This window comes from Triticum urartu, chromosome 1A (assembly GCF_056163025.1).
Source record: "Triticum urartu cultivar PI428250 chromosome 1A, HENAU_Tu73, whole genome shotgun sequence".
In the NCBI taxonomy this organism is placed as follows: Eukaryota; Viridiplantae; Streptophyta; class Magnoliopsida; order Poales; family Poaceae; genus Triticum; species Triticum urartu.
The window spans coordinates 176874752-176946840 of NC_141873.1; the positions used below are offsets into that span (position 1 = coordinate 176874752).

General features: G+C 49.7%; 1 pseudogene; it reads right to left on the bottom strand.

The window, feature by feature from the left end:
* Window positions 1-5571: 5571 nt before the first annotated feature.
* On the bottom strand, window positions 5572-59671 carry LOC125532810 (putative inactive receptor kinase At5g58300; annotated as a pseudogene).
* Between the last annotated feature and the right edge of the window lie 12418 nt (window positions 59672-72089).

Genomic DNA, 72089 nt, shown 5'->3' on the forward strand with positions numbered 1-72089 from the left:
TGGTAAATAGACAAGCTGCCTTGCTTCAGATCGCGAAACTCCTCATGCTTGCTCTCAACAACACTCTGAGGGATGTGGTGAGCTCTGAAGTCTTGGCAGAAATCATCCCAGGTAATCACACGACCTCCTCTGGAATCTTTGTATTGTTGATACCACTCTGCAGCTTGGTCTTTGAGTTGGAATGAAGCAAACTTGACAAAGTCCTTAGGCTTGACGTTGCTGCACTCGAAATGTTTTCAGATATCCACGAGCCAATCATCAGCGTATGTGGCCTCGACACAGTTACTAAAAGTCTTTGGCTGGTTTGCGAGGAACTGGTTGAGTGTAGCAAACTGAGTTTTATTGTTGCCATTGCCTTGATTTCCTTGGTTGCGCTCTTGCAAGAGTTGCATAATAAGTTACGTGTTGGTGTTGGGAGCGGCCATCACAGCTTGCCATGCCTCCGGAGGTGGAGGTGGTGGTGGTGGTTCCGTATTCAGACGCGTTGGAGGCGCCATCCTGAAGAGGGTGACATCCATTAGCATCTTGAAAGACATATATTTCAAGCTGAATCAAAAGGATCGAAATTGCAACATATAGTCTTAACATTCGAACAAGAATGAACGAATGAATTCCAAATTAAATGGTCACACTTCCATAAATTGAGAAGCCACTTAGATAGAGGTAGATGAATAAAACAACAAGGTACGGACATGAACAAATACTTGGTAAGGATTACCCAATCACAAACCAAATATCCATGGAAGAAATAATAGAGCTACATGAATTCCCACCTATGAAACTCCCGAAATTTTCCGGTTATGCAATCATGTGTTGGGGATACATGGGAAGCATAATATCTCACCCAAAACTAGCAAATCCTACATCCAGCTGTATCCATCCTTCAACACATAACCAAGAAACCTTCGGAAATCATTTACCTCAACCTTCAAAAAGCATCCGTTATACGAGTTATGGCAATACTCCCGAACTCCCGCCCCAGTACTGGGTGGCGTCGAGGTTATCTCACCAACAACTGCACAAAAGAGATTTTCGATGTCGGCGAAACTCAGGTATTCCAGAATTGCAACGATAAAATTGTGACGACAACACATTGGAGCTCAACTCCTCGGGACACTGCCACAACCCCTAAATGTCAGGAGGCACCAAGAACAATGTTCTCGTCACAAAACCATCGGAACGATTCCAAGATACCCGCGTGATCCTAAATTTTTTTAGTGAAATTTTAGAAGAGAAGAGTCAAAACTCTATGTCAGGATGCCTCACCAGAGCGACGAAGGGACTGAGCAGTAAAAAGAATCCTACTCTCCGATATATATAATCCTATAAGACTCAAAACATTTTTCTAGACTCAACAACGCCAGCGATTTGATCAAGCAGGGGGCTCCTAGGTTGCGGATGGCTCCGATTACCAACTTGTCACACCCACGATGCAGCTATATCTCCCACATGTCGGAGCACGACTTAGAGGCATAACCGCATTGTAGGCAATGTCGCAAGAGGGGTAATCTTTACACAACCCATGTACTGAATAAGAAAGAGGTACATAGTTGGCTTACAATCGCCACTTCAAACAATACATAAATATAGCATTACAATCATCGAGATACAATCAAGGTCCGACTATGGAACCAAAATAAAGACAACCCCAAATGCATAAGGTCCCCGATCGCCCCAACTGGGCTCCACTACTGATCGTCTGGAAAGGAAACGTAGTATTGTCTTGAGTCCTCATCGAACTCCCACTTGAGTTCAGTCGTATCTCCTGGAATGGTATCATCGGCACCTGCATCTGGTTTTTGGAAGTAATCTGTGAGTCACGGGGACTCAACAATCTCACACCCTCGCGATCAAGACTATTTAAGCTTATGGGTAGGTAAAAGGTATGAGGTGGAGCTGCAGCAAGCACTAGCATATATGGTGGCTACCTTACGCAAATGAGAGCGAGAAGAGAAGACAAAGCACGTTCGAGAATCTATGATCAAGAAGTGATCCTAGACTTCTTACGTTCAAGCATAACCCGAGACCGTGTTCTCTTCCCGGACTCCGCCGAAAAGAGACCATCACGGCTACACACGCTGTTGATCCATTTAATTAAGTTAAGTTTTAGGTTTTCTACAACCGGACATTAACAAATTCCCATCTGCCCATAACCGCAGGCACGGCTTTCGAAAGTTCAAATCCTTGCAGGGGTGTCCCAACTTAGCCCATCACAAGCTCTCATGGTCAACGAAGGATATAACTTCTCCCAGGACAACCCGATCAGACTCGGAATCCCGGTTACAAGACATCTCGACAATGGTAAAACAAGTCCAGCAATACCACCTACTGTGCCGACAAATCCTGATAGGAGCTGCACATATCTCGTTCTCAGGGCACACCGGATAAGTTAAGCGTACGGGAGCCAACGTAACCCAAGTTGCCAAGGGATGGCCCCGCACGGTGCTCTAGGTTGGACCAACACTTAGAGAAGCACTGGCCCGGAGGTTTAAAATAAAGATGACCCTTGAGTCTGCGAAACCCAAGGGAAAAAGGCTAGGTGGCAAATGGTAAAACCAAGGATGGGCCTTGCTGGAGGAGTTTTATTCAAGGCGAACTGTCAAGGGGTTCCCATTATAACCCAACCGCGTAAGGAACGCAAAATCAAGGAACATAACACCGGTATGACGGAAACTAGGGCGGCAAGAGTGGAACAAAACACCAGGCATAAGGCCGAGCCTTCCACCCTTTACCAAGTATATAGATGCATTAAAGTAGACAAGATATAATAGTGATATCCCAACAATAAACATGATCCAACAAGGAACAAACTCCAATCTTCACCTGCAACTAGCAACGCTATAAGAGGGGCTGATCAAAGTGGTAACATAGCCAAACAATGGTTTGCTAGGACAAGGTGGGTTAGAGGTTTGACATGGCAATATGGGAGGCATGATAAGCAAGTGGTAGGTATCGAGGCATAGGCATAACAATAGAGTGAGCAACTAGCAAGCAAAGATAGAAGTGATTTCGAGGGTATGGTCATCTTGCCGGCAAAGTTCTCTGAGTTGACGTAAGCTTGATCCTCATAAGCGTACTCAATGGGTTCCTCGATCACGCACTCGTCTCCCGGCTCTACCCAAAGCAAGAACACAAGAAAAGGGAACCACGGTGCAATGCGCAAGCAACATGATGCAAAACATGGCATCATATGCGGGATGTGATATGCAATGCATATGCGTGCTCCGGAAGGAAAAGATTGAACCAGGCCTCAACTTGGAAAACTAAGAGTGCCGCTGGAAAGATGGGTTGATTTGGGTCAAAATCGATATAAAGATCACCGGAATCGGATGCACGGTTTGCAAATGGCAAGCAAAACAATAATGGCACAAAGCTACGATTAACAGCACGATGCCATCTAAATGCATCAAGAAAAATAAGCTACTGCACTCTAACATAGCAACAAAGCACATCGCAGTGATCCACTCAAGATGCTTGACAAAAGATGAACACTGAGCTGCGGCTAAATCACACAATAGCAGGTTCAAACGAGCATGGCAAAAGTGCAAAAGATATCAGGTTCACAGACTTAGTGAAAATAACATGTCAGGAATTAACATCAGGAAGCAATGTTTAGAGCAAGATAACAACATGCTACCGGAACATATCATGGCAAAGCAAGGCATGTAATGAATCTACTCAAAGCATGTAACGAAAGTCCCTTACTGACCATAAGCCAAAAGTGATCAGAAAATACAATGGAAACCATGTAAACATAGCAAGTTTCGTTAATAGATTCAGACTTAGCAGAAAACTGGACATGGCAGAAACAGAGTTATGTAGGCATGTTTGCGAGCTCGATGCACTCACCACAAGGCATTTCATGACAAGCTAAGCATACACCCAGCAAGAAGACATGATCAATAAGCTAACCATGGCAATAACAACCTCATAACATGCAAGGATCAAATACAACAACCTCGGCAAAACTGCTTAACACGTAAACAATCTGCGAGGAACATTTTATAGCAAAAGTAGAGTAATATTGAGTCATGCTAGGGTACTCCATAATTGCAAACAAATACATGGATGGATAGAGCATAACAATATCTCAAAATCATACTTACTGAACATGCTCAAAAGAGGCATGGTTCACTCTGTAGCAACATGAATACATGGCATAAAAATATCATCAGGGAAATGACTTGGAAGAATTCTAAGTCCCTGAAATCAGCAACATCACGAGAGCTACTTTGCATGCTTGTGCTAGTCACCACATTGATCACAAAAATAGATGGCCTACACCCCTGTAAACATGGCATGGCATAACCCGAAACACATGTAGGGCTCAAGTTCATAGGAGGCACACATTAATCATGGCAAAAATGACAAATGTCCATAATCTGTTAAGAAACAGAAACTAACATCACATAGCACTCTTGCAACAGCATTTAGGGCATCAAGATGAACTCAAATTAACATGGTGCAATGGAATGAAATGAAGTGCACATATAGAAGAACAATTTGATATGCTACACGCCCAAAACGGAGCTACAGATGGAAAGATATGACATGATGAAGTTGCCTAAAAAATAATGCAAACTAGGGACTTAGGGAAAATCTGAAGTCAACCTAGGGTTACTGTAGCGCTGGATCTAGATCGGGGCACTCTTCCCGAGGCGGCCAGATTCTCTTGCCGGAGTAGAAGGTGACCGCTGGAGTTGGAGTCGCCGGCGCTGGTGAGGGGGGGGGGGGGCGGCGAGGTCGCTGGAGACGACAGCAGCGGGCGGCGCGGAGAAAGGAGGACGGCGTTGGGCGCATGCGGCGACCGGCGAGGAACTTCCGGCAGTGCGGCACCCGGACTTGGCGGCGGGGGCGGCGGGGCGAAGACTCGGGCGGTGGAGGAGACGAGCCGAGCGGCGAGGTCGAATCGGGCCGGGAGGGCCTTCCCGGGCTCGGGCGGGCCGACGGTGATGTGGGCGCGGCTGCCCACGTGGCGGCTCACGGTTGGTCCGGGCGAAGCGGGCGTACGTGTCCGGTCCGATCCGGACGCGTCCGGCGGCGGGAGGAGGAAGAGGTTAGGGTTAGGGTGGATTTTGCCCGAAATTTCGGAGGGGGAGTCCTATTTATACATAGAAGGAGCTAGGAGGCTCCAAATGGAGTGCGGTTTTCGGCCATGCGATCATGATCAAACGACCGAGATGATGGAGGGGGTTTACCTGGGTTTTGGGCCACTTTGGAAAGGTGTTAGGCTGCAACACACACGAGGCCTTTACGGATCCTCGGTTAACCGTTGGAGTATCAAACGAAGTCCAAATGGCACGGAACTTGACAGGCGGTCTACCGGTAGTATACCAAGGCCGCTTTGCAAGTCTCGGTTCAATCCGAGAACATTTAACACCCCCACACGAAAAGAGGTAAAAGGAGACGCCGGCGGACATAGGAGTGCCGAAATGCAAAACGGACAATGGGGAAAATGCTCGGATGCATGAGACGAACACGTATGCAAATGCGATGCACATGATGACATGATATGAGATGCATGAAATGGACAAAAGCAACATGAAGACAAAACCCAACCACGAGGGAATATCATAACTTAGTGCCGGAAATGGCAAGAGCTGGAATACAAATATGGCAAGTTACATATGGGGCATTACATCCTGTGTGCTTCTTTCCCTTGAAAATACATATCAAGAGTACAAGAATCAAGAAAAGCAACAACACCCTTGCAATTAGAACACATGTCCTGATCCTTTTCCAGAAGCTCTTCTTGCATTTGCTAGGCACTGATGGCGGTTGTGTCGGTGAAGGAGAAGGCACAGTTCCAGGACAGGGTTCCAATTGTGACCCACACAGGAAAGCGTTCCCTAAGAAGGAACTAGTCGGGAATTTCTACAAAGGAAGGTGGTATTGGACCACTTAGGTTGTTGTTCCTCACATTCAAATGCCTCAATTTGGCGAGACGTAGGCCAGGGATGGGTCCAGAAAGAGAGTTGTTCTGGAGAAGGATTGCAATAAGTCCATTGAGATTTTGCACGCTCAATGGGATTTCCCCATCGAGAGTGTTGTAGCAGAGGTCTTGGAATGTCAAGCTGGATGAAAGTGTAGTTGGTATGATTCTACACAGATTATTATGCTGCAGATAGAGGGAATGAAGAGAAGGAATAGATCCTACATCAGGAGTGAGGCCAATAGTCATGCGATTAGACCGGAGGCTCAACACCTCTAGGGAATCAAGCTTGCCAGGCATATCAGAGGGTATTGGGCCAAAGAGTCAGGCAGCAGGTAGGTGTAGTGTGTGTACACGGCTATTGTCCGGTGTGCATGTCACTCCCAGCCAAGAAGTGCAGACAGGTGTCGTGGAGCTCCATTTGAGCTTCCTTCCATGGGGCAGGGATGCAGCAAATGCAAGAAGAGCTTGTTTGTCGTAGTTCAAATCGGCACTTTCAGCATACAGGATGCATGCAAAGAGAATAGCAGTGGACAGAGATGCTGCATTAGTTGTTCGCACTTGCTGAAAGCCAATAGATTTCAACTTTGTAGTCGATGCTTTCTCATAAGCTCTTCACTCTTATCTTGCCAGGCGGAAATAGAGAGACTGTCCTAGTGCCTCCCTCCCTCGTGTCATCCGCCGCAAGATCCAGCTGTCCTCCGGCTAGAGTCACGCGCCGATTGAGAGCTATGGCCGAGAGGAGGGTGAGGAGTCAGCTCAATCTGCACCAAAAGCGGCTGGCATTGCACGGAGGCGGCACAGGGAGAGGGAGCGAGCAAAGCCCGCGCCAGCCGGACCGCTGCCGCTCGCTCGCAGGAGAATAGAGGGAGTGGAGAGCATGGCGATCTCACTGCACGCCAGCGACTGTTGCTTTATACATATAATGGGGCAAAAGCATTTTTCGATAACAGAAGTTGGTCATGTTGTAGCATTTAATTGTTCCGTACAAGAATGAGACTGAGTATTCTATGCTTGCCACATGCACAAGCCTGAGCATATTTGACATGATAGCTGTTGCTGCATGTGAAGAGTTGGTTAATAGGAAGAAGTTCCTAATTGACTTCCTTGAGTAATTTGTGTAGAAAGTTATTTGCTTTTATCATTGTGTAGTGGAAGTATAGTTTATTTGGATGCGTTTGCTTGCAAAAAATGAAGAATAGTTATGTTAGGAAGTTGCGCTAGCTTTGACGATCTAAGCATTGATGGAATGTTGTCTTGCATTGCCAATACATTGAGTAATTCAATTGCAAGTCTGTAAGCAGTTCTCTTCAAATGAGAAAAATATATACTCCCTCCGTCCCATAATGTAAGATGTTTTTTGACACTACACTAGAGTCAAAAAACTTCTTACATTTTGGGAAGGAGGGAGTACATGCTTCACTTAATGGCCGCTCCTTCTATTTAAGTAGCATTGCAATTATATTCACCGCAATTATAATTCACGTACATATGCAGTTTGATTCCATGTGAAGTCTATGACTGATTATCTATGAAATTCTTCGGGTTTGCTTCCTTGAGTTGAATTTAGCAAAAAATATATGTTTAATTATACGGAATTTTTAAGGTAATATATAGTTGGTTTGCTTGCTACTACTGCACTTGTTATTCTAGGTTGGTTTGATTGTTATAGCTATTATTTCAAATTTATTGATATTGCTATTTTTCTTCTTCACGTAGATAAATTTACTTGGAATCATACCCCATTGTCGCGAGGTCAAGTCGCGACCCTCGAGTAATCTTTTCTTTTCTCATGAGTGACTCTCATAGTTTCTCAGACTTGGCCAAACATGCTTCATAGGAACCGGTGATGTCCCGTTGTAATGCATGAGCATTTGTGCTAGTAAATCAAAAAGAAATAGAAAAGGGCCAAAAACCAGGGTGTTACATCAGTCAGCTATCAAGTTCTTAAAGGAATTGGTGTGCCATTTTGGAGTACCGGCATGGATCATTACCGACAACAGCACCCAGTTCACGAGCCGCGCCTTCATGCAATATGTTCATGCCCTTGGAAGCAAGATCTCATTTTCCTCTGTCGCACATCCCAGAAGCAATGGACAAGCTGAGAGGGCGAACACTGAAGTGCTACGAGGACTCAAAACAAGAACCATTGATACACTGCAGAAGCATGACAGACGGTGGATCAACGAGCTGTTGGTAGTTCTTTGGTCCCTGAGAACGACACCAAACCGAGCTACCGGGAAGACTCCGTTCTCCGTAGTCTATGGGGCAGAAGTAGTTATCCCCATAGAACTCATTTACGGGTCCCCTCGAGTGCTTGCCTACAATGAAGTAGCGCAAGATCATCACAGAAGTGACGACGCTATGCTACTCAAGGAAAACCGTCTCCGGGCTGCTACACGTGCTGCACGCTATCAGCAAGCCATGCATCGCTATCACAGCCGCATGGTTCATGCCTGATGTTTTGAGGAAGGCGACCTTGTCCTTAGGCGCGTTCAGTCCGCCAAGGGTACAAACAAGTTGACACCAAAGTGGGAAGGCCCTTACCGGGTAGTTCGAGTCACCATACCTGGCGCAGTTTGTCTGGAGACCGAAGATGGCATTCAATTGCAAAACTCATGGAATATTGAGCATCTCCGCAAGGTCTACCCATAAGGTGCGACTATCGGGTTTTCCCTGGCAGCCACCCTTTTGTACAGGCCTTGAATCAGTTGCGTGTAACCCCTTGTACAAAGCCATGAGCAGACCCTGAGCAACAGAGAAATGAACGAAGTGCTGGGGGCCTCCGACAAGTTGCATGCATGCATGAGCATTTCAAGAGCATTGTATAAGCATTTCATGAGCATTTGCATATGCATATAGATAAGGTCGCTGCCAGATTACGGGTTCGACAAACCCTCGTGAGGTTCAAAGTCTGGGGTGTGTGCGAAGAACACTCTCTCCCCGACTCGCATGCTCAACGATTCCACGGCGGAGCTCGACGGACCCAAAGAATAAGGAGGTTTATACTGGTTCGGGCCACCTTGCAGTGTAATACCCTACTCCAGTTTGTGGGTGGATTGCCTCGAGGGGCTGAGGATGAACAGCCTCGGGAGGTGAGGTGTTCTTGAGCTAGGTGAGCTGGTGAGCTCGTCAGGGTGGAATGAATCCGACCCCCCTCTATGGTGGTGGCTAAGTCCTATTTATAGCAGCCTTGGTCCTCTTCCCAAATGTTAGGCGGGTAGGGATCCCACAACAGCCAAGTTGGAGGGGGACAACTAGTACAAGCTATCCTGACAAAAGGTGGTCTTCGCCTGCCAAAGGCTCTGGTGGTGATTCTGCTGTGGGCTCGGCGATGACGTTCGTCTTGCCGTCCTGGCGGTCTTGGTCTTGTTGCACCGATATGGAAACCTTTTCCTGATGCCTCGGGACCCCATGCCTGCGCTTGCCTGCTTAGCACCAAAGAGGAAACTGGTACACTACGCCCACTGGCGCCCGCCTGGCCTTGGTCGTTATGTCTCACGTCATGTGAAACCCCTTGCATAGATATCTCTGCTCCTCGGGAGCCGGCCTAGTGAGGCCACCCCCAGGGAGGTCTTGGTGTCATCCGCCTCGTGAGGCTTGGACCCTCGTGAGGGTCTTGGGTGGTCGCTACTGAAGCTGGGCCATACCAGGCCGTTGGTGGAGCCACGCTCACGCCCCGCAGGCAGGCAAGTCTGCGTACCCCCGTTCCCAGGACGCCGATAATAGCCCCCAGGCCCAAGGCGCGCTCGAACTTGGCTTCGAGGCGAAGCCAAAGGGCAAGTGTAGAGTGCCGCAGGGCCAACCGCCTGCGGCCTTGGTTGACGCATGGCGATCGATGGGATGTGGGTGCCTCTGCTTCCCCATGTTGGCTCGGCAACCGTCTGATTTGACAAGACACCACTGCATGCAGGAGAAAATCATCATTCACTACAAAAAGACACTTCCGTGATGATACATGTTTGTCACAGTAGGTCATGTTTTCTGTCATGCATGTACATCCATGATGATTTTATGACAGAATCAAGATAGTCATACCTGTACTGTCGTAGAAGTGTTCGATGACATTACCAAAATTATCATCACAGAAATGTCCACTTCCATGACGATAAATGGCACGTCATGAAAGTGCTTTCGTCAAGGGTGACTGACATGTGGCATCCACCGTAACGGGTCGCCGTTAAGCTATTGGGTCCGGTTTCGAATCTGATATCCCGTTAACAGCCCAGACCAATGGGGATTTTCCACATGTAAAATGCTTATTGGCCGGAGGAAACACGTGTTGGCTCACCATTGGGACATATGTCATCCACTCATTGGATAGGAGGCGCCTATGATAGGTCGACATGTGGCACGGCCCAATAGTGGCCCATTCCGGTGAAAAAGGCCGCCCTAGTAAAAATTAGCAGGCCGACCCATATAAGGCCTACTTGTGTCAGATCCATTTAAGCCCACAGCCCATACGAGATGTGCCACTTCGGCCCGTCAATGGCCCGTTAACGATTTGACACCATTGCAGTCCATCGTCAGTTCGAGCCCGTTAACAACCCGCTATATATTTGGGGTCAATATCGGCCTGATTTGATTTCAGCCTATTAACGGCCCATTCAAGGGATGGGCCAATTTTTAGGATGTACATCTTTCGGCCTTTTAGCGACCCATTTAAGTGTTGGGCCAATTTCCGGCCCGGCGTGTCTTTCAGCCTGTTGACGGCCCATAAATGAGTTGGGCCATTTGTAGTCAGACCTTTTTTTTGGCCTTTTAGCGACCCATTTAAGTGTTGGGCCAATTCCTGCCCGGTGTGTTTTCCAGCCTGTTGACGGCCCATAAATGAGTTGGGCCATTTGTAGTCGGACCTGAGTTTTTTTCCTTTTAACGGCTCATGCTCTTCATGGTCCAATACCATCCCTGTCGGAGTAAATAGCCATGGGTAGCCTAGCCGACTTCCCCTGGCCCTTCTGAAAAAATTACGAGCCCGTCCGGCTCTCGAGAGCCCAAGACATGGGGCCGCCTTCCCCTTGCTGGCTGTCATCCAGGCCAGCTTTCGGAAGGCGGCCCGACTTTAGCCCTCATGAAGAAAGCCACGGGAGGGCCGACTTCGAGAAGCCGGCCATGAGAAGGCCGACTCCAAGAAGCCGGCTCCCATAAAGCGGTCGAGACCGTACCCTCAAAGTTTGCACCCACCTAACGGCGGTGCGACGGGGCGTGGCTATAGTGAAGCCTGCCACCCCCGAATCCCGGAGCACGCCTGGCACAGTGCGCCGTACGGAGTGGCCATGACCTGTCCGGCGCGGCACTGTTGCCATGTTGACCCTGATGTCACCCACGACGGGCCGCCAGCGCGGCCCACAGACGGTGGGCCCCTTCGGGCAGAGAGACACCCAAAGGCGGCCACGCCTCCCCCCAGTCGGCCCAAGACAGAGCCGACTCCCCACAGCCGGCCTGCCACCTCCCTCAAAGGAGACGCCCCGTTAAGGAGACAAGACGCGGTGAGGCTACAGCGATCGCCCGACGGGCGGCGGCACTGTAGCCACGCCTACCACGATGAAGCCCACATCACCAAGATGGAGCCACAGTAACCAGCCGCCGACCAGGCCCTGGACAGTGGGGCCTGCCTGTCGACCAAGGGGCCGGCAGCCGGCGGGACCCGCCAGTCGGCAGGCCCCAGCAGCTGGCGCGGAAGCCGGCGAGCGCAGTCACAGACGGCTGGGCCCCACGCCCAGTCGGATTACCATTGTACCCCCGGGGGGTGGGCCTATATAAACCCCCCGAGGCACCCATGCAAAGGGTTCGACCCCCTGCTAGTCCTAGACACCACACAAGGAGAAGAAGCAGGCTAGCCGTGCCCTTCTTCCTCCTCCCACCAAACAGCTCAAGGAGCATTGTGTAGCTACTTGTCCATCTAGTGATCATGCGGAGACCCCGCAGAGCAGCAGTAGGGGTGTTATCTCCAAGGAGAGCCCCGAAGCTGGGTAAGATCCGCCGGCGTGCATGTCTTTGCCTTATCCCGTTTCCAGGCACCGGCGATGTCTTACTGGCTCCCACAATGATAAGCCACCCGTTGGCATATGTCGCACCTACCACCCGACATTTGGCGCCCACCGTGGGGCCAGGTGCACCGTCGTCCGGAGACCTGTTCTGGACGGGAACCCTTTTCCTCCCCCGCGAGCGTAGCCAGCCCGGCACGCCCGATGGCGCTTGCCACGACGCGCTGCAAGGCGTCACCAACGCCTGCGCAGCGAGAAGCCTCGCTGATCTCCTCGACAAGACCCTCATCTCCGACGAGCTCGCCTACGATGCGGGCACTGACCACCTCGCCAACCTCCTCGGCCAGCTCCATGTCTCCAGCGAGCCCGCTGTGGATCTGGAGTCGGTTGGCTCCACCGATCCGATGCCAGTCGACTCCGACACGGCCTCCTACGACACCTTCCCCACCAACGTCACGATCTACAACGACCCGCTTACCCGAGCCGGTGGCTGCGACGCTGTCACCACCGAAGTGATGGTTGTCGGCCACGGCGGCCCGGCCAACGAGAGCGACCACAACGCCCTGCACGCGGCGGCCCACGACTTGTCCACCCCCTCCCGGCTAATGCCGACGACGAAGCACTCGAGGCACGCCGCCTCGCCCTCCTCACAGAGGGCCGGAGGCTGGCTTCCGTAAGACGCCTCACTGAGGCCTACCAGCGCGAAGCTGACCGCGCCGCCTTCGGCACGCCGGCCCCGGGCGGGCCAAGCCGGGCCGGCCTTGTCAAGCAACGCGGCGCCGTCATCGCCGACATGCTGGGAGTCGACCGCCCGGTCTATACCACTCCGCTCGAGAACTTGCGTGCCGCCCAGGCGGCCGTAGACGAGTTGGACGACTTGGAGGCCGAAGACCTCCCCCACATGATCCGGCGCATCCAGCAACTGATTGATGCAGCCGCGCAGCCACATGAAGCCGACGCCCGCGCGGAAATCCCTCCCCCGCGCCGAGATCACGGCGCGACGTCCCGGACACCGACTACGAGCAACACCCGCGCGCGGCGCGAGAAAGAGCCGGCTGCCAGCCGCAGCCGGACCCGAATCTCCATCGAGCGAGACGCGGACGGCCATCCCCGAGCCATGGAATGGCGGGGCAACCCGCCTCCACCTCCACCCCGTGGAGAGAGATATCCCGCCCCGCCGCCAGTGGCGCACCCGACTCTCAGCGGCCAGCTAGGTCGCCGCGAAGGAGTCAGCGAGAACGACGCCCGCCATCGGATCGACCGCCTGGCGTGATCCCTGGCGTTGGAAGAAGAAGACGATGTTGGCCCGCCTTGTTTCGGCCCCCGCATCCGCGATGAGCCCTTACCCAAAGGGTTCTCGCTCCCAAGAGACACGCCCAAGTACAACGGCTCCGTGAAGCCGGAAGATTGGTTGATCGACTACTCCACGGCGGTTAGCATAGCCAACGGCAACCGGCGCGTTGCCGTGAAGTACGTGCCCCTCATGCTGCAAGGCACGGCGTGGACCTGGCTCAACAGCCTCAAGCCGCGCAGCATCAACAGCTGGCTGGACTTCACAGAAGCCTTCATCCGCAACTTCACCAGCACCTACAAGCGGGCTCCCAAGCCCAGACAGCTCTCCTTGTGCGTACAAGGCCCCGCCGAGTCCAGTCGCGACTACCTCACGCGTTGGGCCGAGCTCCGCAACTCTTGCGAAGGGGTGCACGAGGTGCAAGCCATAGAATACTTCACAGCCGGATGCCGAGAAGGCACCCTCCTCAAGCACAAGCTCCTCTGCGACGAGCCGACTACCCTCGACGAGCTTCTGGACATAGCGGACAAGTACGCCACCGCCCACTCCTCGATGAAGACCGAGCTTCGGGTAGACGCGTCCGGGAAAGTACTTAACCCGGCGCCCAAGACGCCGGCTGGGGATTCCGGCCGACGCCCACACTCGAACGACCACAAGCGCAAGGGCCCCGTGCCGCCTCCCGCCAGTCGGCAGGTGGCCACGGTTGAAGACGCGCCGCTTGAAGGGCGACCCGCGCCCAAGAAGCCCAAGGGCGACAGGCCGGCTTGGCAGCCGGCCTTCTCCTACGAGCAAACTCTCGACGCCCCATGCAAGTTCCACAGCGGCGCGAAGCCGTCCAACCACACAACCCGGAAGTGCCATTGGCTCACCCGGATCTCCAAAGGCGAGGGGCTCACGCCGCCTCCGCCTGCCGGCCCGCCGCCTTCGGCCCCGCCGCCTCCGACCGCTCGGCCCGCAGTCGGAGCCGTGCACGACGAATTCCCCGACGAGCAAGCAACCTACATCGTCTTTACAAGCGAGCCCGAAGACCGGCGTAGTAGACACTGAGAGCACCAGGAAGTCAGCGTGGTCGCTGCCAACCCCGCCGGACACATGCATTGGTCAAAAAAGCCCATCAGCTGGAGCCGGGCCGACCATCCAGAGGTGATGCCGTCTCCCGGCTCTTATGCCATGGTCCTGGAAGCCACCCTTGCAACGGACAGACGCGCCGCCCGCTTCTCCCGTGTGTTGATAGACGGCGGGAGCAGCATCAACATCCTGTACCGTGACACCCTGGAGAAGCTAAACGTCAAGACGAAGCAGCTCATGCCTACTCGGACAGTGTTTCATGGCATCGTACCCGGCCTGTCCTGCGCCCCCATTGGCAAGATCAAGATTGATGTACTTTTTGGGGACAAGGAGCATTTCCGCCAGGAGGCGATCTGGTTTGAAGTGGTGGACCTGGAGAGCCCTTACCATGCATTGCTTGGCCGACCTGCCTTGGCCAAATTCATGGCAGTTCCCACTATGCATACCTCAAGATGAAGATACCAAGCACCAAAGGCGTCATCACCGTAGCCAGCGATTACAAGAAGTCCTCTGAGTGCGCAGCAGCCAGCAGCCGGCTGGCCGAGTCCCTTGTGATTGCCGAAGAAAAGAAGATGTTGGACCGAGTCGTGGCCATAGCCGGCAAGCAGTCGGCCATGTCCCCCGACCCCAAGGAGCATGATGCTCAAGGATCTTTCCAGCCGGCCAAGGAGACGAAGAAGATACCTCTTGACCCCGAGCACCCAGAGAGGTTTGCCGTCATCGGGGCAAACCTAAACAGCAAATAGGAAGGCGAGCTCGCCGATTTCCTCCGTGAGAATCGGGACATCTTTGCATGGTCCCCCAAGGACATGCCGGGTGCTCTGAGGAAATTCGCCGAGTACAAACTACACATTCGAGAAGACGCAAAGCCAGTCAAACAACCCCTTTGCCGACTGTCGGAGGAGAAACGCAGGATTGTAGGGGAGGAGATAGCCCGGCTTCTGGCAGCCGGCTTTATTATGGAAGTTTTCTTTCCAGAGTGGCTCGCCAACCCGGTCCTTGTGCTAAAGAAGAACAACAAGTGGCGCATGTGCATAGACTACACAAGCCTCAACAAGGCCTGCCCCAAAGATCCCTTTGCCCTGCCAAGGATTGACCAAGTGATAGACTCCACAGCCGGATGCGAGCTGTTGAGCTTCTTGGATGCTTACTCAGGATATCACCAGATAAAGCTGGATCCTTGGTATCAAGGGCGGCCTTCGCTTCGCCGAGCTCCTTCCTCAAGTCGGTGTTGGTCCCTGAAGACAAAGAAAAAGAAAAACCAATAAGGAAAGTGTCGTCAAGAAAGATCCGACCCGACTGCTCAGCAGTCGGCCCGAATCTCGGGGACTACACCCAGTGGGTGCGCTGACGCGCCCCCACAGGAGACAGACAAGATCGAGTACTTACTTCGGCTGTCGGCCAGGTCGTCGGTCCTCCGGCTCAACTCCCGAGCCTGGGAGTTGAAGGCGGCAGCATGGAGGTTGTGATATTCCTGGAAGTTCAGACAAGAGGCAAAAATAAGGTAGCCGTCAAGAAAGATCCGACCCGACTGCGCAGCAGTCGGCCCGAATCTCGGGGACTACACCCAGTGGGTGCGCTGACGCGCCCCCACGGAAGAAATCAAGAGAGCAAAGCGGCCAAGAATGAAGGACTCACCCGGATGGCGGCTCGCGTCGACAGGAACTCCTGGGTGAACAGTTGCAGCAGGGCGGCCTGAGCTTGCAGCCGGCTCCGGACCCCTTGAGCCGCCACATTAAGCTCGCCAGTCCCCCCGCTGGGAGTCCACTTAGACGTGGCAGTCCTGGCCGCCTCCAGATCTTCCGCCGACTGGCCTGCGCCCGCGACTCGGCGCAACTCCGGCGGAGCGGCGCCTCCCCCTGCGCGCCGGCCCGTCACCGGCTGCACCTCGAGGCCGGCTCTGTCCTCCGGCTCACCCCGGGCTGACCCCTCTTGCGCCGCTGACGATTGGCCGCCTTGGCCCGCTCCGGTTGGCGCTGCTGGCGGCGCTCTCCTCGCGAAGGCCACGGGGTCCTTCCCCCTCTCCATCAGTGGCGGGTCTTGGACGATCTCCTCCGCCAAGGGCAATGGGGTGTCGGGGGCCACGGCTCGGAGGGGAATGGCGAGCAGCGGAGGCTGGTTGCGCGAACCCTCCGCCTCCGTCTCTGCGGTCGCCGCCTCCGCCCGAGCCTTGGCTGCCGCGTCGGCCTGCTCCCTCGCCGCCTAGGCGGCCGCTTTCTCTGCCGCCTCGCGCTCCTCCCGCGCTTCACGGGCGTTCCGCTCTGTGGCCTCCCTGAGGTCGGCGCGGGGGTCCACGCGGCGGGAGCTTGAAGAGCCTCCAGTCGGCCCAACTACGGAGCCGCCCGGACCACGCTCAAGGGAAAGCGGCGCCCTGTCCAGCAAGCGGAAGAAATTAAGAAGAATGCTCGAACAAGAAGAAAATGATGAAGAGCAATCGACAAGGCAATTGACGACTTACGCTGAGACCGCCTGAGGCTGCTTCACCGCCTTGCGGAAGCGGGCCGCTTTCGCAGCCGCCTCGTCTCGCTTGGTCGCCGCGGTGGAGGCTTTGGACTTCTTCGGCCGACTGCCGAAGAGGCCTGAAGCGGCCCGGCGCTTCTATGCGCCACCGCCGGCAGCCGGCACGATGGACGAGCCCGCGCCCTGATGGTCGGCCGCCGGCTGGCAACGCGGGGCGACTTCGGCTTCAGCATCATCCGGCCAGTCCTCGAAGCTCGCGGTGAGCCTTGAGCCCCCGGGCTCGGTGTCGTCCCCCACGATGGCGTCTTCCATGGTGGCCGCCCCCAAGTCCGGATCGTCGGCGTCGTCCGCCGTGCGGTCGGGGGCATACTGGCGTTCTATCCCCGCTGTCCCGGTCGTCGGCGGGAGAAGGGGGTTCTGCTAAGAAGGACCGACTGATTAGAAGCCGGCCATCATAAAGCCGGCTACCAACAAAAAGAAGAGAAGAAAACTTACCACGGGCGGAGGGTTGGCGCGAGAATACGGCACCTTGCCATATCGCCAGTCCACGGCGAGCTTGCAGTTGGAGATATAGTTTACCATGTAAGACACCTCCGCATGAGGCATCTCCCTGGTGCTCAGCCGGCTTGGGTCGAAGCGGCCGCTCATCTGGCACATCATGTGGGGCCGGCTTTGGAAAGGAGATATCCGGCGCTCCACGAAGGCGACCACCAAGTTAGCCCCGCTCAGGTTTCCGACTGGATCATCACCCGAAGCCGGGAGACGGCGGCGTTCCCGGCCTGAGACAGTGACCGGGACCGGAAACTCCATGAGGGCTGCCTCCCAGCCGGCGGGCCGGCTACGTAAGCCGGCAGGTTGACGTGGTCTCCTTGCTCGGCGACGTTCTTCACGTAGAAGTATGATTTCTGCCAGATCTTCACTGACTGGATCAGGGGGATGGGCGGGAATGGGTTGTTCTCGCTCGCCCTCCTCATGGCGATGAAGGCCCCGTAGGGTGCGGGCACGCCCGCGACGACGGTGCCGAGTTTGCTCTGGAAGAACTCCCCCCAGAGCTCCAGCGTGGGGAGCAGCCCCAAGAAACCTTCGCAGAGGGAGACGAAGGCTGACGGTAGCATCACCGCATTGGGCGTGAGGTGATGCGGCTAAAGGTTGTAGAACTCGAGGAAGGAGCGCAGAAATCCGCTCGCCGGAAGGCCGAAGCCGCGCAGGAAGTGTGAGCGGAAGACGACCCACTCGCCCTCCTCCGGCGTCGGTGAAATCTTCGTCTTCAGTGCCAGGCGGACCCGCACAAGGTTGGCGTCGGGCAGGCGCCGAGTCTGGCGGAGGAACTCAACGTGGTCCTCAGGGACGTTGGAGCCGTCCCACGAGCTTGACAGCGCCATGGGAGCGAGACGATGTGGAGGCGCGGCGGCGCTGAGACGGGAGGCTGCGGCGGCAACGGGAGGAAGAAACGAGGAGAAGAAGGGGCGGAGCGAGAGAGAGCGTGCGAACCTCTGTCGCTCCCCCTCCTCCCCCTACTTATAGGCTTGCCTGGCGGAGCCGAGGAGGCGCGGCGTGGGGAGACGTGGGGATCGATCGTGCCCACTCCCCCACGTCCCGCGCTTATTGTGCCTTAACGGCGAAATAAAACCGCCACGGGAAGGCGAGCGGCCCATGTGGGCCACGGAAGATCCGCGCTCGGACCAAGGCCTGCGAGTGGCGGGCCCGGGCCTGCGGTGGCGTCCCGTCGCGCGCGTGCGCTGACAGGATCTCGCTGCCACGTGGCCGCGGGAGGGCCCGTGGTCAGCACGCAGGTCGACTCCTTTCCGGCCTGCAAGACGCGGAGCTCTCTGAAGTCGGCATACACCCGCAAAGCCGGCTCTTCAGGATGGGAAGCTGACCAAGCTTCTCGTACCTTTGTCCGCCTCGGAGCTCGATCAGCTTCGGGGACTACTGTCGGAGTAAATAGCCATGGGTAGCCTAGCCGGCTTCCCTTGGCCCTTCTGAAAAAATTACGAGCCCGTCCGGCTCTCGAGAGCCCAAGACATGGGGCCGCCTTCCCCTTGCTGGCTGTCATCCAGGCCGGATTTCGGAAGGCGGCCCGACTTTAGCCCTCATGAAGAAAGCCACGGGAGGGCCGACTTCGGGAAGCCGGCCATGAGAAGGCCGACTCCAAGAAGACGGCTCCCATAAAGCGGTCGAGACCGTACCCTCAAAGTTTGCACCCACCTAACGGCGGTGCGACGGGGCGTGGCTACAGTGAAGCTTGCCACCCCCGAATCCTGGAGCACGCCTGGCACAGTGCGCCGTACGGAGTGGCCATGACCCGTCCGGCGCGACACTGTTGCCATGTTGACCCTGATGTCACCCACGACGGGCCGCCAGCGCGGCCCACAGACGGTGGGCCCCTTCGGGCAGAGAGACAACCGAAGGCGGCCACGCCTCCCCCCAGTCGGCCCAAGACAGAGCCGGCTCCCCGTAGCCAGCCTGCTACCTCCCTCAAAGGAGACACCCCGTTAAGGGGACAAGACGCGGTGAGGCTACAGCGATCGCCCGACGGGCGGCGGCACTGTAGCCACGCCTACCACGATGAAGCCCACGTCACCAAGATGGAGCCACAGTAACCAGCCGCCGACCAGGCCCTGGACAGTGGGGCCTGCCTGTCGACCAAGGGGCCGGCAGCCGGCGGGACCCGCCAGTCGGCGGGCCCCAGCAGCCGGCGCGGAAGGCGGCGAGCGCAGTCACAGACGGCTGGGCCCCGCGCCTAGTCGGATTACCATTGTACCCCCGGGGGGTGGGCCTATATAAACCCCCCGGGGCACCCATGCAAAGGGTTCGACCCCCTGCTAGTCCTAGACACCACACAAGGAGAAGAAGCAGGCTAGCCGTGCCCTTCTTCCTCCTCCCACCAAACAGCTCAAGGAGCATTGTGTAGCTACTTGTCCATCTAGTGATCATGCGGAGACCCCGCAGAGCAGCAGTAGGGGTGTTATCTCCATGGAGAGCCCCGAAGCTGGGTAAGATCCGCCGGCGTGCATGTCTTCGCCTTATCCCGTTTCCAGGCACCGGCGATGTCTTACTGGCTCCCACAATGATAAGCCACCCGTTGGCATATGTCACACCTACCACCCGACAATCCCTGTTTCTCTTTTGGCCTGCTAAAGGCCCACAACACAGTTGGGCCATTTACTGTACGACCTGACTTTCGGCCTCTTAGCGGCCCATTCTCTTCATGGTCCAATACGAGCCCGCTGTCTCTTTCGGCATGCTAAAGGCCCACAGTATAGTTGGGGCATATGTAGCCCGACCTTAGTAACGACCTGTTAACGACCAGTGAAATCAAATGGGCCCACCTGCCGCCCGCTTCGATGTCGGCCTGTTAACGACCCGGGAGGTAAGAGGGCCAACCATTAACTTTCGGCCTGGTAACGGCCCATTAACTTAATGGGCCCACTAAAGTTTGTACATCTCTTTAGGCCCAATTATATAATTTGAGCCCATTAGGACGAGCAATTATGCACAGGACCAGAACCGATCAAGCAAAGGTATGACATACAGGGAAAAATGTTGCACATCCAGCATATATTACAGGAAATTACATCCACTGGTCAAATCAAAGATTGATGCCAGTGCAACTAAATGAACAGAACCTAACGATCTACAACATCACAATCTGCAACTCAGTGCGGATGACGCCCATAAGCATGCGGGCAAGTTCTCGCTGCTTTGCTACACTGTCTCTGAAAACATTGATCAGTTGTTGTTGCGCATGAATGTGCACCTCTGATTCCTCCACCATTTCCACAATTGCTTTAGCCATTAATTGGTTCACAAACATACATTTTTCCGTTGCTTTCGAGAAAAAGGAAACTGAACAGATTCAGATGGCGATGTTGGCAGGCTTGTATTATTGATAGTGGAGAGTGTCTCGACCACTGCATCATAACATAAATTAGGAGCGGAACCGACCAGATTAATCATGAGTTATTGCCATATTACCTGGCCTAGATTTATTGGAAGGAAACAATGGGGTTGCCTTGCTGTTTTCAGAGTTTGTCTTCTTATCTTCAGTAGCCTGCGCCAAATTAAAACACTAGCATTGCTATCATTGGCTAGGTCAGATAATAGGAAAGCAACATTGACACAACGAACATTTTGGCAACTAGCCTACAGCAAATTAACACAATATGGAACAACTATCATCAGCCAGGTAAAGTAATACGAAAGAAACATTGACAAAATGAATTAATGGGCAACCAGAGCAGCACTACAATTCAGTAATGTGCATGATATGAGATAGTATACTCATGCAACTCAATATGGAAAACTACCAGGTAGTTTTCCTTACAGAAATCAACATTCTCGCCTTTAACATTTTGCTACAACTGAATTTAGATTAGATAAAGGTTGGATTCACACCAATTAACAAAATACATGCTGATGTAAAAATATAGTGATATACAGTAGGTACTTACATTAGCATTGGAGCACAGAGAATTCCCGCAAGATACTTTCCTCAAATACGATCCCACTACAGAAAGTCTTCTATCCTGTAAGCTTATTTTCTGAAAGAGAGATGGGTAAGAAACATGTAGAAAATATGATCAGAATGCTATAAAATTTCATGATGCGAGGATACGCACATGCTTCTTAGAATGGAGTTGACATATTTTTGCTGGACTGGAGCGGACTAGTTCTTTGGCCACTTGAATCTGCTTATTATCAGTGGGAGTTGGGTTTCTCTGTGCTGGAGTAGTATCTATGAAAACTGGAGTTGTCTTATTATCTCCCGGCGATTGGATCTTTTGCAAAGACCTGGTTTGTAACCCTTCAGATTCGAACATAGACGTCTTCCCCTTGCATGCCTTATATAGAAGACTGGTACTTCAATTATAAAACATGCTACAATAGAGATGGAATAGGTACTGAAGAATAGAAAGGCATGACATATTGACATGTATTCCCTCCATCCAGAAATAAATGGATGGGTCTAGGCATATTTCAGTTCTAGATACATCCAATTTTATCCTTTTCTATGACATGTAATCCGGACGGAGGGAGTATGATGTAAGAGCTAGGGATACGACAGGACAATAGTGTAAAAACACTACTTGAATGTAAAACTGTATGCTAGCGGAATACATACAGAAAAACACTAAGGCAACATATGCATGTATGATTGGGAAACTTAGATGGCATTGCAAGAGACCACTAGAACAACACTTCAATGTAAGAAAACATGGTATGGTAGACAGATGAAGTACATACTGATGAATAACAATGCATAAGATATTGAGAAGCATGATGTCCAAACTAAGCAGATGGCATTGCAATAGAGTAGAATGACAGTATTTGAATTTGAAAACATGTTATCATGAATGGAATAGGTACTGAAAAACAGGAAGGCATGCCATATTTACATGCATGATTAGCAGGCTAAGCACAAGGCATTGCAACAGAGTAGATGCACTCTAGGACATTATATGCATGCTGTACCCATATCAAGGGCTAAGTTAGAGCAAAGACCTTATGGGGTGAATAGGATTCATCTCTTTCTGCAAGTCTTGTGAAGAACTGCCTTTACATGTTCCATCATATTGGGTATCATTGACGTCAAGTTTGTTGGTCGTTACATTGCTCCGTGAGGTTCTTGTGGATAAATCAGTGCGTGCAATTATATCAAACATGCATGGGAGACAACTAGTAGTTATATTTATGTAATGAGTGCCTGTAGGAGACGACATAAATAGTAGGACTAGGGTTAACTAGCAGCAACAGGTCTCAAAAACTAAAGGGAGAACACAAATGAAAGATACAGAATATGTATCATTTGTACTCGAGATTAACTAGATGGCACACAAAAGTATTAAGGAACAACATAGGTTATACTAGAAGTGGTATAAAACTATAATCACCAACCTGTGGGATAGCCTTGGCTGATGGATGATAACAATGGAACAACGTTACCTAAAGAACAAGTCTCTTAGCTGAACTATGGAATAGCGTTAACTCCTGAACAAGACCCGTAAGAGATCAGCATGAATATATAGTGAAATGTGATAATCTATTTTCCATGCTTAGATGAATAACAAAGCCATAAATGTTGCACACAAGTAAGATGATGGTACAACCTATCTGGCCTCCATCCATAGGAGTGAGCATCATGTGCTAACTTGTCGATGGCCCTGCAGTTGTTGTGGTTGTCCATGTCGGGCATGCGCATTCCATGCAGGGAACTGCTAGGTGGGGACTATAGCTCCCTTCTGGTGTATGCTTCCCTTGTTGGAGCAGCTGCAGTGAGTCAGAAGACGGTGTGGCCGAAGATGCAGAAAACACATAATTTAAGAACGTCACATCTCTCCGATCTGAAGAAATACCCTAAGAGATCAACAGCATGGTACGAGAGTGGTCACATGTCTATTGACTGAAGACTAAACTGGGGTCACACGATTTTATTTTATTTTGGTACTGTCCGATCTACGCTGGACGGCTTGATGGCTGTCTTGTGCCTCCCGGCTGACACTGTTCGTAATCTTCCCCGAAGAGCCAGCGACTGATACGTCTCTGTCATATCTATAATTTTTGATTATTCCATGCCAATATTACACAACTTTCATATACTTTTGGCAACTTTTTATACTATTTCTGGGAGTAACATATTGATCCAGTGCCCGGTGCCAGTTCTCGTTTGTTGCATGTTTTTTGTTTCGCAGAAAATCCATGTCAAACACAGTCAAAATGGGATAAAAACTAACGGAGATTTTTTTTGGAATATATGTGAATTCTGGGAAGTGGAATCAACACGAGACAATGCCCGAGGGGGCCACGAGACAGGGGGCGCGCCCCAGGGGGCAGGCGTGCCCCTGACCCTCGTGGACACCCCGTAAGGCGGTTGGTGCCCTTCTTTTGCCGCAAGAAAGCTAATATCCGGATAAAAATTGTGTTGAAATTTCAATCCAATCAGAGTTATGGATCTCTGGGAATATAAGAAATGGTGAAAGGCCTGATTTGGGAGCGCAAAAACAGAGAAAGACAAAGAGACATATCAAATCCCAGAGCGGCTCTCGTCCCTCCCATGCCATGGAGACCAAGGACCAGAGGAGAAACCCTTCTCCCATCTAGGGAGAAGGTCAAGTAATAAGTAGAAGAACGGGGGCTCTCTCCCCCTCTCTCACGGTTGCGCAGGAATGCCGACGGGGCCATCATCGCGACAACGATCTACACCAACAACTTCACCGCCTTCATCACCAACTCTCCGCCCCTCTATGCAGCGGTGTAACCCCTCTTTTACCTACTGTAATATCTACCTACACATGGTGCTCAACGCTATATATTATTTCCCAATGATGTATGGCTATCCTTATGATGTTTGAGTAGATCCGTTTTGTCCTATGAGTTAATTGATGATCGTGATTGGTTTGAGTTGCATGTTTTATTATTGGTGATGTCCTATGGCGCTCTCCGTGTCGCGCAAGCATGAGGGATCCCCGCTGTAGTGTTTTCAATATGTTCATGATTTGCTTATGGTGGGTGGCGTGACTAACAAAAGCACAGACTCGAGTAAGTAGGTTGTTTGTGTATGGGAATAAAGAGGACTTGATACTTTAATGCTATGGTTGGGTTTTACCTTAATTATCTTTAGTAGTTGCGGATGCTTGCTAGAGTTCCAATCATAAGTGCATATGATCCAAGAAGAGAAAGTGCGTTAGCTTATGCCTCTCCCTTAAATAAAATTGCAATAATGATTACCAGTCAAGTTATCGATTGCCTAGGGACAAGTAACTTTCTTGTGTGACAAAAAGCTCTCTACTAAAACTAACTTAATTGTGTATTCATCTAAACAGCCTCTACTTTTTATTTACGTGCTCTTCATTATGTTGCAAACCTATCCAACAACACCTACAAAGTACTTCAAGTTTCATACTTGTTCTAGGTAAAGCGAACGTTAAGCGTGCGTAGAGTTGTATCGGTGGTCGATAGAACTTGAGGGAATATTTGTTCTACCTTTAGCTCCTCATTGGGTTTGACACTCCTACTTATCGAAAGAGGCTACAATTTATCCCCTATACTTGTGGGTTATCAAGACCTTTTTCTGGCGCTGTTGCCGGGGAGTTATAGCGTGGGGTGAATATTCTCGTGTGTGCTTGTTTGGTTTATCATTAAGTAGCTTTTATGTTGTGCTCTTGTTTTCTATCTTTAGTTATGGGTAGGAAATGCAAAATACCAAAAAAAAAATAGTTGTACCTACTACACCAATGGTTGAAGAACCACTCAAAATATATCACACTCCTGAAGCTTTTTACTTGGATCATATTCGATCCCTATGCGCTCGTGCTGAAACCCCAACTAGCTTAGTTGAGGGCAAATCTTTATATGAGCATGCTTGTTATGTGGGACACCGCATATTTGAAAAAGGAAACTTTTACTGCATCAAATTCATCGTTTGCAATGCTATGCTTGGAATTTATGGGAAATATATGATTTTATCTGTTGTTCTCAAGACCCTAAGAAACACCTTCCCTACCAATGTGAGTTTAGTAATAATGGAATCGTATATTCGTATGCTAAGGGTGCAAATTTAAGAATATGTTGCTTTTAAGGGTGCTTATGAAATTGCTTCTTTGATTGAAAAGTATGATGCTACTCTTTACAAATCTGAAAATTTTGCCATACTTAAATATTGTTATGATAATTATGCTTCTAATGCCTATGTTAAACCATATATTGAGGACTCCTCCCCTGTCCAAGAAGAGACTAATATTTTTCAGAGTCCATGGAAGAAGGAATTGATGAAAATGTGGGCTTATTGGATGAAAAAGATGATGAGGAGAGAGAAGAACAAAAGGAGGAAGAATGAATTAGCTACCCGTGCCCACCTTCTAATGAGAGTAACTCTTCAAATCATACATTTTTAATTTCCCTTCGTTCTTACCGAAGGATGAATGCCATGATAATTGCTATGATCCCGTTGATTCCTTTGAAATATCCCCTTTTGATGAACTTGATGCTTACTATGCTTGTGGGCAAGATGCCAATATGAATGATGCTTATGGAGATGAACTTGCTATAGTTCCTTATGTTAAACATGAAATTGTTGCTATTGCACCCACACATGATAGTCCTATTATCTTTTTGAATTCTCCTGACTACACTATATCGGAGAAGTTTGCCCTTATTAATGATTATATTGATGGGTTGTGTTTTACTACTACACATGATGACTTTCATAGATATAATATGCATGTGCTTGCTTCTCCTACTTGCAATTATTATGAGAGAGGAACTACATCTCCGCCTCTCTATGTTTCCAATATGATAAAATTGCAAGAAACTTCTTATGCTATGCATTGGCCTTTTACTTTGTGTGCATGAATTGTTCTTTTATGACATGCCGATGCATAGGAAGAGAGTTAGACTTCGTCATTACATGATATATGTTACTTTGTGCTCACTACTAAATGACAAATCATTGCTAATTCAAAGTGGCTTTGATATACCTTGGGATCTGGGTGGATCCATTACTTGAGCACCTTATGACTAGCTTAATGGCTTTAAAGAAAGTGCCGCCAGTGAGACAACCCGGAAGTTTTAGAGAGTCATTTATTTCTGTTGTGTGCTTTTATAAAGTTTAAATACAAAAAAATAAAGAGGGGAACCTAAAACTTTTTCAAAAAGAAAAGCGAAAGTGAGAAAGACGAGCATTGTTAAAGTAGGAGCTAGCCTTGAACTTTGTTCATGCCCATGGAAACTTTGTGACCCTTGATTACAGAAACTTAAAAAAATTATCCCCTTGTAAAAATCCATTGTAACATAAAATAATGTGCCAAGATTTGCCTTTAGTATGTTTACATTGCTTGTTGGTTTGTGCGGTGCAAGACAGAAACTTTTGCTGCAGTGCACGATTTTACTTTTTTTTACTGGAATGTCAAATGGTTCTGAAACTTTTTGCACTATCTTTCTATGAAAATTGTTTATTTTTCCTAATTTTTGCAGAATTTGTGGAGTACCAGAGTTATGGTTAATGTTCAGATTACTACAGACTATCCTGTTTAAGACAGATTCTGTTTTTGATGCATAGTTTTCTTGTTTTGATGAAACTATTGATTTTTACCAATTGATTAAGCCATGGAAAAGTTATATTACTGTAGATACAATGCAAAAACAAAATATGAATTGGTTTGCAATAGTACTTAGAGTAGTGATTTGCTTTATTATACTTACGGATCTTACTGACTTTTCTATTGAGTTTTGTGTGGATGAAGTGTTCGAAGATCGAGGAGGTCTCGATGTGAGGAGAAGGAGGAGAGGCAAGAGCTCAATCTTGGGGATGCCCAAGACACCCCAAGTAAATATTCAAGTAGACTCAAGTGTCTAAGCTTGTGGATGCCCCAAGGCATGCCATCTTTCTTCAACAAATATCGATATGTTTTCGGATTCGTTTCATTCGTGCGATATGTGCAAATCTTGGAGCATCTTTTGCATTTAGTTTTCACTTTTATTTTATGCACCATTCTGGTATGAGATAGTCCTTGGTTGATTTATAGAATGCTCATTGCACTTGACTTATATATTTTGAGTATGGCTTTATAGAATGCTTCATGTGCTTCACTTATATCATTTGAAGTTTGGATTGCCTGTTTCCCTACACATAGAAAACCGCCATTTGTAGAATGCTCTTTTGCTTCACTTATATTTGTTAGAGTGTGAGCATATATTTTGTAGGAAGAATTAAACTCTCTTGCATCACTTATATCTATTTAGAGAGATGAAAGGAACTGGTTATTCACATGGTTAGTCATAAAATCCTACATAAAACTTGTAGATCACTGAATATGATATGTTTGATTCCTTGAAATAGTTTTGTGATATAAAGAATGTGATATTAGAGTCATGCTAGTGGGTAGTTGTGGATTGTAGAAATACTTGTGTTGAAGTTTGTGATTCCCGTAGCATGCACGTATGGTGAACCGTTATGCGATGAAGTCGGAGCATGATTTATTTATTGATTGTCTTCCTTATGAGTGGCGGTCGGGGACGAGCGATGGTCTTTTCCTACCAATCTATCCCCCTAGGAGCATGTGCACAGTACTTTGTTTCGATTACTAATAGATTTTTGCAATAAGTATGTGAGTTCTTTATGACTAATGCTAAGTCCATGGATTATACACACACTCACCCTTCCGTCATTGCTAGCCTCTTCGGTACCGTGTATTGCCCTTTCTAACCTCGAGAGTTGGTGCAAACTTCGCCGGTGCATCCAAACCCCATGATACGATACACTCTATCACACATAAGCCTCCTTATATCTTCCTCAAAACAGCCACCATACCTACCTATTATGGCATTTCCATAGCCATTCTGAGATATATTGCCATGCAACTTCCATCATAATCATATACATGACTTCAGCATTTATTGTCATATTGCTTTCCATGATCGTAAGATAGCTAGCATGATGTTTTCATGGCTTGTCCGTTTTTTGATGTCATTGCTACGATAGATCATTGCACATCCCGATACACCGCCGGAGGCATTCATATAGAGTCATATTTTTGTCCTAGTATCGAGTTGTAATATTGAGTTGTAAGTAAACAAAAGTGTGATGATCATCATTGTTAGAGCATTGTCCCATGTGAGGAAAAGATGATGGAAGCTATGATTCCCTCACAAGTTGGGATGAGTCTTCGGACTTTACAAAAAAAATAAAAGAGGCCAAAGAAGCCCACAAAAAAATAAAAGAGGCCAAAGAAGCCCACCAAGAAAAACAAAAAAAAACAAAAAATGAGAGAAAAAGAGAGAAGGGGCAATGTTACTATCCTTTTACCACACTTGTTCTTTATATTAGCACCATGTTCTTCATATAGAGAGTCTCTTGAGTTATCACTTTCATACACTAGTGGGAATTTTCATTATAGAACTTGGCTTGTATATTCCGATGATGGGCTTCCTCAAATGCCCGAGGTCTTCATGAGCAAACAAGTTGGATGCACACCCACTTAGTTTCCAGTTTGAGCTTTCATACACTTATAGCTCTTAGTGCATCCGTTGCATGGCAATCCTTACTCCTCGCATTGACATCAATTGATGGGCATCTCCATAGCCTGTTGATTAGCCGTGTCGATGTGAGACTTTCTCCTTTTTATCTTCTCCACATAACCTCCACCATCGTATTCTATTCCACCTATAGTGCTATATCCATGACTCACGCTCATGTATTGCGTGAAAGTTGAAAAAGTTTGAGAACATCAAAAGTATGAAACAATTGCTTGGCTTTTCATCGGTGTTGTGCATGATTTGAATACTTTGAATGGTGAAGATGGAGCATAGCCAGACCATATGATTTTGTAGGGATAACTTTCTTTGGCCATGTTATTTTGAAAAGACGTGATTGCTTTATTAGTATGCTTGAAGTATTATTGTCTTATTGTCAAATCATAGACTATTGCTTTGAATCACTCGTGTCTTAATATTCATGCCATGATTAGATTACATGATCAAGATTATGCTAGGTAGCATTCCACATAAAACAATTATCTTTTTTATCATTTACCTACTCGAGGACGAGAAGGAATTAAGCTTGGGATGCTGATACAACTCCGTCGTATCTATAATTTTTGATTGTTCCATGCCAATATTATACAACTTTCATATACTTCTGGCAACTTTTTATAGTATTTTTGGGACTAACATATTGATCCAGTGCCCAATGCCAGTTCTTGTTTGTTGCATGTTTTTTGTTTCGCAGAAAATCCATATCAAACGGAGTGCAAACAGGATACAAACTGACGGAGATTTTTTTGGAATATATGTGAATTTTAAGAAGTGGAATCAACGCGAGACGATGCCCGAGGGGGCCACGATGCAGGGGGCGCGCCCCTTACCCACGTGGACACCCCGAAAGGCGGTTGGTGCCCTTCTTTCGCCACAAGAGAGCTAATATCTGGACAAAAACCGTGTTCAAATTTCAATCCAATCGGAGTTACGGATCTCCGGGAATATAAGAAACTGTGAAAGGCCAGATCTGGGAGCGCAGAAACAGAGAGAGACAGAGAGACAGATCCAATCTCGGAGGGGCTCCCACACCTCTCATGCCATGGAGACCAAGGACCAGAGGGGAAACCCTTCTCCCATCTAAGGAGAAGGTCAAGGAAGAAGAAGAAGCAGAAGGAGGGGCTCTCTCCCTCCCTCTCCCGGTGGCGCCGGAACACCGCCGGGGCCATCATCGCGACAACGATCTACACCAACAACTTCACCGCCGTCATCACCAACTCTTCCCCCCTCTATGCAGCGGTGTAACCCCTCTTTTACGTGCTATAATCTCTACTTAAACATGGTGCTCAATGCTATATATTATTTCCCAATGATGTATGGCTATCATATGATGTTTGATTAGATCCGTTTTGTCCTATGGGTTAATTGATGATCATGATTTGTTTGAGTTGCATGTTTTATTATTGGTGCCATCCTATGGTGCTCTCCGTGTCGTGCAAGCGTGAGGGATCCCCGCTGTAGTGTTTGCAATATATTCATGATTTGCTTATGGTGGGTGGTGTGAGTGACAGAAGCAGAAACCCGAGTAAGTAGGTTGTTTGCGTATGGGAATAAAGAGGACTTGATACTTTAATGCTATGGTTGGGTTTTACCTTAATGATCTTTAGTAGTTGTGGATGCTTGCTAGAGTTCCAATAATAAGTGCATATGATCCAAGAAGAGAAAGTGTGTTAGCTTATGGCTCTCCCTCAAATAAAATTGCAATAATGATTACCGGTCAAGTTATCGATTGCCTAGGGACAAATAACTTTCTTGTGTGACAACAAGCTCTCTACTAAAACTAACTTAGTTGTGTCTTCATCTAAGCAGCCTCCACTTTTTCTTAATGCGCTCTTTATTATCTTGCAAAACTATGCAACAACACCTACAAAGTACTTCTAGTTTCATACTTGTTCTGGGTAAAGCGAGCGTTAAGCATGCGTAGAGTTGTATCCGTGGTCGATAGAACTTGAGGGAATATTTGTTCTAACTTTAGCTCCTCATTTGGTTCGATACTCTTACTTATCGAAAGAGGCTACAATTGATCCCCTATACTTGTGGGTTATCAGCGACCACCGGTAGAGCAGCCAGGCTCCATCGTCCGTGGCCCCGACAAAAACCCCGCTCCCCGCCCCACGGCACTGTCGTGGTTGCGCCGCCCCCGGGCCAATCCACAAAGACTCGCCGTCATCCAGATTCGATGGCGGTAGTACCTTCAACCCACACAACTCTAAGATAGCCATCTAAGCGTTGTTTCCACGGAAAACTTGCGCCCACACACCCTTACGTTAGACACCAGCCAACCGGCAGCCTAGGATCTCCGCTGGCTCGAGGGGTGCTGCTCCCCATTGGGAATCGATTGGCCCAGATTAAAAATTCAGATAACTGGCGCCTAAATAAAGTGATTTGAGATGAGGGTGCGACCTATCTGGCGGCTCGGTGAAGTAGGCAGCTCCAGCTGCCTAGTCGGCGAGGCCGGCGCGGTTGCGGTGGCTACCGGTGGCAGGGAAGCAGAGATGTCGCGATGGTCGACGGCTACGGGGAAGCAGAGCCGGGGCTTTGGACGGGTCCAAAGTTGGAGCCGCTCCTGTGCCATGAACAACGGCGGGGATGAATCAGCTCCGGTACGGTTCACGCAGCCGTTGTCGGGGCAGCTCCGGCAGCACGGAGTAAGAGGCACACGGTGAGGGAGTCCTGGACTCAGGGGTCCTCGGGCGTCCGGCCTGTTAGACATGGGTCGGACTGATGGGCTGTGAAGATACGAAGACCGAAGACTGTACCCGTGTCCGGATGGGACTCTCCTTGGCGCGGAAGGCAAGCTTGGTGACCGGATATGTAGATTCCTTTCTTTGTAACCGACCTTGTGTAACCCTGGATCTCCCCGGTGTCTATATAAACCAGAGGACTTAGTCAGGGAGGAGAGATATTCATTATCATAGCCATACCAGCTAGACCTCTAGGGTTTAGCCATTACGATCTCGAGGTAGATCAACTCTTGTAATACTCGTACCCATCAATATCAATCAAGCAGGACGTAGGGTATTACCTCCATAGGGAGGGCCCAAACCTGGGTAAACATCGTGTCCCTTGGCTCATGTTACCATCGACCTTAGATGCAATGTTCGGGAGCCCCCTACCCAAGATCCGCCGGTTTTGACACCGACATTGGTGCTTCCATTGAGAGCTCCACTGTGCCATCGACGAGAGGTTCGATGGCCCCTTCAATCATCGATAGTGACGCTGTCCATGGATAAACTTTCCTCCCCAGACAGATCTTCATGTTCGGCGGCTTCGCACTGCGGGCCAACTCGTTTGGCCACTTGGAGCAGATCGATAGCTACGCCCCTAGCCATCAGGTCAGGTTTGGGAGTTTGAACTACATGGCGGACATCCGTGGAGATTTAATCTTTGCTGGATTCGAGACTGCGGTGACTGCTCCCGGTCACCCCGATGATCATGACCTAAATCTGTCATCAGACCACATCCAGGATATCGCTCCTGTAACTGCTCTGGCCTTAGAGCCGGAGCAGACTGCGCCATCCGAGGATGGGAGGATCAACCCCACCACGGAGGCCACAGATTCCACGGCGTTGGAGCCGCACATAGACTGAACATCTCACGACGTCTTTGTCACCGGAACTCCGGACTCGTCTCCGGCCGTAAGTTCCGAACCACGTGAGCCCGCGGACGCCGAACTTGATTGCTTATTGATCTTCGAGTTCAGTGCCACAGACATCTTCCAGCACTCGCCTTTGGGCGATGTGCTAAACTCGTTAAAGAACATGTCCTTGGCGGAGGACTCACAATCGAACGATATCCGGTTCAAACTAGGGGCTGACGGTGGAGAATTTCGCTTCCCTCCCGCCACCTACTTCATAGCTACGGTCGAGGATTTGACCAACACACTTGATTACGACTCCGAGGACATCGACAGTATGGACGACAATGCCGGAGAAGAAGAGGCCCAGAACCCGCCGTTCACCAGACGCTGGACAGCCACTTCCTTGTATGATGTATACATTATGGATGCACCAAAGGAGAACAACGACAAAGACAAGGAAGATCCATCTGAGGATAAACCTTCTGAAATACAATCCAAGCGCCAGCGTCAGGGCGCTGCTCTAAGTCACGCTGGAGCAAACACAACAACACCGGCACAGGAGAAGATAACACTCCTGAAGGTGTCGAAGACAATGAAGACCCCGTTGAAACAACTCATGAACAAGATGAACGGGAAGATGGGCAGGCTAGCCTTGGTAAGCAGGCCATGCATGAAGACTCAGAGGACAAAAGTTATCTTCCGCTCTCTGAGGATGAGGTGAGCCTCGGCACCGACGATTTCATCGTGGTTGAGGAACCTCTTGAGAAGGAGGTCTTCAAGCGCCAGCTAATCGCCACTGCAAGGAGACTGAAAAAGAAGTAGCAGCAGCTTCAAGCTAACCAAGATCTGCTCAATGATAAATGGACCGATGTCCTAGTAGCCGAACAATACGACCTCAAGCACCCAACCAAAAGCTACCCAAAGTGCAAAGTGCTACCTCAGTTTGACGAGGAGGCGCCGGAATACATAACTCCATCGTACAATGCGGCTGACCGACCACCACGTGGTCGGGACAAAACGGCAACTCATGCCGAACAACAGCCAGACCCACCTCATCGCACATGTATAGTTAAATTAGCTCACGGTCATACATATGACCTCAGGAAAAACTTGAACAATAAAGTAGGACATACCAGATCAATCTACGGATCGTGAGGACGTGCCTCGACACGTGACGACGGCCACCTATTCGGACGTGACAAACTTAGTCATGTGCGGGCTGAAAATCATAGACGGACTCCATCAGAGCTACATCGTGATACGGCCCGATATAGAGGCGCCGCACACCCTCATTGCTTCATTGATGAGGTCTTGGATCATGAATTCCCAGAAGGGTTCAAACCCATGGATATAGAATCATATGATGGAACCACGGACCCCGCGGTGTGGATCGAAGACTTCATTCTCCACATTCATATGTCCCACGGTGATGACCTCCGCGCCATCAAATACCTCCCTTTAAAACTCAAGGGGCCAGCTCGGCACTGGCTCAACAGTCTGCCTGCAAATTCTATTGGCAGCTAGGAGGACTTGGAAGAGGCCTTCCTCGATAACTTCCAAGGTACATATGTTTGACCTCCGGACGCTGATGACTTAAGCCATATAGTTCAACATCCCGGAGAGTCCATCAGGAAATTCTGGGCTAGGTTCTTAACTAAAAAGAACCAAATCGTCAACTGTCCGGATGCCGAAGCCCTAGCAGCCTTCAAACACAGCATCCATGACGAATGGCTCGCTCGCCACCTCGACCAAGAAAAGTCAAAATCCATGGCAGCCATCACGACACTCATGACCCGCTTTCGTGCAGGCGAGGAAAGTTGGCGGGTCCGTACCAAAAAACAATGTAAGTGACGCCGACACCCTAGAAGCTAAAACCAGCAAAGACATGTCTCGACGCAATAGATACAAGCGTCGAACCAATAGTGTTAACATCGAGGACACGACAGTCAATTCCGGATTCAGGGGCTCTAAGTCCGGTCAGCGGAAGAAGCCGTTCCAAAAGAACAATTCAGGCCCATCCAGCTTGGACCGCATACTTGATCCTCTGTGCCAGATTCATGGCACCCCAGACAAACCACCCAATCATACAAATAGAGATTGCTGGGTTTTTAAATAGGTTGGCAAATTAAACACCGAGAACAGGGAAAAGGGATCACAAAGCGGGGACGATGACAAAGAGCCCTAGCAACCGAACAGAGTGGGACAAAAGAAGTTTCCCCCTCTGGTCAAAACGGTGAACATGATATACGCTACCCACAGCCCCAAGAGGGAGCGCAAGCGTGTGCTCAGGGACGTCTACGCGATAGAGCCAGTCGCCCCAAAATTTAATCCATGGTCGTCATGCCCGATCACCTTTGATCGCGGGGATCATCCGATGAGTATCCCTAATGGTGGCTCAGTCGCACTGGTCCTAGACCCAATAATTGATGGGTTCCACCTGACTCGCATCCTTATGGACGGCGGTAGCAGCCTCAATCTACTCTATCAGGATGCAACACGAAAAATGGGCATTAACCCATCACGGATCAAGCCCACCAGGACTACCTTCAAAGGAGTCATACCAAGCGTACATGCTCGCTATACAGGCTCAATCACACTAGAGGTTGCCTTCGGATCTCTGGACAACTTCTGAAGCGAGGAGTTAATCTTCGATATCGTCCCCTTCCGCAGCGGTTATCACGCACTGCTTGGACGAACTGCGTTTGCTCGATTCAACGCGGTACCACACTATGCTTATCTCAAGCTCAAGATGCTCGGTCCACGTGGCATCATAACGGTCAATGGAAATACGGAACTCTCCCTCCGTACAAAAGAGCACATAGCTGCCTTAGCAGCAGAAGTACAGAGCGGCCTTCTCAAGCAGAACCTTAATTCCACTGCCGAGTCCACGAACACCGTTAAGAGGGTCCGAACTACTCTGCAGCAGGAGAGCTCGGCTCATCAGGAGCTTGACTAACAATCCGGCCTCCGTCCCAGTCACGATCAAGTGGTGGCATTCGTGCCGCGCGTACTTAACTACGCACTCAAAATCCCATGGGCATCGATAGAGGCATAGCTATCTTGTGGTCCATAGTACGGCTCAACCGACATCGGATACACACACAATTTCACTTTTACTTGTTTCCTTTTCAGGTCTCAATCCCACAGGCACCATCTGGTGGTCTGGTCATCGGTCCTCTTGAAGGATAAACACACCAAGACGGTGAGAAACGCAGACATATGAGGGACTTTTTAGGTGATTCCTTTAGCGATAACTCAACTTGTTTTTCAGGACCCACATGCAGCTCTCCCTTGGTTTCGGCATGTCAAATAGCCTATTGCTTATCGCGCTATGTTTATCAATGTGCCTTGATGTACTAATTAAATTACAATGAGAATAGTTTGTGGCTGGAGCTGTACGACCCCAGCCTTTTACCTTTGTACCTTTTCTGTATTCTTTCTCTTTTTTCAGCTCCCCTGTGGATAACCTTATCAGGTAGCACCCGTACACTTTGTTACGTTCAATGTTTGCCAGGGGCTTCATAGCGCCCCACTTCACGGCAACAAAAGTCCGAGCACTTTTTATAAGTATAGTTCGGCACCCCGAATTTAGCATTATATGCATTGGCTCCGAATCATGTCTTTTGTCAAAAGTTGGGTTTCCCGGCTCCTGTGCTTGCTACCTTACGTTCCACTACATCAGCTAAGGTAGTAAAGGGAGAACTACTATGATTGTGCCTTGGTTTATCCAACGGAGCACCTCAGTAGAGAAAGCCGAAAACTGACTGTCATGATGCGGCGAGAGCCGGTCGACTGTTCGGAGGTGCAAATCGTTGGAGATTTCTTCCGCGTTACGTGAAGGATTGGTACTTCCCGATCAGACGCTTATAGCACACTAGTTTGGATACTAGGGGCTGCGCCCATGTTTTTATTGTCGCACTCCTATGGCTAAGTGAGGGCGTTAAAGCCGCATAGTCTGGTTGCCTGGTTCGTTGCGCTAAACAACTCCTTCAAGGACCATCTAATTGGATCAATATTGTTTAGATTCCACCCCGAACACCCCCGTAGTACCTACATGGGGGCAGAAGCCGACGACTGGTTAACCCTCAGATTTCATACAACACGGCCGCACAGGAAGTAAAAATTTAAAAACATAACAAGCATTATAATGCATAAACACTTTGTTTTATCATACAAGGCAGAGGGAGCTCGAATACATTCATTCAAAGATAGTGTGTTTCACACAGTGATCCGCAACAATGCAGGTTCCCTCCAAGACACCATCAGAATACAACTCGGGTCAGTGGTGCTCCTTGCCCTCAGGCGGCCCCTCGATCATTAGCTTCTTGGCGTCCATCTTCGCCCAGTGCGTTTTGATGCGAGCAGAGGCCATCCGTACACCTTCGATATATACCAACCGCTTTATGACCTCAAGCCTGGGGCAGGCATCAACAAGCCGCTTCACAAGTATGAAGTAGCTGCTGGGTATCAGCATGGCAGGCCATAGTCTGACTATCAGCTCCTTCATGGCTAGCTCGGCCGCCTTGTGCAGTTCGACCAGCTGTTTCAGCTGGTCACTGAAGGACACCGAATGTTCGGGTCCAAGATATTGAGACCAGAACAACTTCTCTGTAGAACTCCCTTCTTCGGCTCGATAGAACTCGGCAGCGTCTGATACACTGCGTGGCAAATCTGTAAATGCCCCTGGAGAGCTCCAAATTCGGGTAAATAAAAGGAACGCTTCCTTCACAGACTTGCTTTGCATAATGAAAGCCTTACCCGCCGCGATCTTCCGGGCCACCTGGATTTCCGGAAGGGCACTTTGGGCTTCGGCTCAAGCCTCATGTGCGCTCTAGCGGGCCTTCGCAAGTTCGGACGCTTGCGTCTTAGAATCACGCTCCAAGGACTCGTACTTCTTGACGGCGTCCTGGAGCTCTTGCTCGACCTCGCTGATCCGGGCCTCGTGTTTCTCGCGCACAGCGGGTTCCTTGGCCGCTTTGTCCTCGGCCTTCGCTAACGCCTTCTTGAGGGCTGCCACCTCGGTCGTGGCCCCAAATAAAGTTCATGGCACTTTAGTGAGCATGAACCATTCATCTTTCCTAAATATACACGTAGGTTACTCCATACCTTGGCTGTCCTCTAGTTGCTTTTTCACGAGGCCGAGCTCTTTCTCAGCCCGCTCCAGGTTCTGCTTCAATGCGGAGACCTCCGCAGTATGAGCGGCAGCGGCCAGAAGCGACGCCTGCTTATTCACATAGACATCTTATGTTAGACTCCGGCGAAAATTATTTTGATCCTCTGCTCGGCTTTTCCTTTTCGGACACCGAACAGAGCATCAGGGGCTACTGTCTACATTGTGATATTCTTTCTATTACCTCTAAGCCTGTTAAAAGGCCAGCACAGGCCTCAGTCAGTCCACTTTTCGTGGACAGAACCTTTTCTATCACCGTACCCATAAGGATACGGTGCTCATCCACAATGGAGGCGGCTCGTAGCGCTTCCAGCAGATTATTCGGTGCCTCTGGATGGATAGAGGTCACCGGCGGAACAGGCACACCTCCTCCTTTCGGGGAAGGCCGTTTGCTGGACTCCGGAGCTGTGTAGGTCTCCGGAATGGTATCCGACTGAGGGCCAAATGGAACTTGGCCACCATCACTAGCCCCCATGGGGGATTTTCCCCCATGTGTTCATCGGCCGAGGAGTCATCCTGGGGCGTCGCCCTGACGATCTCCAGAACCTCCCCCCGGTCGGGGAAGGTCCTTTGGGACACCGCCTCGTCATCACCCTTGGGTGAGACAGAGTGAGAGGGCGGCGGAGACATGCTAGCCATCTCCTTTGAGTCTAGTGAACCCTTTGTCGAGGATCACGGGGAGATGTCACGGGCCAGACTGCAATAGCATAATTTAAAACATATTAATATTACAAAATGGAAAGGCGAGACATTTGGATATGCATAGGGCACTTATGAGGCAGCCTGAGGCTTGGTTCGGGGGGGGGGGGGGGGTCGCTCCGGACTGCTATCGACATCGCACGCGGAGTTATCCGCGAGGGAGCCCTTCCCCCTCTTGGGCGCCTTCGCCTCCAGAGTTGGGGAGGCCCCCATTTTCTTCCTTCCCTCCTCAGGGGGGAGTTGTTTTCTTCCTCCTCTTCATCATCGTCTTCGGCGGCTGAAGAAGGAGTCTCGTCTCCGGATGTCACGTCCGAAGCACCTTTGTGGCGAAGGACACCCCTGGCCCCTTTGGCCATTTTCTTGGCCTTCTTCTCCGGCACCTCATAAGGTGCTGGAAACAGCATCTTTGTCAAAAGCGGGGTTTCTTGGTCTTCGGGTAGCGGAGCCGGACACTTAATCTGCCCTGCTATATCGATCCAGGCCTGAAAAATCGATAGGAGGGCTTAAACTCCTTCCTCAAAATACGCCAGTAGGGTATATACCTTGAAAACATGAAAACTTACCGAATTGACCTGACGTTTTAAGCTGAGCCCACGATCCTCGGTCATTGGCGGCGGTGTCTCGCCGACCTTGAAGAGCATTTTCCAGATGTCTTCATGCGTCATGCCGAAGAGCTCTAGTAGCATTTGGTGCTTGGCCGGATCGAAATCCCACAAATAGCAAGTCCGGTGTTGGCACGGAAGGATCTGGTGAATGATCATAACCTGGATCACGTTGAAGAGTTTGATCCTCTTGGTTATCATGTTCTGGACGCACGTCTGGAGCCCAGTCAGCTTGCTCGAAGAGCCCCAAGTTAGGCCCTTCTCTTCCCAGGAGGTGAGCCGCATCGGAGCTCCGCATCGGAATTCGAGGGCCGGCACCCAATTGGTGTTGCGCTGCTCGGTGATGTAGAACCACCCCGACTGCCACCCCTTCACCATCTCCACAAAGGAGCCTTCGGGCTAGGTGACATTGGGCATCTTTCCCACCATGGTGCCTCCACACTCTGCTTGTTGGCCGCTCAGCACCTTCGGCTTCACATTGAAGGTCTTCAGCCATAGGCCGAAGTTAGGTGGGATACGGAGAAAGGCCTCGCACATGACAATAAATGCCGAGATATTGAGGATAAAGTTGGGGGCTAGATCATGGAAGTCCAGCCCGTAGTAAAACATCAGTCCACGGAAAAACGAGTGGAGAGGGAATCCCAGCCCGCGGACGAAATGTGCGAGAAACACAACCCTCTCATGGGGCTCTGGGGTAGGGACGATCTGTCCCTCGGCCGAGAGACGGTGAACGATCTCCTTGGCCAAGTATCCGGCCTCTCGGAGCTCCTTGATGTCTTTCCTCTTAACAGAGGAGGCCATCCACTTGCCACCAGCTCCGGATTCGGACATGGTTGGGATGCTTTCTCCGGCGTGAGAAGCTAGAGCTTGGGTGCTGGAGCTCAAGAATGGATGGGCAGAGGAAGGAGGAGGCAGGGGTGAGTGAGAACGAATCCTTAGCCCTTATAAAGACCACGAATGTCGAACGCCTCCCTACTCGCCTTAAAACTCGCCTATTCCCAAGGGTTGTGTAAACGGCACGGTTGGGTTATCCATGCCCGTATTGATGAGAATCCCGTAATAAGGGGACACGATCTCAGCTTTGACAAGACGTGCTGATGGTAACCGCGTCTAGAGACGTGGAGCGGCAAACGAAAAATGGTTCGAAACTATGACTGGACAGATGTGATGTCATGTTATGGAAAGTTGTCAGCAGATTGGACTCGTGTAAAATTATATTCTCTCTGCGGTTGTGTGTGTGGTCTGTGTTACAGGTCCGGACATGATTGTTTCGTCCGAAGACTGTTTTGGAGTTCGGGAGGAGGAACCCGCCTTGCAATGCTGAAGACAGATCTACGCGCCGGATACCTTGTCATTGAAGCCAGGTTCAGGGGCTACTGAGGGAGTCCTGGACTAAGGCGTCCTCGGGCATCCGGCCTGTTAGACATGGGCCGGACAGATGGGCTGTGAAGATACAAAGACCGAAGACTGTACCCGTGTCCAGATGGGACTCTCCTTGGCGCGGAAGGCAAGCTTGGCGACCGAATATGTAGATTCCTATCTTTGTAACTGACCTTTTGTAACCCTAGATCTCCCCGATGTCTATATAAACCGGAGGACTTAGTCTGGGAGGAGAGATATTCATTATCATAGCCATACCAGCTAGACCTCTAGGGTTTAGCCATTACGATCTCGAGGTAGATCAACTCTTGTAATACTCGTACTCATCAATATCAATCAAGCAGGACGTAGGGTATTACCTCCATAGAGAGGTCCCGAACCTTGGTAAGCATCGTGTCCCTTGTCCCCTGTTACCATCGACCTAATACGCACAGTTCGGGACCCCCTACCCGAGATCTGCCGGTTTTGACACCGACACACGGCCCAGTGCACGGCGACAAATGGGCAGCGTCTCCGGGATTAGAGAGGAGGGAGGCTATGAATTTGGTGTGGTAGGGGGTGCCATGGAGGAAGGGCTGAGGTTTCGCGGCTCGGGAGAAGGGAGCTTCTGGGGAGAAGGTGATTTGGTGCCCATGAGGTATGAATGGGAAATTGGGAGGGGGAACCATGTCTTACGGTCGCATTTGTCTGAAATGTGTGTGTGTGCGTGGGGGGGGGTTACAGTTCTACCCCTGCCTTTAGGCTTCTCGGCTTGGGTCTGTATACTGAGGGTCAGGGATAGTAGAGTAACTTTGCTTCTCCCAAATAGTGGGCGCGAGCGATTTAGGGCGAGGAGGGCGTGTTTTGTAATATAGTGGGCGAGAGCGATTTCGGGCGAGGAGGGCGTGTTTTGAAATATAGTGGGTGCGAGCGATTTCGGGCTAGTAGAGCGTTTTTTGAAATAGTGGGCACGAGCTATTTCGGGCTAGGAGAGGGTGTTTTGCCGACCATGGTTTATGAATTATTCGGCACATGTCATTTCAGCTGAGGAGAAGGCATGCTTGGATGAAGTTACGAACCTACCCTCGATGTACAACGGACCAATTGATGCATGTCCCAGATAGGCCGATAATTTCGCGTCTCCCATTTATTTGCTCGGGCGAATTCCACTGAGCAGAGGGTGTTTAACGGTTCGTTAAAATTTTGGGAGAACGAGCATCCACGTCTACCTTACCAAGTCGATTCGAATGAAATTTTCAAATATTAGCTTGCCACTTCTTTTTAAGATGGAGATATGATGCTCGGGAGTAATGTGTTTTTACATGCTCGTTGCTAGTGATTTACTATATGACAAATAGTTGACCCAGTCAAAAACGGGAATCAAACCCAAAATGAAATATCTCGATTCAATGAAATAGCTCGTTCACCATGTCAAAATAGTGAACTAAATCCAAAATTGAACACCTCAATCGAGTAGCATGTTGTATAGTATTATAGTACTCCATGAACATGTTGAAAGTCAAATTAATGAACTTGTTTGATATACGCATATCTCCGTTCATGTGTGGATTGAAGACAACATGTTCTCCAATTTAAATATTTGAATGCAAGTATATATTGAAACATGGTTTATATCAGTCTTTGATGCATAAAACCCGACCTCCCCCTCTTCCAAACTCCTGATGTCTCTGTCTCTCTATCAATCGCCAACAATCTTCAATTCCGTCGCATGCATCCAACACACAAACCTTTTTGGTCCCTATCCCTCTCTCTCCGCCTCTCTCTCTTTGTGTGTGTGTGGGGGGGGGGGTCTTTCTAGTTCGCATGAATATATACTCCATCCATAGGTCTCTCTCGCACACTATGTATGATTTTCTAGTCCAAGCTAAATATCTTGGGTGCACTCATCGTACGCACACAAATTCCATGGCTCGTTGCCCATAACTCTCTCATGCACCACTTTGTCATCTCAGAGCTCTTCCCTCTCTCTCTCAAACTCTCCATCTACCTAGGTCACACATACACATGCATATATCACTCGCACTCGATAGACCCATCTAAAACTCTATCTCTCTCCCTCGTTCTCTCTCCATCTCACACGCACACACACACAATCTCATGCCTAGCTAAGTATGATGGTCTCTCATTCAAATGTAGGCACACGCAGTCCCCCCCATATGTGTATGACTAGCTAATCTTAGTCTCCATCAAAAACATGTGCATGGTCTGTCTTGATTTCTCTCGGGGAATCTTTCTATCGCGCACGCACCACCCTCGATCTCCCACCCATATAGTCCCCTCACGATCTCGAGGGGATCTCTCTATCACAAACACACCCTCTCTCCCTCCCCATGCGTCCATGTTCTCCATGTGTCCCTCTCGACCTTTGTTCCTTGTTGGCCAGACCTCTATTGGACATGTGCTATAGGGGTGTCTCTCTCCGTTGCAAAGAATCACGCACTAGCTACCTTCATGTATCTCCTCACCTCGCTTTTCTATCTTGGAGATGCATGCGTGATATGTTTGCATAAGAAATGAAAAAACACAAACTCTCTCTAATTTATCGTTTGTTGTCCCTTTCTCTTTCACACACATACTCTTTTTGCACACTCACTCATTCTCATTCACACGCACTTGATCTCTCTCGACTTAGTCACTCTCTTCGGTCCATAGCATATAGATTTATTGAAAAGTCAAATATCACAAAGTTGGACCATGTACGTGGAGAAAAACATTTACATCTAGAACGACAAACATATATCATTAGATTCATCATGAGATGTAGTTTTGTATGATGTATCTTTGGTATTGTAGATATAAATAACATTTGCGTAAACCTAATCAAAGTTTCCAAAGTTCGACTTATAAACAATTTACATGCACTTCATTATCGAGCGGATGGAATATCTCTTTCCCCCTCTCAGCTATCTAACGCACCACTCAGCCTTATCGGGGCTCCTCTATCTCTTTCGAACTTTATATCTCCCTGGTTCACACATACACATGTCTCGCCTGCGCTACATATAGACACATCCAACACTCTCCTCCCTTGTTCTCTCTCTATGTGACACGCACCCCCCTAAGTACCATAATCCCTCACTCCATCATAGGCGCAGTGTCGGGACCCCGATCCTAAGTCACACCGATCTAGAATGTAACACATCATATCACTTTGCTGCCTCATGCACGGTATCCCCACGAGTGTCGCCTTACCATGGCCCGGGACCGTTTGCGCCTTTTGGCTCACGTATATGATAGTGTCGCTAGCATCCATACGACAGAGAATCCGGGCCGACATGACTAGTCGTGAACCCAAAGTGGCACTAACTTACAGGGACATGCATACATGAATCAACCTCGAGCATGTCAGTCAACAGCGTATGAATCCGGGATGTAGCAATTGGGCTAATAGGACTCCGGGAACCCGGGCTATAGCAGGCTAACAAGACTCGTATGTCTCCGCGTGACATTTCCTTGAAGGGACAGACACAGGAACGAAGTGAATCACATGGCGGCCAGTCTAAGTGTTCCGGAGCAGTTGTGCTGGGCTAGCAGGACTACAGTAAACCAGGCTGTAGCAGACTACCAAGGCTTAGTGGAAGCACTGGACTACATTTCCCCATAAGAGAGGCTACCAAGGATAAACAACTAGATTGTCGGATCCCACACATTGCAATACACGTTACACGTACGCATAACATGCAAGTATGTGTTGTACAACATGGCATCACAACATAACTCAAACTCATATATATAAAGGCCCGGAAGAGCCACATAGCATTCAATACAAACAGGGGTCTCATGACCCATCATTCAGAGCATACAAGCAACGGAAGCATTACATGTCTGAGTACAGACAACTACCAAAAGAAAAAGGCTGAGAAGCCTGACTATCTACAAGACCCTCCCAAGGGTACAAGATAGTAGCTGGGATACAAGCTACTCGTCGAAGTCACTAGTGTAACCAACTGCAAAACATAAATAAGCAAACGTGAGTATGAAGGTACTCAGCGAGTCTTACATTCGAACTATCTACATATGCAACATTATCAACAAAGGGGGTGGTGGAGTTTTAACAGCAGCAAGCCAGCTTTGACTGAGTGGCTAACCTATACTACAAGTATCAGAAACTTCTTTAAGGTGAGGAAACGCACACGAGTCCACATATTCACCATATCAAAACTCCACTATGGATCCATTCCCGTCTCCCTACGAGAAGGCCATCCATAGCACTCACGCTTATCTTGCGTATTTTAGAGTACCCACTTCAAGTTGTCTATGTACTACATAAGTCCTCCAAGTTTCCATATCCGAGGAAAACGGCTATTCGAATAGATAATGTTAACCCTGCAGGGGTGTACTTCTTCACACACGCTCTCGCCACTTATCGCCCTGTACACGTCATGTACCTCAGCAACCTTCAAGCGGAAGCCGGGCGAGGGTGTCGTCCATGACTTGACTAACCACACAAGTCTCTCGTCTAGGTTTATCTCCTATTCGAGTTCCATCCGCAAGGAGTTCCGACCGAAGTCTCCAGTACGGCCCCAAACGATGTGTGTAGGGTTCCCAAGCCCACCATCCGGGTGCCACTTGGTACACCGTGCCATGATGCCTAGTCTGTCCCAAGCCCGTCCTGTCGGACACCACCTGGTAGACAAGTAGCACTACCTACAAACGGCAGAAACTAGTTGCAACTCCTGGACAGAGATCAAGTGGATTAGTAAGCCGAGAGGGGCCGGATAATCGGAACCCAATGTGTGGTAGTAACTGGACTTGGATAACATACATAGAACTTAGTGCTTAGGGACGGTTCCAATGAGATAACCCACCATGTACTCCTACATGGCCTCTCATCGCTACCTTTACCAAAATGTGTTCACACTCTTAGCCTTTATCGGTAGGACATGCTCACCACTCCGATTCAATCACGATGAATCAGACCTGACACAACTCTAAGCATAGCTGGCATAAAGAAAACAAGCATGGATGAGCGGGCACATCAAGGCTAAAACAACTCCTACTCATGCTAGTGGGTTTCAACTATTTACTGTGGCAATGATAGATCATGGAGAGGAATGGGTTCAACTACCACAGCAGAAAGTAGCAGTTGAATCGTTGTTGTCCTAATGCAGTATAAGGAGAAGGAGCAAGAGAGTGGGATTTATCGAAATGATCAAGGGGGTTTGCTTGCCTAATAGATCAACAAAGGGGTACTGCTCCTCTGACAGGTACTCGGGAACACCTTCCGGAGTGGAACCTATCAAGAAGAAACGGTGCCGGCAATCAAAACACAAACAAATGCAACAATATGACGCATGAACATGACATGTGCAAATGGTAGTGTTTGGGCTAATGCAAGATGCTACCAAGTTGGTTGAAGCCCATTTGAATCAAAGATTCAAATGCAATTTCAAAATGAAGCATTTAAAATGCCCATATTATGTTTTCACTGATAAAGCATGTATAAGTTGGTTTTTCATTCATGTAACTGGCATAAATGGATTCCTTGCATTTTTCTGATAATTTTTCATATATAAACTATTTCATTCTGAGCTACGGTTGAATTATTATGAATTTTAGAAGTTTATATCATTTTCTGGATTTTCCTAATTTATTTTAATACCAGAAAAAGAATAACTGCATCAGCACTACGTCGGCATGACGTAAGCGAGTCAACGGGGCTGACCAGGTCAAACCTGACCAGTGGGTCCCACTGGTCAGTGACCCAGTCAACTAACTAAGTTAGTTAGTCCTAACTAACTGGGCAGGGCCCACTAGTCAGTGACTGTAGTAGCTAACCTAGCTAGTTAATTAGTGCTAACTAGAGTAATTAGTCGGGCGGGGCCCGCAAGTTAGTGAGAGAGAGAGGGGGAGGTCAAACTGGGCAGTGGGGTCAACCCACGCCGGTCAAAGGTCAGCGGTCGCCGGTGTTTAGCCGTCGGCGAGTCCAGACGTGGCGGTGCGCTGCGGGTTTTGCCTGCAGGGAGCCATTTGGCGCGCGGAGTGCAGCTACGGGATGCGGACGCTCGTCCGCATCCAACCGTGGTGGTGGCGTGGCCGAGGAGTGGCTGGAGTGGCGCCGGTGACGACGAGTGCGGCGGCCAGAGTTCGGGCGTGCTCGGGTTGGAGCTAGGGGCACGTGGGGAGGAGCTGAGGGTGGCTACATGCTCCTGGGGAGGTGAGGAGAATGATGCGCATGCGGGAGCGGCTGGTTCGGGCTCTGGCCACGGTGGCGCCATGGCCGGTGGCACGGAGCTCTCGGCTCCGGTGGCAGAGGCGGCTAGAGGAGAGGAACGAGCTTGGGGAGTAGGGGAAAAGGTGGCGGAGCTCACAGGTGCGGGGACGATCGGTGGGCAGCAAATCGACGATGAGGATCTCTGGGCACCGAAGTTGAAGAAGACGTCGGGGACGGTGTTGCAGGGCCTCCGGCGAAGCCTGCCTCGGCGTGGAGGTTGAGGGAGACACGGTGGAGCTTCTGGACCTGGCGGCAGGGCGAGGGAGAGCTGGTGGCCACGGAGATGCTCGTCGGCGTTCTCGGGCGGTCGTGTCGATCGCGGTCGAGAGAGACAGAGGAGGAGACGGGACGAGGGAGAGTGAGAGGGGGTCGGGGAGGCTGCATGGCGTCATCCAAAGAGGCCAGGGCGAAGCGGCAAGCAGGAGGTGGCCGGGCGTGCGCCGGCGTGCGTCGGCCACGCGCTCAGCATCCTCCTCGCACGGTGGAGACGACGACTGGCAGGGCCAGCTGGCTGGGCCGGCCAGCTGGGCCGCATAGTGCCAGGCCTCAGGTAACTGGCCCAGGTAAGTTTTCCCCTTTTTTGTTTTCTTTTCTAATTCTGACATTCGTTTTTGACTTAAAATAAATACTAGCACAATTCTAAAAATGTTGGGATTCCTTGTGACCACTAGTTATAATATACCAGAGGCCCTCACCAATTTCCAACATTTTTGGAGCCTTTAGAATATTTATATTATTTTAAACAGCTCCAATTCAAAGACATATGGATTCATTCAAAAATCCAAAATGTTTAGCAGAAATGTGCATCACCTCTGGTTGTTGTTTGCAACATTTTCCAAAGACCATGAACATTTTTGAAGAGCATTTTGGGTTTATTGAAATTCCATTTTTAATTTGAACCTATTTGAATTTGCTTTGGTGCTATGGTTTGAAACATTCCCCATTTCAAATTCATTTGAAACTTAAACATGATGCACAAAGCAAGCCTAGATCATACCAGAACTAGGGATGTGACAAATTGCCCCCACTCGGAAGGATCTCGTCCCGAGATTCAGGAGTCGGCAGAAAGAAAGCGGGGTACTCAAGTCGAAGACGATCTTCTCGCTCCCAAGTAGCTTCTCTCTCGGAATGATGACACCACTGAACCTTGAGAAACTTAATGTTATGATGTCGAGTGACACGCTTTGCTTGATCCAGAATGCGAACGGGGTACTCTCGATAAGTGAGGTTATCTTGGAGATCAAGCATTTCGTGGTCCACTCCGCGGATGGGATCCGAGAAGCAACGCCTGAGTTGAGAGACGTGGAGGACATCATGAACTCACGAAAGATGTGGGGGTAGTTCCAACTGGTAGGCAACCTCTCCTTGTTTAGCGAGAATGCGAAAAGGACCAATGAAACGAGGAGCCAACTTGCCCTTGATACCGAAACGATGGGTACCCTTCAAAGGAGTAACCCGAAGGTAAGCCTTGTCGCCAACTTCATAAGCCACTTCCTTATGACGACGGTCATACTAGCTCTTTTGATGAGATTGGGCTGTTTTCAAATTCTCACGAATGATGCGAACTTGCTCTTCTGCCTCCTGGATCTTATCCGGTCCAAAGAATTGTCTTTCACCGGTTTCTGACCAGTCCAAAGGTGTTCGACATCTTCGTCCATACAAAATCTCGAAGGGTGCTTTCCTAAGACTGGATTGATAGCTATTGTTATAAGCAAACTCGGCGAAAGGAAGACACTTCTCCCAATCCATACCGAATGAGATAACACAAGCTCTAAGCATGTCTTCGAGAATTTGGTTGACCCTTTCCACCTGACCACATGACTGAGGGTGGAAAGCGGTACTGAAAGAAAGATGGGTTCCCATGGCATTTTGGAAACTTTCCCAAAAATGAGAGGTGAAAATACTGCCATGGTCTGAATTGATCTCTAGTGGAACACCATGGAGTGACACTATTCAGGAGATATATAAGTCAGCGAGCTGACTAGCAGTGATACTCTCTCGAACAGGTAGGAAGTGAGCCATTTTGGAAAGACGGTCAATGACTACGAAGATAGCATTATTTCCTTTCTTGGTCCTGGGAAAGCCGGTGATGAAATCCATACCAACTTTGTCCCATTTCCACTCGGGAATAGCTAAAGGTTGAAGGGTGCCAGCAGGTCTTTGATGCTCTGCCTTAACGCGATGACAAACGTCACAGTTGGCAATATACTGAGCGATTTCTCTCTTCATCCTAGTCCACCAGAACCTCTGGCGTAGGTCCTGATACATCTTTGTACTACCGGGATGAATCGTGAGAGGGGATTCATGGGCCTCCTTAAGGATCAGTTGCTGCATCTGTTGACATTTGGGAACCACCAAATGGTTTCCAAAGTAAACAACACCTCGTTCATCCATAGAGAAACAGTCGACAACTCCCTTGGAAATATTTTTCTTGATCCAGGAGATTCCCGTATCATGCTTCTGAGCCTCTATGATCTGATCCGTAAGGGTAGGTTTCGCCACCAAGGTAGAAAGGGAACCATGAGGAGCTATGTGAAGGTTAAGCTTACAGAATTCCTCATGGAGGGGTGGTTGACATTGTTGCAACATGAGGTTGTTGCAATAGGATTTACGACTTAAAGCATCAGCCATGAAATTGGCTTTTCCTGGGGTGTAGGTGATTCCTAAGTCGTAATCCAAGATCAACTCCAACCAACGTCTCTGTCTGAGATTCAGATCCGGTTGGGTGAAGATATACTTGAGACTCTGATGGTCAGTGTAGATTTCACAACGGTTACCAAGAAGGTAATTCTGCCAAGTCTTAAGTGCATAGACTACGGCTACAAGCTCTAGATCATGTGTAGGACAATTTTCCTCATGTGGATGCAACTGTCGAGATGCATAGGCAATCACATGACGATCCTGCATAAGAATGCAACCTAGTCCTTGACGAGAAGCGTCACAATAGATAACAAAGTCTTTAGTGAAATCCGGTGGCATGAGTATGGGCGCAGAAGTCAGGCGTCTTTTCAGTTCCTGAAAACTACGCTCACACTGTGGGGTCCACTCAAACCATTTATCTTTCTTGAGAAGTTCCGTGAGGGGTTTGGCCACTTTGGAGAAGTTTTCAACGAAGCGGCAACAATAACTGGCTAGACCAAGGAAACTCCTAACTTGTTTGACCGTTTTGGGTGGAGTCCAATCGAGAACGGCTTTAACTCTTTCGGGATTGACAGCAATGCCCTTAACAGAGATCACTTGACCTAGATAGGTCACTTCCGGCAACCAAAATTCACACTTGGAGAACTTGGCATAAAGGCGGTGCTCTCTGAGTTTTTCTAACACAAGTCTAAGATGTTGGGCATGCTCTTCCTCATTCTTCGAGTAAATAAGAATATCATCGAGGTAAACCACGACGAACTTATCTAGGTACTCCATGAAGATCGAGTTCATGAAGCGAAAAAAGTAGTTGGAGCATTGGTTAGGCCGAAAGACATCACGGTGTACTCATATTGATCATAACGTGTGACAAAGGCCGTTTTGGGGATGTCCCCGTTTCTGATTTTGATCTGGTGGTAGCCTAACCTCAAATCCATCTTGGAAAAGACTGAGGATCCAGCGAGCTGATCATAGAGGTTGTTTATCCTGGGGAGCGGATACTTGTTCTTTATCATGACCACATTAACGGGACGATAATCTACAACCATCCAATCCGTACCATCCTTCTTCTTGACAAAGAGGACATGACAAGCCCAAGGAGAACAACTGGGACGGATGAAACCCTTTTGCAAGGACTCATCAAGCTGTTTCTTAAGCTCGGCTAACTCCAAAGGTGCCATCTTGTATGGTCTCCTAGAGATTGGAACAGTTCCTGGGATAAATTCTATGACAAACTCTACATCTCTATTAGGTGGGACACATGGCAGTTCTTCTGGAAAGACATCCGGGAAGTCACGGACTACCGGAATATCTTCAAGGTCTGGAAGAGGGCGAGCATTAAGAGGATAGAGTTGACGCCTTGCAACTCTAGTGGAGACAGTGACTATTTTGCCAGATGGATGTGTAAGTTGAACAGATCTAGTGTAACAATCGATCTTGGCATGATGAGCTGTCATCCAGTCCATGCCCAAGATGATGTTAATATCTAAAGACTTGAGAGATATCAAAGAAGCAAGGACTACCAGCCTGTCAACAAGGATTTCATTACCATGGCTTACCTTGGAGGTTTGCCATTTGGAACCAGGAGTCTGGATTATTAGTGGAGTTGGCATATCACAAAATGACATGTCCTGCAACCGAGCATAAACTTCGGATATGAAGGAGTGGGATGCTCCAGTATCGAACAGAACGGAAGATGGGTGCCAATTGACAAGAAGCGTAGCCAGTACGACGTCGGGATCATCTTGAGCTTCTGTAGCTGAGACGTGGTGCACACATGCTCGTTCAGTGGTGGCTGGCTTGGTACCGATCATCTTGCCTGATGGCTTTTCACGGCCAACAGACCTCTCAGACTGGGGTGGAGTATAACTAGACTAAGGGCAGTCACGTGCATAGTGTCCTCGTTCTCCGCAGGTGAAGCAAGTTCCTGAGGTAGGACGTGGACCTACTTTGGCAAGTGGTCCACTAATAGGCCTGGGTGGATCACGTTGCTAAGTTGGGTGAGGCGCCACATCGGATGGCCTCGGTGCATATCCAGGTGGAAGAGCTGAGTTCGGGATCCAAATTCGTCGCTTCTGAGAGCCAGAGCGGGAGGAAGAACCTAGATCATGGTTGTGCTTACGATACTCCTCGTAAGTGAGCTGAGCTGTCTCTGCATTAATGGCCTTGTTCACAAGAGCCTAGAAAGTATCACAATGATGCAGGTGGAGATCACGACGCAACTTAGGGTTGAGACCCTTCCGGAACCTAGCCTGCTTCTTGGCGTCCGTGGACACTTCTTTTGTAGCATAGCGGGCGAGGTTTTCAAACTCTCTACTGTAAGCATCAACATGTAGCTTACCCTGGGTAAAACTACAGAAATCTTCCCTCTTGCGGTCAATGAGAGCTCGAGGAATGTGGTGATCATGAAAAGCCTCGGTGAAATCCCTCCAGGTAGGAATCTGGCTAGCTGGAAGCATAGCCTCATAGCTCTGCCACCAAATACTAGCACGACCTTCCAGGTGATAGGTAGCATAGGTGACCTTGTCACCTTCAGCTATGTTTGCAGAATGCAACTTGTGAGTGATGCTCCGGAGCCAGTCATCTGCATCGAGTGGCTCAATGGAATGATGGAAGGTGGGTGGTTTCAGACCAATGAAGTCGGTGATGGAAACCAACTTCTCACGCTGATGTGCGGTGTTCTGCTCAGTCTGTGCCAGCAAGCGGTTAGTCTCATGCTTGTTCCTTTCGGAAGCTAACAAGAACTCTGCCATCAAAGGCTGGTCAGGAGGATCCTCATCCCTACCATCTCCGTGGTTTTTGTTATGAGAAACTAAACCTCGGTTAGCAGACGACATCCTGGAACAGAAACCAAGGAAGCAAGGATGGAATTAGCATCGACATAAGGATGCGGAATGTAATGCAAAAGTATTGGAAACTCTTGAAATCCTAGGACAATTCCGGCAGCATAACGGCTGTAAATTCTCAAAAAGGATTTTGAGACATTCATCAAAGGAATAGCATAATCACTCAGCATCATAATATCAAGGTTCTGGGTCAAACTGATGACACACGAAAATAGTAGAACTGTACGAAGACACGAACCAACAATCCTAAGACTTTACGGTTTAGTAACACGTCATCCTGAGAGATAGAGGAGAAGCCTAGTCCTTAACCCTCATAGAAAAGAAGAGGCTGACTCAGGAAGAATGACATGAGGTAAAGGACTAAAAAGAGCCTTACATTCCCTTCCAGAATCAATTCCCTTATATAATTAAAACATTTCTAGATTCAACTTTGACCATTTTGGCTTGGTAATCCTATAGTCAGTCAAGCTCTGATATCAACGCTGTCAGGACCCCAATCCCAAGTCACACCGATCTAGCATGTAACACATCATATCACTTTGCGGCCTCACACATAGTATCCCCATGGGTGTCGCCTTACCATGGCCCAGGACCGTTTGCGCCTTTTAGCTCACGCATATGATAGTGTCGCTAGCATCCATATGACAAAGAATCCAGGCTGATATGACTAGTCGTGAACCCAAAGTGGCACTAACTTACAGGGACAGGCATACATGAATCAACCTCGAGTATGTAGGTCAACAGCATATGAATCCAGGCTGTAGCAACTGGGCTAACAGGACACCGGGAACCCGGGCTGTAGCAGGCTAACATGACTCCATATGTCTCCGGGTGACATTTCCCCGAATGGACAGACACAGGAATGAAGTGAATCACATGCCGGCTAGTCTAAGTGTTCTGGAGCAGTAGTGCTAGGCTAGCAGGACTCCGGTAAACAGGGCTGTAGCGGAGTACCAAGGCTTAGTGGAAGCACTGGACTACATTTCCCCATAAGAGAGGCTACCAAGGATAAACAACTAGATTATCGGATCCCACACATAGCAATACACGTTACACGTACGCATAACATGCAAGTATGTGTTGTACAACATGGCATCACAACATAACTCAAACTCATATATATAAAGGCCCGGAAGAGCCACATAGCATTGAATACACACAGGGGTCTCATGACCCATCATTCACAGCATACAAGCAGCGGAAGCATTACATGTCTGAGTACAGACAACTACCAAAAGAAAAAGGCTGAGAAGCCTGACTATCTACAAGACCCTCCCAAGGGTACAAGATAGTAGCTGGGATACAAGATACTCGTCGAAGTCACTAGTGTAACCAACTGCAAAACATAAATAAGCAAACGTGAGTATGAAGGTACTCAGCGAGTCTTACATTCGAACTATCTACATATGCAACATTATCAACAAAGGGGGTGGTGGAGTTTTAACAGCAGCAAGCCAGCTTTGACTGAGTGGCTAACCTATACTACAAGTATCAGAAACTTCTTTAAGGTGAGGAAACGCACACGAGTCCACATATTCACCATATCAAAACTCCACTATGGATCCATTCCCGTCTCCCTACGAGAAGGCCATCCATAGCACTCACGCTTATCTTGCGTATTTTAGAGTACCCACTTCAAGTTGTCTATGTACTACATAAGTCCTCCAAGTTTCCATATCCGAGGAAAACGGCTATTCGAATAGATAATGTTAACCCTGCAGGGGTGTACTTCTTCACACACGCTCTCGCCACTTATCGGCCTGTACACGTCATGTACCTCAGCAACCTTCAAGCGGAAGCCGGGCGAGGGTGTCGGCCACGACCTGACTAACCACACAAGTCTCTCGTCCAGGTTTATTGCCTATTCGAGTTCCATCCGCAAGGAGTTCCGGCCGAAGTCTCCAGTACGGCTCCTCTGACAGGTACTCGCGGGGGTTGCTTGCCTGATAGATCAACGAAGGGGTACTGCTCCTCTGACAGGTACTCGGGAACACCTTCCGGAGTGGAACCTATCGAGAAGAAACGGTGCCGGCAATCAAAACACAAACAAATGCAACAATATGATGCATGAACATGACATGTGCAAATGGTAGTGTTTGGGCTAATGCAAGATGCTACCAAGTTGGTTGAAACCCATTTGAATCAAGATTCAAATGCAAATTCAAAATGAAGCATTTAAAATGCCCATATTGTGTTTTCACTTATAAAGCATGTATAAGTTGGTTTTTCATGCATGTAACTGGCACAAATGGATTCCTTGCATTTTTCTGATAATTTTTCATATATAAATTATTTCATTCTGAGCTACAGTTGAATTATTATGAATTTTAGAAGTTTATATCATTTTCTGGATTTTCCTAATTTATTTTAATACCAGAAAAAGAATAACTGTGTTAGCACTACGTCAGCATGATGTAAGCGAGTCAACGGGGCTGACCAGGTCAAACCTGACCAGTGGGTCCCACTGGTCAGTGACCCAGTCAACTAAATAAGTTAGTTAGTCCTAAGTAACTAGGCCGGGTCCACTAGTCAGTGACTGTAGTAGCTAACCTAGCTAGTTAATTAGTGCTAACTAGAGTAATTAGTCGGGCGGGGCCTGCAAGTTAGTTAGAGTGAGAGGGGGAGGTCAAACTGGGCAGTGGGGTCAACCCACGTCGGGCAAAGGTCAGCGGTCGCCGGCGTTTAGCCGCCGGCGAGTCCAGACGCGGCGGTGCGCTGCGGGTTTTGCCTACAGGGAGCCATTTGGCGCGTGGAGTGCGGCTACGGGATGCGGACGCTCGTCCGCATCCAACCGTGGTGGTGGCACGGCCGGGGAGTGGCCGGAGTGGCGCCGGTGACGACGAGTGCGGCGGCCGGAGTTCGGGCATGCTCGGGTTGGAGCTATGGGCATGTGGGGAGGAGCTGAGGGTGGCTACATGCTCCTGGGGAGGTGAGGAGAACCATGACGCATGCGAGAGTGGATGGTTTGGGCTCTGGCCATGGTGGCGCCATGGCCGGCGACACGGAGCTCTCGGCTCCGGTGGCAGAGGCGGCTAGAGGAGAGGAACGAGCTCGGGTAGGAGGGGAAAAGGCGGCGGAGCTCACAAAGAGGCTAACGGAGGACTCGGCAGGCGCGGGGATGGCCGGTGGGCCGCAAATCAACGGCGGGGATCTCCGGGCACCGAAGTTGAAGAAGACATCGGGGACGGCGTTGCAGGGCCTCCGGTGAAGCCTGGCTCGGCGTGGAGGTTGAGGGAGACACGACGGAGGTTCTGGACCTGGCGGCAGGGCGAGGGAGAGGTGGTGGCCACGGAGGTGCTCGTCGGCGTTCTCGGACGGTCGCGGCGATCACGGGAGAGAGAGACAGAGGAGGAGACGGGGACGAGGGACAGTGAGAGGGGGTCGGGGAGGCTGCATGGCGTCATACAAAGAGGCCAGGGCGAAGGGCAAGCAGGAGGTGGCCGGGCGTGCGCCGGCGTGCGTCGGCCACTCGCTCGGCGTCCTCCCGGCGTGGTGGAGACGACGACTAGTAGGGCCAGCTGGGCCGCACAGTGCCAGGCCTCAGGTAAGTGGCCCAGGTAAGTTTTCCCCATTTTTGTTTTCTTTTATAATTCTGACATTTGTTTTTGACTTAAAATAAATACTAGCACAATTCTAAAAATGTTGGGATTCCTTGTGACCACTAGTTATAATATACTAGAGGCCCTCACCAATTTCCAACATTTTTGGAGCCTTTAAAATATTTATATTATTTTAAACAGCTCCAATTCAAATATATATGGGTTCATTCAAAAATCCAAAATGTTTAGCAAAAATGTGCATGACCTCTGGTTGTTGTTTGCAACATTTTCCAAAGACCATGAAAATTTTTGAAGAGCATTTTGGGTTTATTGAAATTCCATTTTTAATTTGAACCTATTTGAATTTGCTTTGGTGCTAGGGTTTGAAACATTCCCCATTTCAAATTCATTTGAAACATAAGCATGATGCACAAAGCAAGCCTAGATCATACCAGAACTAGGGATGTGACACACACGCACTCCCCCCTAAGTATGATTATCTCTCACTAGCCATCTCGTACACATGTATTCTCTCCTTCCATCCATACGTCTATCTCGATATTTCTCGGGGTATCTTCTATCGCGCACACACCTTGTCACTCGATATCCCACCCATGTAGTCCCATCACGATCTGCAGGGCATCTCTGTATGACAAACATACACTCTCTCCTCCCCATGTCTGCATTTTCTCCGTACGTCCCTCTCGACCTCTCTCCCTTGTTTGTCAGACCCCTGTTGGCCATGTGCTAGGGGTATTTCTCTCTCAGTTGCACACAACCACGCACTATCTCCTCACCTTGCTTCCGTTGTCGAAGATGCATGTGTGATATGTTTGCATAAGACACACACGCCTTTTCTCTACTTTTATCATGTGTGGTCAATGTCTCTTTCACACACACGCACACACTTTTTTCACTCACTCTTTCTATTTCACTCTCTCTCCCTCTCTCTCTAGTTAGGGACTCTCTTGTCGGATCACATGTTCTGGCAAAACCCTTAAGGTTTGAACATTGGGGTGCACGCGAAGATCTTCCCCCTATCGATCTGCGTTCTAACTTAGCTAAGATCTCACGAACTAACTCAACAAACTCGCAACACAAAGGGCACAAGATTTATACTGGATCAGGCCACCGTTGTGGTGTAATACCCTACTCCAGTGTGGTGGTGGTGGATTGCCTCTTGGGCTGAGGATGAACAGTACAAGGGGAAGAACAACCTCCTGAGGTTGAGCTGTTCTTGTGCTTGGCGAACTGGTTGTCGTTCGGGTGGATTTGGGACGAGTTGCCTCCTACTATGGTGACTAAACCTATTTATAGAGGCCATGGTCCTCTACCCAAATATTTAGCAGGAAGGGAGCCAACAATGGCCAATTAGAAAGGGGACAACTAGTACAAGCTATCCTAACAAAAGCAGTCTTCGCCTGCCAAAGGCTCTGGTGGTGACACCGTCTTGGGCTCCATGGTGACCTCCATCTTGCCGTCCTTCTGGTCTTGGTCTCATTGCACCAACATGGTAAGCTTTGCTTGATGTGTCGGTACTCCACGCCTGCGCTTGCCCCCTTAGCACCAAAGAGGAAACAAGGACGCTGCACGCGCTGGTGCCCGCCTGGTCTCGATCTTCATAACTTACATCACCCGAACCTCGTGAGGTTTACCCAGCCTTGAACTCTCCGCCCCTCACGAGCCAGCCTGGTGGGGCCGCTCCTGAGGAGGTCTTGTGCCGTTCGCTTCGCGAGGCTTGTACCCTCGCGAGGGTCCTGATTCCTTGTTGATGAAGATGGGCCGTACAAGCATGCTAGCAAAGCCATGCCGTGGGCCGCAGGCAGGCAAGTCTGGGGACCCCCGTTACCAGAACACCGACAGTAGCCCTCGGGCCCAAGGCGTGCTTGGGCTCGGCTTCGAGGCAAAGCCAAGGGTGAAGTGCCGAGCGCCGCGGGCTCACATAGCCTGCGGCCTCGATCGACGCGTGGCGGTTGATTGGACGTGGGCATCTCCGCTTACGCACGCTACCTCGGCAACTGCCCGACATGACAAGTCCCTGCGACATGCAAGGAAAACCATCATTACCTGTGATCGTGGGTGCTGCTGGTTGGCCTTCTCTTGGTATACATGGGAGGGGGGCAGAGCCCCCATCGCCCATCCTTCCTCTGCCTCTCCTGCTTCTTCTCCTTCTTTGCTTCTCTCATGCCACCGATGGCGCCGTCGAGGAGGTTCACCACCGCGGAGAAGGGGAAGGCCCCTTGTGAGGGGCCTGGCTCTCCGGTGCCCAAGCATGGACGCGGACGTCTCATCAAGCACACTACAACCCCTGCCATGGCTCCACGCGGCTGTGGCGGTGCCGCTTCGTGGTGCAGGGGTCGCTCCGGTTGTGGCGGTCCCGTTGACGAATGGAGACGTGCCATGGTCGCGCGGCCTCCCCGGCCATGCTTCCACTCGGCGGAGATGCTACTGGAGTTCGTTGTCTGGTCAGAGGATCCGGCTGGCAACTGGCTTCAGCTCCCGCGCTTCTTCGCCGACGAGCTGCCGGCCTCAGGTCCTGGCGGGCTTTGGCTACAGGCGGACGGCTGCTGCAGCAGGGCTTCTTGGGTTGCGATCGCGGTCTCCGCCGCGGGGAATGTAGCTCTGGCCCGCAGTTGGCAGACGTTCACCCGCACACGCGGCCTGGGAAGGCGGTGCAGCCTTCACTTCAAGTACGACGGCGATGCGACCCTCTATGTGAGGGTGTTTGGGGAAGATGGTCGCCGCGCCGGGTGCTGCCCCGAGGTGAACGATGTCGAGGAGGTGCTCGGCCTTGGCGACGGACGTGACGAGGATGAGGGCGAACCCGCCCTTCGTGCCGACCGCGTCTTGTCCGGCTATGGCAGCTCTTCCCCGAGCGACAGCTCCAGCAGTGGCGGCTATGACCAGCCGCCACGCCGCCGTGCCCGCTTCGAAGACAGTGGCAGGTCATCTAGTCTTCGCGCCTCCGTGAAGCACGGGGAGGGGTCCATCTGAGCTCAGCAGGGCGTTGGGGCCTGCGCCCGTGAACCACTGTAGGTGCCACTTCTATTTTGTTCTCCTTTTCCTTCCTGCTTCAGAAGGAAACTAGAATGGGCCCCGGAGGGGCATGTATCGAACTATGATCTCAATCATTATGTTATGTTTGTTGTTCCTATGTCGTGTCGCAATGTCGTCATTTTATGTAGTTATAACCTAGCTCGACTTGTTTCAGGTGGCCTCCTTCTCACGAGGCGCTTTCCTTCTAGTGCCTTTCGAGGCCTCCTTGACCTGATATGCGCTTAGGAACTGCAAAGAATTCGTCAAGAGGCTTATTGCTCACCCAGGGCTTGGTCATAGGGGCCGCTGGCCTTGACTTAGCGCTTCGCGTCGCGATACCCGTGGGGCACGGATCAGGAGAGGTGCGCCGGCTTGTGGGCTCGAACAAGGGTGCCTCATGAAAAGAAGGCTCACAAGCGTACATATTCAGCCCCCTCGCGAGGGACGCAAGGGAGAGTACATGTCGACCAAAGAGACCAAGGCAGAAACAGAGGCAGAAAGCGATAAAATGGGACCAGCAAGAGACACCAGAAAGCAAATTTCAATTAAAAGAGGGGCGAGCCAACTTCGGAAAGGAAATGAAAAGCCGCGTCTGGCACCTAGTATAGTCTTCGACATCTTCTCACTAGCGCGGAGCTAAGTGCTTCCACTCGGCGTGTGAGGTTGCCCCCGAGGCCCTAGGGTGGCTCTCCTGAGGCGTCGGGGCGTGTACAACCCCACTCATTATTACGTGAGAGTGTCACGGGCGGCGATTCTTCACAGGCACGGGGCCTTGCTTCACAGGCACCGGGCCTTTCTTCACAGGCACCGGGCCTTCTTCACAGGCACTGGGCCTTTCTTCACAGGCACCGAGCCTTCTTCATAGGCACTGGGCCTTCTTCACAAGCACCGGGCCTTTCTTCATGGGTAGAACTTCCGGAGGTGTTGGATGTTCCAGGTGTTCTGGACGGGTACCCCGTCCTGTGTCTCCAGACACGCAGTGCTTGGCCTGGAGACGTGGACGACCTTGAACGGGCCCTCCCACATGGGCGAGAGCTTATGCAGCCCCTCCCTAGAGAGCACCCGCCTCAAGACGAGGTCACCCACCTCAAGAGTCCTGGGGCGGACGCTGCGGCAATGGTACCGCCGCAGCGCCTGCTGGTATCTTGTCGCCCGTAATGCAGCTTCACGGCGTCGTTCCTCCCCCGGCACGAGGTCCATCCACCGCGTGGCGTCCTACTGCATCTCATCAAACGCCAGGACCCGTGCGGAGCGATGCTCAACCTCATGAGGGAGGACTGCTTATGCTCAATAGACGAGGAAGAACGGGGTTTCGCCCATTGGCTTGGTGGCGGTGGTGTGGATCGACCACATCACAGACTGGAGCTCGTCGTGCCAGCCCCTGCCGCAGGCCTCGAGCTTCGTCTTGAAGGTCCTTGTCTTGAGGCCCTTCAGGACCTCTGCGTTGGTGTGTTCGGCCTGGCTGTTTCTCCTGGGGTGTGCTACGGATGCATAGCAGATCTGCATTCCAAGGTTAGCTCGATATGACTTGAAGAGATTACTAGTGAACTGCGAGCCGTTATTGGTGATGATGCAGTTGGGGACCCCAAGACGGCTCATGAGTCCCTTGATGAACTTGACTGCAGAGGCAGCTGGGATGGCACGGACGGCTTCAACCTCCGGCCACTTAGTGAACTTTTCGATGGCAACGTAGAGGTATCGATAGGCCCCAGGCACCTGAGGGAACGGGCCCAGAATATCCAGCCCCTAGACCGCGAACGGCCATGAGAGTGGGATGGTCTTGAGGCCCTGAGCTGGCTGATGGAACTGCTTGGCGTGCACCAGCTCGGCCGCGTCGTTGAGCGACGTAAGCCAGTAGAATCCACTTCGGAATGCCTTGCCGACGAGGGTTCGCGATGACGAGTGCTGCCCACTGTCTCCGTCATGTATGTCAGCTATCAGCTCTTTCCCCTGTTCCTTGGAGATACAACGCAGTGTAACGTCAATTAGTCGCTTTCTGTATAACTCACCGTCCTGGATGCAGTATGCCATGGCCTGACGGGCCACGCGCTCCGCGTCCTCTTCCTTCTTTGGCAACGTCCCTTGCATCAGGTATTCCTTGAATTCCTTGGTCTAGCATCCCTCCTGGGGCTCGAGCGCCAGGAGTAGGCATGATCCTGAGGTCGGGCCACAGGCTGGGGCTCCTGAGGTTGGCGTCTGTGGGAGTTCCTCCCGAGGCTGAATTGTTCTTGAAAGCGGCGGCGTTGCTGATGGCTTGAAGAGCCGCTCCTCGAAGACGCCAGGCTCCTGGGGCTGTCGCTTGGATGCTCTCCTAGCGATGTCGTCTGCTTCCTTATTGGTGCCGTGGGGCACGTGCTGCAACTCCAGGCCCAGGAATTTCTTCTCCATCTTGTGCACCTCTGTGGGGTATGCTTCCATGTGTTCGTCCTTCAGCTCGTATATCTTGTTGGAGAAGTTGACGACGAGCTGTGAGTCGCCCCTGATAGTGAGACGCTTCACCCCCAGCGCCATCACAGCCTTCAGGCCGGCTATGAGACCCTCGTATTCTGCAATGTTGGTGGAGACCTTCTCGCCCTGCTGGAAGCAGAGCTGCACGGCGTAGTAGAGCTTGTCCTGAGTGGGTGAGATGAGTACTGCTCCAGCCCCCGCGCCCTGGCGCGCGAAGGCACCATCGAAGTACATGACCCAGCCGTCAGGCGCTTCGCATCCCGGCGAGAGGGACCGATCTTCACCTTCTTCAAGCGTCGGTGCGTCTGTCCATTCTTCCACGAAATCAGCGAGCGCGGCCCCCTTGATGACCCTGGTATTACTGAACACACTACAAAAAAAGACACATCCGTGACATTTTGGGCCGAACGAATTTTTTTTCTGTCATACATATGACACTTCTATGACGATAATTGTGACAAAACCCGGTATCATCATAGATGTGGTGGGCTCCTACTTCTATGACAAAAAATCATGATAGAAAATGGGCTTTTCATCCTGGGTGGGCCGAAGACGCAGCTGCATGACATTCTTTGGGCCATCCATGACGAAAAAAACCATGGTAGAATCGAGGGCAAGGAAAATTTCGGGGAGTTCCCGGTTACGGTGGGAGGTCGGAGGCCGAGCGATGCGTGTTTCTCTCGTACACGTACGCGCATGTGTGCGAGGTGTTGGCTCTAACTGAACCCGAGCGAGGCGTTGGGCTCTAACTGAACCCGAGCGATTGCACTGCAGGCTACGCGTTACTGAACCCAAGCGATCGATCGATGGCTGTTAACTGAACCCGATCGAGCGATTCATTTGCTACTACTGCTAACTGAAGCCGATCAATGCTGCCTCTGTGATGAACAGTGAGCGTTGCGGGGGGGGGGGGGTTGGATGAACAGTGAGTGATGGCGTTGCCTCTAGATGAGCAGGACCCTTTGGTGTGGTGGAGGGCTGGATGAATAGTAGACGGTGGAGGGGTGCCCATGGAGGGGTGGTTGAACAGGACCGCGTGGTGTGGAGGGCTGGATGAACAGTAGACGGTGGAGGGGTGCCCGTGGAGGGGTGGTTGAACAGTAGCCGGTGGAGTAGCGCGTGGTGGAGGCTCGATGAACAGGAGCCCGTGGAGGCTGGAGGAGGTCGACGGTGGAGATGAACAGTATCCCGTGGAGTCCCGTTTTGCGCTACGCCACACCCCTCCCGATGAACAGGACCCCCGTTTTGACCGTAGGAGGTCCGTTTCGTCCGTTTTGCGGTACACCACACCCCTCCCGATCAACAGGACCCCCATTTCGACCATAGGAGGTCCATTTCGTCCATTTTGCGGTATGCCACACCCCTCTCGATCAACAGGACCCCCGTTTCGACCGTAGGAGGTCCGTTTCCTCCGTTTTGTGGTATGCCAGACCCCTCTTGATCAACAGGACCCCGTTCCGAACGTAGGAGGTCCGTTTCCTCTATTGTGCGGTACGCTAAGCCTCGTTTCTATCGCCTGTTTCGTCCAAGCCCTCCCGATGAACATGACCACGCATTCCGTTTCGACCCAGCCGGTTGGCTCCCACGCGTTCCGTTACCTCCCGATGAACACGACGCATTCCGTTGCCCCCCCATGAACACGACGCATTCTGTTGCCTCCCCATGAACACGACGACGACGCTGTTTTTCCGTTCCAACCCAGCCATGTACACGAGCCCTGGACGTACGTATGCGCGAGTAGGCATTCGAGACCCCGCCAGTATGTACACATACGTGGCCGTATTTTCTTTCTTGCACCCTGGCCGTTGTACGTACGTGTACATGCTACGTGCGCGCCTCTACTACGACACGTACGCGCCTCTACTACGACACATGCGCGCCTCTACATCCATCAGTATATATGTATGTACACGTTCGCGGCCAGAATGATAATGCTATGTACGCTTCGACCAGGTGGGTCCCGACTGTGAGGCACTTCCTTGCCTTCGAAGATGTAGCTGGTGGGTCCCAATAGTCTTGGGGGCGAATCGTTTTTTTGCCCGGACGCACTTCCTTGTGTGCGAAGATGTAGCTGGTGGGTCCCAGCAGTCAGGGGCTACCGTTTTTTTCGCGAAATACGGTGGCCCGTTCGGTGGGTCCCCGTTGTCAGGTGGAGGAATGATTATTTTGCACGTAATAAGGAGGCACTTCCTTGCTGTGGCCATGGACCCAGCTGTCAGCCTCTCCACGTACAGTCCACGCCCGATGGAAGCCGTTCCTTGACCACGCCGCTCCAAGAGCACCAGGGCGGTGGACGACGGCGAGGCCTACGAAGGGGACGACGCGGAGCCGGGGAAGACGCGACAGTGGATGCCCACGCATAGAGCAGTACGAGGGTTCACTGGGTCGCTATGGTGTGAGGCTGCCGTCGCTGCAGAATAACAGGGGGTGTCGGTCATTGACCATGTTGACTAGGCCACGCCGAGAGCACCAGGGCGGTGGACGACGGCGAGGCCTAGGAAGGGAACGACACGGAGGCAGGGAAGACTCGGCAGTTGTTTCCCACGCGGAGGGGAGTACGACTGTACGAGGGTTAACTGGTTTGTCTACCGTCGCCGGAGAATAACAGCAGGTGTGGGTGAGTAGAGGGATGGCAAGGCCAGCGATGGGAGTACGATGGGGCGGTGAGGCCTACGCGGCAGCACAGCCGGCCGCGGGGAGGAGGGAGCAGGCAGTCCCGCCGGCGCTTGTTTGAGCGGCTGGAGGAGGAAGAGCAGAGATTGAAGAAGCACGACGGTCCTTCGATGGACATCCAACAGTCACTGCTTGTGCGTCAACCTCTTTTTAGGAAAGCCTCAAATCTGTTGAAAACATCATACAACCCATCTGCCATTATTTCTAATAATTTACAGCCCATTTGCTAATTCTTAAGGTTTTTTGGAGCCCATATTCTTTTTGTTATCATTACAGCCCATATTGTGGCCACGGTTAAAAAATTATACAAAATTTTGCATATTTTGGTGTGGTCCGAACTGTTTTTAATCCTGAAATTTCGACTCACATTCAAACTGATTATAAAAATAAATGTATATCAATATAAAATCCAACAAATTCTCCACGCATAAAAATTAATGTAATTTAAAATCTCGAAATGAAAAAAAAGATATTTGAAACTAATTGCTGGTTTGATGTGTTTTAAAAATGTACAACCCATTTCTCATTACTGATGGGCCATTTTCTCGGCCAGCCGAATGAAAGCTCTCCTCGTCTTGAAAGATTTGCAGCCCAACAGGCCTGACAAAGCGACTTACTTGGCAAATCACAAAAAAACTGGGCTGTGGCCGTGGACCCAGCTATCAGCCTCTCCACGTACAATACTCTTCCGATGGAAGTCGTTCCTTAACCACGTTGACCACGCCGTGCGGAGAGCACCACGACGGTGGACGACGGCGAGGCCTAGAAAGGGGACGACGTGGAGCGAGGGAAGACGCGGAAGTGGAAGCCCGCGTGGAGAGGAGTACGAGGGTTCACTGGTTCGGCTACGGTGTGAGGCTGCCGTCGCCGCAGGGCCTGGCCAGCGGTGGGAATAGTAGGGGCGGTGAGGCCTCCGCGGCAGCACAGCCGGCCACGGGAGGCAGGAGCATGCGACACGACCGGCGCTGCTTTGGGCAGCTTGAGCAAGAAGACCAGAGGTTGAAGAAGCACTATGTCCGTTGGATGGACATCGTACAGTCACTAGAGCTAGAATCGTTCATATTGACTAAGTTGACAAAGCCCTTCGTCCCCGTCAACTTAGTAGGCCCACAAGTCAGCCTCCCACCAAGGTGGGTCCCAGCTAGTTGGGGGAGTATTCATTTTTTGTGCATAATAAGGAGGCCCTTTCGGTGGGTCCGAGATGACAGCGGGGGGAAAGTTTTTTTCGCGAAATACGGTGGCCCGTCAGGTGGGTCGCAGCAGTCAGGTAAATGGTGTTCAATCGGAGGTACTTCTTGCTAAAATTAGTTCTTGTACGAGTAAACTATCGAGTACATAAGAGGCAGCACAGACAATCTGAACTTTGCTTGTAGGTTTATCCTCAAATAGTGGCCTCGTGCCGAGGGAGGTTTGAGCAACTTGTCCACTACTTTCATCCAACTAGTTTACTGGCTCATCTTGGTCCTGTATCTCGCCAAAATTCTACATTGCAGACGAGAAAGGAGGCGGTTGAGAAAATGAACCACCCAAATTTTTTGTGCAGTTCAACTGAAATGGAGCATCCTTGGCGTGCAGACTGATTAGGTGCCAGATGAATATACCTATCAACTAGCTTGTCTGGACCAAAGACTGGACTGCGTTTTTCTGGGCTATGCACCAAACAATATTTTTGGCGTTCGCTCTCCTAATACATGGAGTTTGACAATTGGTTGACGTCGGTTGATACTCGAATTAATATAGGCACTTCTTGTCAACATCGATGCTTGCTTGAGTGAACTTTGGAGTACATAGCAGCAGCATAAGTACCTGTCCATCTTATCATTTTGTGCAGTTCTACTAAAATCACCTGATGTAATGATTTGCCTGCGAGTTCAGGCTCCAAATTACTCCTTTATGAAATCGGCAAACAGTAGCACAATACCAAATTACCAATACATATGACAGGCACAATAATTAGGATAAAGACCAGTACCAACCTATGTGAGGTAGCATATCAATTACTATTTCCTTTGACTGGAAGCCGAGATAAGCCAAGCGACTGATAGCAAAGGAAGAAAGCAAGCGGAGATTAGCGACTGACAGGAAAGGACGGAAGCTGTCGAGGCAATGAAGCACCCAAAGTTTTTGTGCAGTTCCACCAAAATCGAGCATCCCTGTTGGCACATATATTGAGAGAGTGATATTACTGTAATAGTGGGACTAGTTGATGAAACATACACTAACAAATAGAAGCACCCTCATTATCTTAATGGGTAAAGTTAGCAACATAGTAGTCTTGCTTAAAGAGAGGTATTAGTTTATTTAATCAGTGCCAATTAGCTCAACTAAACACTAAAAGCATTGCCATTTATCATAGGTTGCAAAACTTTAACGTGCAAAGATAAAGGAGTTTCTCATGACAGTAGCACGATACAAATAGATATGACAGCAAACTAATATGGATGAAGGCCTTAGGCCTGTACCAACCTAAGAAAAAAAGCTTATTCATGTAGTCCCATAAGAGATGATAAAGCACTCACTGGAATCACACAATAGTATATATTTTTGTGCCCTTCAAATGTATGGTTGAAATCACTCTTGTTTACCAGTGCTGAGATTATATCGAAAGATTATCAAGAACTTCCAGCAGAGTTAAAGCACTGGCTGGGATACAGTTCATTGTATTGTCTTGTGTAGTTCCACTAAAATGTATGATTGGCACAACATGATCCCTGTTTGCACAAGTAGGAACAAGGTGAAACCTTCATGAGCTTAGTGAGAAAGGATAGGAAGACATTAGCATATTACTCAAACAGTAGCATCAAATTCATGATGGACAATACGCAAAACATTGCCTCATTGAACCAATGGCAATAAATTGACATGCAAAAAATAGCACTATTATGTCATGACACTAATAATATTCCCTCCCTGCTCCATCACATGATTCACCTCCATAGACAAACATACACACGTACATGATTCAGCATAGGGTCCTACTAAAGATTTTTTTAACTCCAACAGGAAAATTAGGCAATAATAAATTAGTGGTACTTAAGTACTCCTAATTAATTAAGTGAGACGGCATAAGTGGAAGGGCTCCCTGGAGGATCGTCTCACATGTAAGGTAGTCGTTGCCGAAGCCCTTGAATGGCCTCGACTAAGGCCTCTGGCTTCAGCAAGATCGCCTTGGCACTGTTTATTCTTCTTCTTCCTCTTCATGCTCTGTTTCTCTTTCTCCTCACCAGTTTGTGAAACTAAGTACATGATTGGCCTTCTAATTCAGAATTGGTTTTGTCCGTGAGGGTGTACAAGTGTACTAGTAAAAAACAGCATTATTTTCTCATGGCAGTCGGAAAATAGAGATGAACACATGCATTAAATATCATTCTTACCTAAAGGAAGGTTATGGCGCAAATATGGATGATGAGGATTGGAAAACAGATCTCCCTTTGTGCAGTTCCACCAAAATGAACCAACTGTTCCATTCTGAAATTCCAGTTAAACAGCACAAAAGTCACTTCTTTTAAGAAGAGTTTTTTGCAGTGCACCAAAAGGCACAAAGGAAACAGTCAGAGTCTCAAACAATTACAGGAAAAAACATTTGGCTAAACTTGTCATGGCTTATAACAGTGGCATGGATTCATTTTTACCAGGGACATTAGATTAAGAACAACTAAGGCTGCGTTCGGTTCACAGGTTTGGTGCAGGATTTTTGTAGGAACACAATTCCTATGGTATTCTTTCCCTTCCAACCGTTCGAAACACGGGAAAGGTGGATAGTGATTCATAGGAAAGCTGGTCTGGTAGTACTGATTCCATAGGATTAGAAACATCCACGCGCTACTCATTTTTTGGGCGGAAGCCCGAGGCAGGCGCTCGCTGCCATGCGTTAGACAGGTTGCTGTGTTGTGTTGCCGGAATAAAAAATCAACCTATGTGTGGTATGTGAGGTGAGGACAAGAGTAGTCACTATGTAGATGAATAAACAAATAGCATCTCATACTGCCAAGAATGCTACTCTAAAAAAACAAATCTGTACATTTCGTAGTCCATCCGAACACATTCTCTTGAGAGTTTCCTCCAGTTCGCTGTTCCATAGTTTTATACCTACATTCCTTTCCTATTCCTCTATTTTCATCAATACCTATGTTTTCTACCCCTTTATTCCGAACGGAGCCTAAATATTTGGTATAAGGGCATGGGACGGTGGGTGCACCAACAGTCTAGCACCATGTACGTAAACAGGGGCATAAAGTGGTGATTCATAGTTTGTTGCCCCGAGAAACAAACATCCAAGAAACATATCTGGATTGGTCACTCTAGCCACCTACTCCTATGTGTGGATAGCAAATCTAGTCCTCGTCATACCACTATGTATAGCGTTACCCCTATATTTCCCTTTTCGACCAAGAGACCGGTTGGATGACCAGTCTGTACTACTTTCACCCCCTTTCCTTCCTGTTTGTACCAAGTCCGATGTACATACTAAATTCCCCCACCCCCACTTTATTTCTTGTTTGAACCAAGTACTCCCTTCGTCCAGAATTACTTGTCATCAAAATGGATGTGTCTAGAACTAAAATACATCTAGATACATCCATTTCAATGATAAGTATTTTCTGACGGAGGGACTACAAGATTCGACTCCATGAAGTAGCTTTACCTCTAACAATAGAAGAAAAAAATATGTGATGTTGGACCATCCGATCAATAGGGGCTGAGAGGTAGAAAATGATGCACATGCAGCGACGTAGCGAGCTGGGGAAGTAGAGCTAAGGCGGTTTTGGACGAAGATATAACTGAAGGTCGTCGGGATGTGGATAGGTGGGCGGCGGGAAGCCGGATCCGCCCACAGGCAACGACGAAGGGATCGGAGGACCTCCCGCATCGGCGCTCGGCCAGAGATAACGGTGCGGCCGGCAGTGGGTCTCCTCCCTCGCTGTCGATGATGGCCTAAATGCTGCCCCTCCTCCCCTTCACCGGCGGAGGGGGACATGTCCGGATCTGTAACCAGCGGTGAGGATAGAAAGCCAGTGTTTTTTGAAGGAAGAAAGACAGTGTTACTACCCCCATCTTGTTTAGATCTGGAGAGGATGAGAGTGTGTGAATAGAGCAACCCTAGCAAGCAAGCGCGGGGGCTCAGGCCGATATATACGTAGTGGGGTAGTTTTCCTTTTTCACTCCATCAAAACAATCGTTTAAAATTGTGTACTACTACATGCCAGGTCACGGTTTTTTAGTTGTTGATTGTGTTTTGGGATAGCTACCCGCTTGTTCCAAGTGGTGTTACGGTGTGCCAGGTCGCACTTTGTATCGTTCAAGTCTGGTACTACAAGTCCCTCCATTAAATGAACAACCACCCCCTCGTAAAAATTGTGAACAAGCCCACGGCTAAAATTAGCGAAAACGTGGGTTGCCCCAACATTCATTATTATTTATATTTTCTACTCCCTCCGTTCCTAAATATAAGTCTTTTTTATTAGCCACATCTAAGACAAGAATTTTTTTATTAGCACTGAACCCCACATATCATAGACACAAAAATTGTGGCAAGATTCCCTTAGGCAAGCCAAAGTGTGTCTAAAAATTTGAGCAACTCAGGTTAGGCAAGTGTGGCAAGTGTGGGAAAATAATGTGGCAACATAAGACAGACATTATACCAATCCAAACAGCCCCATAATTTTTTGTGACATGCATGAAAATTTGGTTTGTTAAATTTATAGTCAAAATTTGGCAAGGTGCATCAAATCAACACATGCAAGTATCAAAAGGAAAGTCAGGGCATGCATGCATGCGTTGTACTCCCTCCATTTCCAAATAAAAGCCTTTTTAGAGATTGCAACAAGTGACTATATATGAAGCAGAATATGTCTACTCCTACATGTGAAGTAGCCCATTTGAAATGTGTAAAAAGACTTATATCGAGTGCATTGCTTTGATGTGTCGCGTAAACTCGTACAAGACCAATAAATTTGATTACTACAACGCCCTCTCCCTCGCGGACTGAGCTCCGGTGCCTTAACTGAACCTGCCTTTGGCTGCGCGACAGGAGGGCCAACCACCTGTTGGGCCCACCTATCATAGACGCAAACGGAGGAGCAGTAAGTAGAAGCTTTCGCTACACGCTATCCCTCCCACACGAGGTGGATGGACATGCAGCAGTGGATTCGATACTGTAGAAGTAGGAGTAACATCATTGTTCGTCTTCTCGAAGAGGCGAAGAGCCAAGCACAACCCAAACGTGGCAGTTGCGAACGCTCGTGTGGTGCGGTTCCTTGGAGTACTAGCCAGGCTCTTGCATGAGACAAAATTGCTATTGTTTAACAATTAAACTCCATTATCCATTGGTTGATACTCATTCTGCATAGGTCCGCGCGCTTAGCACCGTTTCCTCCTGGGGTCACCAATGTTTATTTGCTAATTAATAGCATTGCATGCAATGAACTAGCCATTGCAAGTCATTAAAAGCATGCACACCTCTCATCTCTTATTGGTTGATATGTCAAGAAACAAGAAACAAGGTAGAACTTAATGCACCGCGCCTAAATGTTTTGGGACTATTTGGTTTTCGTAAGATGACTTACACACCTAGACTGAGGGAGTTGTATAGCCCTGTAAACCGGAAAGGAGTATTTGCCTTTCTAGAGATTTCAACAAGTGACTAGACAACACCGTGTGCAGTACTCCCTCCCTTCCGGTTTATAGGGCTCAAATCTCAAATCTCATGAACCAAGGCATTTTGCGATTGGAGGAATGTATCTCATACTTTACAAAACTACCCTAATTAAACTGACGCATTAATTACGTAGTTCTCTCGTTTTCCTCTCCGCCTTGGTCGCGGTGCACATGCAGGACATTTCAAAGCATCCGGGCCTGTGTGCCATCCACCAAATCACATCGAGGTGCTACAGTCGAGACAAACCTGTCACCCTGGTGTGGCCATCATGAACCATCATATCACAAAACCCACACCTTTACTAGCAGTGGTAAGGTGGCCTACAAGTTGGACTGGATGAAGCAACCATCATTTCACTGGAACGCTCGTTCAAGCCCTTTCTTCACTTTCTTGAAGAAAACCTCACTCTAGGCTACTCACTTCTGCCATTTTTCTTTTGTACCGACGAAGGAAAGGTGAGCGAATCAGTTATGCTACTATATTTTCATTCCAAGAATCTTCTTTTTGCGAAGCACCGACCGATTCTCACATCCCATTCTTTTCCCGTTTTCATCGCGATTGTGGTTTCCTTTCGATTGCTTTTTGTTTGTCAGTTCATTGATGGATCCTGGAGCACTCGACAAAGAGTTGCCGATGGACAACCCACTGGAGATAGCGATCTCCAGGAAGCGAGCACCGACCAATGAGTTGACCATGTTGGCGGGCCAACCCACGCAGACGAAGAACTCCAAGAAACAAGCACTGGCCAAAGAGTTGAGGACGTTAGCGGACGAACTCCTCAAAGAAAGTTGGAAGAACAGCAAGGGCCCCACCGTGCCTCCCCCAGGAACTCCGATTGCCACCTATGTGAGGCTCAAGACCGAGTTTGAGGAGATAGTTGCCGTTGAGAAGCAGTATTCCCCTGGCAAGGTGATGGACCCCATCAAGGACGAGGAGATGGCCCCCGGAGGGATGAGATCCCCCGATGAGCTGCACAAGGTAAAAAATAATGGCTTTTTACCATAGTTGTGGTTTTTGATTATTTGCAATGTGCTTGCAAATATGTTAGGGTTGTGCAGGTGCCGGTGGACGTCCTTGATGATTCCGATGTCGTGGCCCGTCCTGTTGGCATCGCCTCGGAGATCGATTCCGATGCCACTGTCCATCCTGTGGACATCGCCCCAGAGATCGATTCCGATGTCGCGGTTAGTCCTGTGGACATCGCCCCAGAAATCGATTCCCATGCCGCTGTCCGTGCTGTCGTCATTGCCCGAGAGATCAATGACAAGAAATAGTTGGTCGCGCTAATCCTTCAGGGTAGTTTGCATTGCCCTGTGTTTAATTACCAGAACGATGCGTGTTATCAAACCATCTTAGGACTAGTGCACTGTCTTGTGTGGGCGGATCTTGCTACTTTTGTTTGATAGTGAATCATGCGAACCCTCTCCGAGTTATGGAAACAGATGTATCCTCACCAGCTTTTGATGTAATATGTGGCATGCTTAGATGTAAGTTTGAACTGTTTATCATATCAGCAGGGATTGTTTGATGATTCACGGTGTTACTAGGCTAGCTATTATGCAAGCTATAGTACTTGCAAAACACTCACCGAAGAGAAATGTTGGGGCTGATGAGCTCGTGGTATGCTTATACTTATCCCTCGTCGATCGACCAATAGCCCTAGCTCCTAAAATTCTAGGCTTAGCGATCGATCCGACAATAGTCGACATACATTCGGGCCTCATTTGGTTCACAGGGTAGGAAAATCATAGCAAAAGTACAGAGAACGTGCAACACAAAATCATAGCAGTACAGAGACGTACTCCCTCCGTTCCAAAATACATGACCTAGGCGGGCTAG